The sequence below is a fragment of the Octopus bimaculoides genome, chromosome 7 (assembly GCF_046866305.1).
Source record: "Octopus bimaculoides isolate indiv1 chromosome 7, ASM4686630v1, whole genome shotgun sequence".
NCBI classification, from domain to species: Eukaryota; Metazoa; Mollusca; class Cephalopoda; order Octopoda; family Octopodidae; genus Octopus; species Octopus bimaculoides.
Window position 1 is genome coordinate 98,092,527 of NC_142934.1, and position 72,089 is coordinate 98,164,615.

The 72,089-nt window shown below is 36.9% G+C and overlaps 2 protein-coding genes across 21 annotated transcripts in view; both read right to left on the reverse strand.

Annotated features, from left to right (window-relative positions):
- Nucleotides 1-4,401: 4,401 nt before the first annotated feature.
- LOC106868840 (uncharacterized) lies at nucleotides 4,402-44,611 on the reverse strand. Of its 2 annotated transcripts, none has more exons than XM_014914273.3 (10): nucleotides 44,469-44,611; nucleotides 34,657-35,247; nucleotides 32,063-32,209; nucleotides 30,028-30,141; nucleotides 27,488-27,622; nucleotides 23,176-23,301; nucleotides 19,928-20,001; nucleotides 14,538-14,664; nucleotides 13,220-13,431; nucleotides 4,402-5,763 (listed from the first exon to the last, which is right to left on the reverse strand). In XM_014914273.3, exons 1-10 carry the CDS (start codon nucleotides 44,503-44,505, stop codon nucleotides 5,233-5,235), a joined length of 2,094 nt encoding a protein of 697 aa, XP_014769759.1. In that variant the 5' UTR covers nucleotides 44,506-44,611; the 3' UTR covers nucleotides 4,402-5,232. The 2 variants fall into 2 exon arrangements, with proteins under 2 accessions (XP_014769759.1, XP_052825777.1); XM_052969817.2 differs by lacking the exon at nucleotides 44,469-44,611 and adding an exon at nucleotides 38,678-38,737.
- A 14,084-nt stretch (nucleotides 44,612-58,695) lies between these two features.
- LOC106868839 (RUN and FYVE domain-containing protein 2) overlaps nucleotides 58,696-72,089 on the reverse strand; it is a 247,450-nt gene continuing 234,056 nt past the window's right edge. For 8 of the 19 annotated variants that reach the window (XM_089355727.1, XM_089355722.1, XM_089355725.1 and 5 more), the window contains 4 exons: nucleotides 68,397-68,462; nucleotides 64,601-64,727; nucleotides 61,551-61,672; nucleotides 58,696-58,973 (listed from right to left, as the gene is read on the reverse strand). In XM_089355727.1, the coding sequence (XP_089211853.1) occupies nucleotides 58,955-58,973; nucleotides 61,551-61,672; nucleotides 64,601-64,727; nucleotides 68,397-68,462 (334 nt within the window). In that variant the 3' untranslated portion in view covers nucleotides 58,696-58,954. Of the gene's footprint in view, nucleotides 58,974-60,700; nucleotides 61,673-64,600; nucleotides 64,728-68,396; nucleotides 68,463-72,089 lie in introns of those variants that run through there. The other 11 variants (XM_089355734.1, XM_089355739.1, XM_014914266.3 and 8 more) reach the window with 2 other exon arrangements.

The window sequence follows — 72,089 nt, forward strand, 5'->3', positions numbered from 1 at the left end:
TATAGTATTTTAGCACATTTTATATTGGCACCAGAACTTGAAAGGTTGTCATACTCTCTGCTAGACAAAAGAGTCCTTTCTATCTAAGAGTGTCTCTGCTTCATTCACCAACCACTTTATAGAGTGTACTAGGTGTATTTTATCATGAAAACAGCACTAACGATGTCTTGTAACATACAAAACTAAAGTACTGAACAAAAAAGAATTACATTGCTTGTATGATGGTGGCACTTGTTTACAACCATCATGAAATGTCATAAAAGAATGCAAACACACACACATATTACATGACAGTTTCTGTCTTTTGAATCCACTCATGAGGCCTGGGGCTAGAGTAGAAGCCACAAGCCTCAAGGTGCTGCACTTGTGCCTATCCATGCCTGAATCTCTCTAGAAATATGGCATCCATAGAATCTCTTCCAAGCACAAAACCAACTAATTCTTTTCCTCAACAATTTTGCTATAGTTCTTTTCATAACTTCCATAACCTGGTTCAACAACAACTTCATACCTCGCTTTAATGCACAACCTTTGCACTTGTACAATATCTACAATGATAATTGTATGCTAATCATTTGGTAGTGTACATCATGTGCCATTTGAATGACTCTGCATGTAAATACCTTGTATCTAACACTTCAAGCTAGTTTAAGCACCTCAGCAACTATTTCTAATGAACCAGCTACTTTTCCTACCTTCATCTCTTGAATTGTGTTACTATACAGCTGTTAACACCTCTGTTGGGTTTACCTTAGAGAAACTCTTTTTGTTATATACCATCTTCATTCAGAAACCTCTTGTAAGAGCATTTCCAGTAAGAACACGTGCTGTAATCCTTATCTACTCACCTACTGCCTTGCAATCTAGTACACACCATATATTTGATCCTTATAACTAGCGTCTATCTTAGTTATCTAGTATAGTCCTCTACTACTCACTCACTTCTAGTCTTTCCAGGCCCGACTGTTTCTGAGGTTCTATCTACAGTACTAAACCACTGTCATGTCTTTAGATCTTCGTTGAACATTGATTAAGTCACAAATCAAATTTGTAGCCCTTAGCAAGTTGACTTGTGGGAATTCCCAGTTGTCTTGTATTTTAGTGGACAACTAAAGATTGAACAGCAGGAGAAATCTGTAGAGAAAGAAATCCAATCAAACAAGTGTTTTGGCCCATTTGTTCCTAACACTCTAAGGGAGCCAGGCCCACCTAGATAGTGACCGTCTGCTGTTATTTAAAACCCCACTTTTGTAGGGGTTGAATGTGAAACCTCTGAGTGAGATTATTGCTCAACCATACAAACCACTGCATGAACTTGCAGTTTATGTATTTTATATGTCACCATCTCTTCATGTCTTTCATCAAATGCTTCAGTTTATTTCTCCGAACCTCTGAAAATTCAATGGTTTTTCTTAAATAATGATGATGATGGTGGTGCTAGTGATGAATATGATGCTTTTCTTCTCTGAATCTCTAATGTCTCTGAGTCAATCTAGCTCTTATTCAGAAATCAATAACCACTAATTTATGCTCATCAATAATCACTAGTTTATTCATCCTTCACCATAGAAAGAAAACATTTACAATCATCTGTCTATTCTGCTTTCTGTGGAGAATGAAGACTGTCTAGTTTGTAGTAAGTAATCAAGTTGCTTGTTGGTTTCCTGAAGTTAATGTTGCAAATGGGTGGATCATTTGTGTTACAGAACACAGCCTTGATCCTTCTTCTTACATCATACCATAGCCACTGCCTCCATGTACACATAAAACTACCAGAAAGCTAAAAAACAAATTAAATTGAAGTAGCTTCTATGTAGTTACTTGATATATTTCATTTTACTATTGTTATAATCATCTTATTTCTTATGGCGGTTGCTCATCATCAATTAATGTCCATGAGTTGGTTGGTTACACAGGATCCGGTGAATCACAGAGCTGCATCATGCTCCATGTCAGTTGGCATGGTCTCTGTGATTGGATGCCCTTCCTCATGTCAGCCACTTTACAATGTATACTGGATGTGTTCCCCCCCCCCCCCCCAGCACCAGTGGGGTTGCCAAGTAGCTTGCAAGACAAGAAGAAGAAGAAAAGAAATAAGCAGGGGGGACCCTTGACTAAAAGGAGGAGTATTTGAGAGTGTAGAGAAGAAATTTTATAAAATTTTTTTTATGAAATTAATAAAATAAACAAAATCTTTCTTGCTAATTATCACATTTTTTAAAGAGGGTTGCACAATCAGTACAGCACCAGACAAAATGCTTTCCAGTATTTATTTAAGTTTTTTAATGTTCCAAGTTCAAATCTTGCTTATGTTGATTTACCTTTCATCTTTCCATAGGACAGGCGAGGTGGAGTGATAAAGCACCAGTCAAATACTAGGGAGTGAATATTAGCTACTCTATCCACAGCATTCCATATTTGTGTGGCCTTGTATCTAAGTTAGACACCATTATTATCTTATTTTTAAGTAGATAAAATAAGTGGAGGAAAGACTGAATCTGTTGCCTGGTTAAATGCCACTACCAGGGTCATGGATGCCTCTAAATAGAGTTCATTCTGTGACAAGCATCGAATCCAGGTCTCTAGTTTGAGAAAAGCTTCCTCCCATCAGTCTTGGAGGCCCTGAAAATAGATTATGGAGGCTACTTTTCTGTCTTTGAATAATCAATAAAGAAATATCTCTATGGGTTGATGATGGGAAAAAAATCCTGCAGCAGACTGGCATCCCATTCTGGAGGAATATTCTTATGTCAGTCAATTATATGCTATGGAAACTGGATAACTGGTCCTAAACATCCTGGAATCTAAAAACAGTAATGTCCAGAGGGGGGGGGGGGGGGATGGTTATGATGAGTCAAGTTCCAGGGTCGATTAAATTGACAACACCTTTCTACTAAAAGTTGTGGGCTTCTCACTATGTTAAAAACCACTCTTGTTTCCAGGGTAATAGATTGACAGAATTGGTAGAATGTCAGAGAAAATGTCTTGTGGTATTTAGATAAGGACCTTTATTATCTGAATTCAATTCCTGCCAAGTTTGAGTCTTTGCATTCTTTCATGGATCAAAAAATGTATGATGGTTGGATAGAAATGAAACAAGCATGCTTCTTCACTGGATATTTAATGTTAATGTCTATGGGTGATGTGGTATGGCTGAACTGAGAAATAAGCTGGGTGTAAGAGTAATCAGATTCAGTAATGTGCAAGAGAGATAACTGCATTGATACAGACATGTATTAATGTGCATGAACTATAACAGGTAGGTAAAGAAATGCCAGAAGCTCCATATCTAAGGAATCTATGGAAGAAAAGAGACCAAAGAAGACACGAGCATAAGAGATGAAAGATGACCTCCAGATGTTGAATCTCATGAAAGAGACGGCAAAGGAAATCAACAAGTGGTGAAACACCATGCTGGAAAGGACACTTCTAACCCAGGCAAACGTGGAGAAGTAGATGTGAAAATTATGATGAGTGTTTATATCTTATATGTCTACAACATTCTCCAATATAGCCTCATTTTCAAATGGTATGGAGTAACATTAGGGGTATTTGGCATGGCTATTTCAAATAAGCCAAGTAACTTTCCCTCAGAATTTGTGGATCTGTTCTAATATGAAGAAGAAATAAAACCTGAAACCTAATAAAGTAAAGTTAATAGATTTGTGGACCTTGCATGAGAAGAGGCACAGATCAACCACTGAACTCAATGTTTCAGCAAAATCGCCTTTGAAATGTGCCATTTTCCCATGCTTACATAAGCTTAGGTGAGATAATTTGATTATAGAGCAACTGATTTTACAGTTTGAAATCATAGTCATGGCCAATGCCAGTGCTGGTGGCACGTAAAAAGCACCGTTTGAGAGTTGAACCTCACGGAAGTAATAACAGACCGTTGGTAATATAACATGCTTATGTAGACCTGTGAAGCTAAGTGAGTTCATAGTCATAGCCAATGCTGGTGTCACATCAATGGCATCTGTGCTGGTGGCACGTAAAAAGCATCCACTACACTCTTTGAGTGGTTGGCATTAGGAAGGGCTTCTAGCTGTAGAAACCTTGCCAAATCAGATTAGAACCTGGTGCAGCTCCACAGCTTACCAGTTTTCAGTCAAACTGTCCAGCCCATGCCAGCATGGAAAGCGGACATTAAATGATGATGATGATGAAAATGGCCCATCTACCGCTAACCACTTGACTATAAACTAAGTGAAGAAAAACTGGAATAAACATGGTAACAATGAGTATGGGTCACAGATTTAACAAAATGGCTGCACATATTGGAATAAATGATTGATGTGAATAAATGACCACAGCCATTGAATAGCTACAAATAAAAGAGAAAAAAAAATCAAAGAAGGAAGAAACAATAAAAATGAAACAGTAACAACCACAACTACAAAAAGGAAAATAAGAACAATCTGTAAGTTACTTTAATTATGGAAACAGGTGTGTATACACACACACACACACACACACACACACATGTAAGCATGTGTGTATACATATATGTGTGTGTGTGTATACATACTCACACACATATATATATACAGCATGTATGTATGTATACATGTCTTTTACTTGTTTCAGTCACTGGACTGTAAGTAGCCATGTATACACACTTATATGAATGAATGTATACATGCCTACATACATACTTATGTGCATGTATGTATACATACATATACACACACATATATATATATATGTAATATATATGTATATGTATACATATGTATGAATGCATATGTGTATATGTATTTGTTTCTGCATTCATGAATTAGATAGACATATATATTTACATATTTGCATACATGTGTGAGTATATATATATATATATATATATATATATAAATACACACACACACATATATATACACGTGTTTACATGTTTGCACCATGTGTGCATATACATATATCTATCTATAGGTATGTGTATCTATGAATGTGTGTGCATATATATATATATATATATATATATATATATATATATATATATACATACACACACACATACATGTGCATGCACACACAATGTGCATACACATATACAAATTTATATATATATATATATAATCTCATTTAAAAATTGGTGTGGTCTCTTAGTGGCATTGTAAAATCTGGTGGTAGGGATGAGGATGGGGTTTAAAATGGGTGGTGGGTAAAAGTGAGGGTAGAAGTCTCTGTGTGGCATTTTAAAATTAGAAAGCTGGTACATTGTACAATACTCTATCACCAGCCAGTTTTGTAAATATGCGGACTGTCTATTTTCAGCTCTTCAACCATGCAAATGTAATCTTTGTGGCTGGGTGCAAGCTTCTCAATTGTATCCAGCTTAGCACGAGGATTCACTCCCAGCTGGTGCCGTATAACAACCCGGCAGATCTCCATTAGTGAGCGAGGGTATTTGTGCGCTTTCTGCATCAGTTCTGCTATCTGGATTTTCATATCTTTAGTAAAGAGGGAAGAAATGACGGAAGATGTGTTAATCAGAGTTTCGATGGTTTTCACTGTTTTAGTCGGAATATTCTGGTAGCACTTAATAAGCAGTTTGATCATATCAATGTTTTTGTTGACTGTGACTGAGTAGAAGGGTTCCTGCACAAAAAAGGGGCTGTCATCATCGTCTGCTTCTAATTGCAGTAACAATGGGAAACTGGTATGAGCGTTGAGATCACATCCGTACATAAGAAGTAGCTTCACCATATTCATGGAGTCAAGTGAGCAGGCAAGCTGAACTGGTGTTTGTCCAACATTATTCATCTGGAAAATAAAACAAGATAATAATAATAACAACAATAATAATGATAATGGTTTAAAATTTTGGTACAAGGCCAACAATTTCAGGAGAGGTAATAAGTTAATTACATCAACCCCAATACTCAACTGGTATTTATTTTATCAACCCTGAAAGGATGAAAGGCAAAGTTAACCTAAGCAGAGTTTGAACTCAGAACATGAAGACAGAAGAAATGCCGCTAAGCATTATCGCCCGGCATGCCAACAATTCTGCCAGCTTGTTGCCTTGACAATAATAATAATAATGATCATGATGGTTTCAAATTTTGACACAAGGCCAGCAATTTTACAAGAGAAGAAAGTTGATTACATTCACTTCAGTGTTCAAATAGCATTTATTTTATGAACCCTGAAAGGATTAAAGGAAAAGTCAACCTCGATGGAATGCAATCCCAGGATATAAACATGGATGAAATGCCCCTAACCATTTTGTTTGGCACACAAAAGATTCTGCCAGCTCACCACCTTAATAACAATAATAATAATAATCCTTTCTACTAAAAGCACAAGGCCTGAAATTTGGGGGGAGGGGACTAGTTGATTACTGTGACCCCAGTGTTTCACTGGTACTTAATTTATTGACCCTGGAAGGATGAAAGGCAAAGTCAACCTCAGCAGAATAATGATAATAATAGTAATATTTTCTACTATTGGCACAAGGCCTGAAATTTGGGAGAGGGGGATAGTCGATTTCAGCGAAATCAGTACTCAACTGGTACTTATTCTATCAACCCTGAAAGGATGAAAGGCAAAGTCAACCTCAGTGGAATTTGAACTCAGAATGTAAAGATGGATGAAATACCACTAAGCATTTTGCCTGGCATGCTAACGACTCTGCCAGTTTGCCACCTTAATGATGATGATGATGATAACAATGATGGCAACAATGACGATGACATGGCCAATTCATGCAACAGACCAAGGTTGTTGGAAATATAAAGAAGGTTGGTTATGGCTGAAGCATGGAAACCTGAAATGCGACACCAAAGCACTAATTATACCCACTCGAGAACAAGCCATTAGGATGAATCTGATAAAGGCAATGATTGACAAACCTCAGTCACACAGCAAATGTAGAAGTTGCAGGAAAGGAGTTCAACATGGTAACAATTCTGCCTGTTCACCATGTTCAATAATAATAATAATAATAATAATAATAATAATAATAATAATAATAATAATAACAATAATAATAGTTTATTATTTAGGTACAAGGCCATCAAATTTGAGAGAAGGTAATCAGTCAATACCATCAACCCCAGTACTTGACTGATACTTTATTTTATTGACTCCAGAGGGATGAAAGCAATGTTGACCCCAGCAGGATTTGAACTCAGAATATAAAACATAAAAATCATTTTCATCATTTAACATCCATAATCCATGCAGGCATGGGTTGTGTGTGTGTGCATATGTACATGAGTTTGTGTGTGTTTGTATTTGTGACAAGTGGAATAAGATATCCCTTATAAAACAGGTAAAGCTTAGCAACAAGAAGGGCACCCAGTTATAAAACATTGCTTCATCTATATATGCTTCTAATCCATCCAAGCTTGGAAAAATCAGACATACAAACAAATGATTAAACACAATGTTATGACAAACTTTCTTTGCTCTAGATACACTTCTATGACAGCTCTATTTGACTCAGTCAAACTTATATCACCTCCATTTGCCCGGCACTATGTTATGACAACTCCATTTACCCAACACTACGTTATGACAGTTCCATTTGCTCTAGACACACTATGATACAGCAGCTCTTTTTGACTGAAACACTAGATCATGACAGCTCTATACATTTTATAACAATACAATTTGTGCTAGGCACTATGTTTTGATGGCTCTGTTTATTTGAGGCTCACTATACTAGAACAGCTCTATTTGATTTAGACATACGCTGTTATGAAAGCTCTATTTGATCTAGACATAATATGCAGTGACAACAACAGTTTCCTGCCTCACACAAGCTTAGTCACAGCCCTGGTTACTAAACAGTTGGATTTTTCTTGTTATTTATTAGAGTTGAGCTTGTGAGTGTGATGCTGAGGAAAGATAACGAAGAGTGAGCTAGCTTGAACTTCACCCAATACGATTTGCTTTGTGTTTGGTAGTGACACACATTCATATGGTGTATGCTTTTCTTTATCTCTTTCAACTTGTAAGTATATTTTGCAGATAACTATTAAAGGAACTTGAATAACAAGTTTAAACAGCTGTCTCATCAAACTATCCCTTCTGCAAGAGACACCAGACAACAGCAGCAGTAGTGAGAGATATATGAACTATATATAAGCTCAAAGTAATATATATTCATTTACATCAGTGACTCTCAATATTTTGTAGTTTAGCACTTCTTTTTATTGAATGGCATTTTACACACATCCCTCATCCCATCAGGTTTGCATTTTGCAGAAAAGAAACCCCAAAAACTTTTAATCAAAGAGTAGTTTATTTTCTATATTTTCTTATTATGTCCCATGTAATATGTGCCATTTTTTTTTTTTAGATATTTGCATAAACTAGTAGCTCCTATGTTTAATTTTTAAGAAAGTATGCACTTATATAAGAAAACTGTATTGGACCTTGATACATCATCAATCATATTTTTCCATTCACTGATAATACAATCTCTTATTCATATCATAATTCCAACAAAGATGTATATATTTTGAATATGTGTTTAAAATATAAGTATTTTATCTGGTTTAAATATTTTATTTCTCAGAAAAATCACAACCTCTCTAAATACCAGCTCCCCCACATAACACCCCACTGACATTTGCCATTTCCTTATAAGCTCATTATACCCTTGTGTACTACCATCCAAGTTAAGGACTACTGATCTACACACACACACACACACAAAAACACAGATAAACAGAAATAAACTAACAGATAGGTTGAAAGACGAAAAGATAGCTAGCCAGACATGTGTATAAAGAGTAGGATAGACAGATGGAAAACAGACAGACTTATTAGATAGACTAAGAAAAGACAATATATGTCAGTATTCCATGCAACACAATAAATAAGGATAAACAAAATGTGAAGTAATAGCATACGTTTAGAAGTTCACTTTATAAGTATGAAGTGTTTCACCACAGCCTCAGGTTAACCTAAGCTTTTTGAGTAGACAGAAATTGTGTGGAAGCCCACCCAGGGATTGTACTCTGCCAGAGAGTTACTATAAGAACTTGTGGAATAACTGGCCACTTACACATTGGTTCAATGAGCCGGTTATTCAGTTTTATCAAACATCTGAATCCTCATCATTGAAACCAATGGAAATTCACATACTTACTAAATATCAAAACTCTAGACTTGATGAAAAAGAACATATACAGAAAGATAGATAGATCAACAGTCAGCTGATTGCTGGAATGGGTAGAGGCACACAAAAAGAGAGAAAGTAGAGAGAGATCAATAGATAGCCAAACAGATCAATGGATATAAAAATAGAGTGATAGATTGAGAGATTGATGGCTAGCCAGGGTGAAGGTTATATAAGTGGGTCATATTTGAATGAGTTTGGCCATAAGTATATTACTGGTATTTAATCCAACAGCATCTCTTGTCCGAAAAGATAAAAAACAGAATTGATTGTAGCACAATTTGAACTCAGAGCAAAAGCACTTAGTTTAGTGCTCGACTACCTAAAACCAGCTTTCACAATTTCCTTGTTGTTTAACTCTGCATTACTCCTGATCAAACAGATTTTTAATTAAAGGTAAACAGGAAACATTGTCTTTATTTCAACTACACCAATTACTGTGACCTTTCTCTTTAAGATGGTAGAGTGTGGTCTAAGGGTGAATTGGATGCTATTTCTAATAGTTCCACTGAATGCATTGAGATTCCTTTGGTATTCACAACTATGCTAAGGTTCCTTCGTTGAGTAGTTGTAAACTTGTTCTATGAAACATGTCACCTTAAATTATTGAAGTGACTTTCATAAAAGACACCAACTTTAAATGTATGACAGCAGCATTGAGGTTCTTCTGATTCTCATGACTCTGTTGAAACTTCTTTCTTGGGTAATTGCAAATCTATTTCATGAAGCATGCCAAACTTAAAATTATTATAGTAGATCTAAGTGTAATATGAGTATTATAGTAGAGATGCAAAGTGTAAAGTACTTATATCATTGTTTTGATGTTCATTGTCCCATGCTGGCATGGGTTAGGCAGGGTTCATTGTACAACATATCACCACTTGAAATAATTGATGTTATCTTATCAGTGAGACCCAAGATCTGACTCTACCACTTCTTCCTCTGTCTTCTTTAGCCTTTCTCTTTCCTCTGCTGTTGATAATAACCTCTATTATCAACATATAATAGTTCTCAAATTAAGATTAGTAGATGCTTCAAGATGACAATGTCTTCCAGATATCCTGCCACTCCCATATCAACAATATTTCCATTTCCTTTCAGAGGACATAAATGGTTAAGTCACCAAGATACCAAACAATTGACAACAAACAAAACAGGTCAGAGATTCACATCTTGTCATTGGTGTTGAATTGTTACCATGACAAATATACTTCATGACTGAGAGTCCATTTTGCTTCTTCTTCATCATCATCATCATTGCCATCACTAACACCACTGCCGTCATCACCATTGCATCATCATCATCATCATTTAACATCAGTATTCCATGCTGGTATGGGTCAGACAGTTTAATGGAAGCTGGCTAGCCACAGGAATGCACCAAGCTCCACTGTCTGCTTTGGTATGATTTCTATGATGGGATACCCTTCCTAATGTCAATTCACTGTTGTAAATTGATGGCTGCCTCATCACTGGTTTGCAGTGTCAAGGTGAACTCCACTTATAATAGACTTGCAGCTTATCCAGGGGCAGATCTATCTTTCATCCATTTAATGATATGGAAAACTAAAGATAATTACCAGCCCTCTATCCTTTTGTAATTCAGAAAAAGTTTATAATTACTATTATTAAGGTGGCAAGCTAGCAGTATCAATAGCATGCTGGGCAAAATGCTTAGCTGTGTTTCTTCCATCATTATGCCTTGAGTTCAAATTCCGCCAAGGTCAACTTTGCCTTTGATCCTTTAGGGGTTGATAAATTAAGTACCAGTGAAACACTGGGGTCAATGCAATCAGCTAGTTCCCTCCCCATAAATCTCAGGCCTTGTGCCTTTACAGAAAGGATTATCATTATTATTATTATTATTGTTATTATTATTATTATTATCATTTTTAGTTTTCCTTCTTGTAAGACTTATAGTCCTTCTGTATGGCACTATGATCTTCATGGTATCAAATATTGGTTCGTAAATGTAAATTTAAGGTCGTTGTTGGTATTCTGCCTACAGGGCATAGAGAGACGTTTATGGAGCACCAATCATCATCATCATCATCATCATCATCGTTTAACGTCCGCTTTCCATGCTAGCATGGGTTGGACGATTTGACTGAGGACTGGTGAAACCGGATGGCAACACCAGGCTCCAATCTAATTTGGCAGAGTTTCTACAGCTGGATGCCCTTCCTAACGCCAACCACTCAAAGAGTGTAGTGGGTGCTTTTACGTGTCACCCGCACGAAAACGGCCACGCTCGAAATGGTGTCTTTTATGTGCCACCCGCACAAGCCAGTCCAGGGGCACTGGCAACGATCTCACTCGAAAATCCTACGGGAGCCAGTCAGGCGGTACTGGCAACGGCCACGCTCAAAATGGTGTATCTCATGTGCCACCCGCACAAGAGCCAGTCCAGGGGCACTGGCAACGATCTTACTTGGCTTGCCGGGTCTTCTCACGCACAGCACATTTCCAAAGGTCTCGGTCAGTAGTCATCGCCTCGGTGAGGCCCAATGTACGAAGGTCTTGCCTCACCACCTCAGCCCAGGTCTTCCTGGGCTTACCTCTTCCACGGGTTCCCTCAGCTGTTAGGGTGTGGCACTTTTTCACGCAGCTATCCTCATCCATTCTCACCACATGTCCATACCAGCGCAATCATCTCTCTTGCACACCACAACTGATGCTTCTAATGTTCAGCTTTTCTCTCAAGATACTTACACTCTGACGGGTATTCACATTGACATTACACATCCAACGGAGCATACTGGCTTCATTCCTTGCGAGCTTACGTATGTCCTCAGCAGTTACAGCCCATGTTTCACTGCCATATAGCATGGCTGTTCGTACGCATGCATCATACAGTCTGCCATTTACTCTGAGTGAGAGTCCCTTTGTCGCCAGCAGGGGTAAGAGCTCTAGACAGGATATATTACATATTACAATCTTGATCGATTAGAGATGACACAAGGAGAAAATCATAACAATGAATATTTTGCAGATGGGAGAAAACGACAGTGATTTTAAAGAGCTATTGCAATAATTTAATTTCCTGATTTTTCTGTGATCATTTTTGTAATTAACACTACAATTTGATTACTCCATTCCTGAATTGGGGTGGAATTGTGACATAATGTTAAAGAACATTGATACGTCAGTATAGAAAAAAGTCTTTAAACTGGAACTTATATAAGGAAACTCACAATGACAATTGAAAACTGGGCAGATTGAAATGTTTTTTTTTTTATTCACCAAGGCCCATTTTTTTTAGGAGGGGGTAGCCACAACAATACACACACCAGGCATTCCATTCATTACCCAGCTCAAAGATGCAAACCCTGTCCGATGCTCAAGTCAAGGCATAGAAAGCAACCCCTAATATCAGTAGCAGGGCCCAACAGCATACGCTGGTTTAATATTATTTCACCATGGCCAGACATGTTTTTCACAGAATATTGGAAATGAATGATGCTGCTTGTATGACAGTGGCAATCATTTACAACTATCACATGATGCCAAGACAAAGAGACACAAACACACATACAATCAAATCGTCCAACCCATGCTAGCATGGAAAGCGGACATTAAACGATGATGATGATGATGATGATGATGATGATATATATAGAGGGTGCAGTGAATATATTGTTGTCTAAATTACACAAAAATGAAAATAACGCTGACCTCTCATTTTAACATATATTTACCAGATGGCTACACCAGGCTCCAATCTGATTTGGCAGAGTTTCTACAGCTGGATGCCCTTCCTAATGCCAACCACTCAGAGAGTGTCCAACCACTCAGAGAGTGTATGTATGTATATATATATAAATACACACACACACACATGATGTGCTTCTTTCAGTTTCTGTCTACCAAATCCACTTACAAGACTTTGTTCAGCCCAGAGCTATAGAAGACACTTGCCAAAAGTGCCATGCAATGAGACTGAATGCAAACCATGTGCTTGGGAAACAAACTTAAGCACACAGCCATGCCTGCACCTATGAAATATATAAATTATGGCAGAGAAAAATGACACAAGAAAAGAAATATTAAAATATGAACTAAGAGAGATATAATATGGTACGATACCTGATTGATGTTCCAGCCACCCTCAACAAGCTTCTTCACAACGGCAAGATGACCGTATTCCACGGCAATGTGGAGGGGTGCAATAGATGATGAACAATTTCTTTTGCACCGAGGCTGAGCAAGGAGCATCTCAACAACTTCATCATCACCTTTCTCACATGCTAATAGCAATGGTGTCTGGCCATTGGTATTGCACTTGTTTAGTTCACAACCTGATAAAGAAAACATTAGTGAAAGATACTTTAATAGGGAGTCAAGAGGTCAAATAGCAACAAATAATGGGGAATTTTGAGACTTTAATAAAGAGTTTTATAAACTGATGAGTGTTCACTGGTTTTTGTTGTTTCTTACTATTCTAACACGTGACTGAGTGATTTTGTTAAATTTAGATATTTGCTCTGAGTCAAAACAAAGATTTTTACAACTTGGTATCATTCATAAATGCTCACTGACTATTGCCATCTTCTTTCAGCCGGGTTAACTGAAATGAACTAAGTAATAGGCTTAGCTTAGAGGCAATTATATATATATATATATATATATATATATATATATATATATATATATATATATAATATATATATGAGTGGGTGCTGAAAAGTTTCTGGCTTTGGGCAAAAGAAAATACTGGAGGATCAGTTAATTATCATTTTATTCAACATATTATCCTCTCCAATTCACACACTTATTGCAACAGTCCTTCAGTTTTTCTAATCCCTATAAAAGAACTCGTAAGGATATGCCTATTCTGACACCCTTAAAGCCAGGGACTTTTCAGCACTCCATATATATACACTGGACAGAACACCAGGTGACATTTCCAAATGATCTGGTACTTATTCCTCACAGCTAGGTAAACAAACACATTCAGGAGTGTTTTTCAAAAAACCACAATGAACTAGTTGCAGTGGATTTGAACTCACAATGAGAAGATAGTACAATACTTTAACCACTTAGCCATCTATTTTCTACACAAATAACTCCAAATCAGCTATGATTTGAGCAGTCTAACAACCAAAAGTACTCCAGCTCTGACCATTTCACAGATATTTTTTCTACGCTTAGAGTACTCTGGGCTACTCTTTTTAATGTAAGCTTCCGTCTTATAAAGATGATAGGATGTAATTTGAGCAATACTTCACTGCTATTTCTAGCAAGTTGAACAATCACAAAGAGGCTTCCGTGTTAGTTTATACACAAATGGTGCCACAGGTAATCTAGTACATGAAGAGTTTTATAAGTAGCAGACAAGAACAAAATAGAGAGGAAACAACTGGAAAAAAACAGATAAGAGAGAAAGAAAGAAAATATCTGGTACCTGATTCAATGAAGAAACGAACAGCTTTAATATTATGTGCAGCAATAGCAATATGAAGTGGTGTCATCTTTTCTGTCTTTTCTTGTAAGTTTATGTCAGCTCCGTGCTTCACAAGATATTCTGTTATCTGGAATACAATCAAACTCCAGTAAGTATGGTAGTCATCTCAAATGGAGAAATCACAACACAATGACATGCAGTAAACGCATTGTAGAGTGAGACTGCTTAGAAAACAATCTGTAGAGGTTGTTATTGTTTGAAAAATCTCCTGGTGGACTTTGCTAGAAAGATCCCTTTCCTTCACCCACCTCTGGTAACTGAGTGCTTTTACTCACCACCTCAACTCCTGCAAGTCTACTGTCTGAAAAACAAAAGATGCTTTTTGTGCATCACACAGCCTGCAAGCTCTCACATCTAAGTCCTCACTTGAGAAAACCCCTCAAAATTTTCTTTCTCCATTCCATTAGTCTCAATATCACACACACGTCCATGCTAAATTCAGAAACACCTCCAGTCATATCAAACTATTCGCCCTGACATTGTCCCTTCCATTATTCTTAACCCTTTCGTTACTATATTTCTGACCAAAATACACCCCCCCATGAGTTTCAATTAAATTCTAAAATAATCATGAATTTAGACTAGTCTCATTAAACACCTGTAACTTTTTTATTTATCAACATATTAATGTGATATTTGGAACATAATTAAAGAAAGGGTTCTTAATCAATTCTATTGCATAATTTTTGTCTCAAAGTTTTCCACGTACTGGGGGTGTGTGTACTGCTAGTGTCTCTCACATGTAAATATTGGTTCAGCTTCACGAATCGTACTCGTTCATAATACTGGAAATATATTCATCACCAAAAGGTTCCTGATCGCTCCAGTAATTTGTTATTCTGGGTAATTGTCTAATAATATTTATGGCAAAAAATGCCCGTATTTCATCTACAGTTGCAGGAAACCACAAGCTATCTTTTTTTTCGGCTTGTTTACATCTGCGTAACGGTTTGTTTCCGCAGTAATCATTTCAAACAAGCATGAAAAAGAAGTCTAAAGGTTTTGCTTCCTGAGAAAGACTATGGGTAGACCCTGTTTCCTCAGAAAAATTGTTAATAAAAATATTTTTAAAATCTTTTTCTGGTGTAAAATCATCCTCGCTGTCGCCGTCGCTGCTTTCAGTTTTGGATACAGAAATATCCGATTCATTATCGTTCACCACGTGCTTTTGTAGCTCATTCATTCTTTTCTTCGATATCTCCATATCTTCTGTTGAAAAACCTTCAAATTCGGAATCACTGCTTGATAGCATGAAACTCCTCTCCATCTTCAAAGTTGAAAAAAATTAACGCCGCAAAAAAGTGGAAAAAAATCTTCCAAAATTCACTGAGTTCAAATATCATGCCAAACAATGTCGGAGACAATAACTCAACTGTTTGCAAAGTGAAATCAGGTGTTTTAACGAATGTACTAACGAGATTTGGATTCAAATATACATTTAAATAACAATAGGTACGCTCGGCTGGCTACGGCTGGGTTAGTCTTATGAACCAAAAAATTTTTCGGCTGGCTACGGCCGGGTTAGTAACGAAAGGGTTAAACAGTGTGCTTCAATACTAGCTCCTGTCCTTGTTAAATTCTTCAATATTTCTTTCTTCACATGAATCTATCCCAATCTTTGAATTTATGCTATTGTGTTTCTAAACATCAAGGAGAGCAATCTCTTTTACCCTACCCACTATCAAGCTATGGCTCTCACTTCCAACATCTCAAATGTAATAGAATCAGTAGTCAGCAATCACCTTCGCCACACCTTCAGCTTTTCTCTCTCCAATGACTATTAGTTCAGATTCCATTGAGTCAGATCAGCCGGTAATCTGATCTCTTTATATCACTCATCTAGACTGGAAGACTGCACAGCTTGAATCATGGCTTCCATACTGTTTCTCTAGTTCATTAACAAACTACTTCTTACACAGAATACATGCTCATTCTTACAAAGAATACATGAAGGCACATGGCTCAGTGGTTAGAGTGTCAGGCTCACAATCTTGATGTAGTGAGTTCAATTCCCAGACCAGGCTGTGTACTGTGTTCATGGGCAAGACACTTTATTTCACAAGCTCCAGTTCACTCAGCTGTAGAGGTGAGCTGCGACATCACTGATGCGAAGCTGTGTCAGCCTTTGCCTTTCCCTTGGATAACATCAGGGTTGGTATGCATGGGCGACTGCTGGACTTCTATAAGCAACCTTGCCTGGACTTGTGCCTCGAAGGGGAAGTTTCTAGGTGCAATCCCATGGTCATTCATGACCAAAAGGAGTCTTTACCCTTTATACAGATGACATCACTCTTCACTTCTACTTACTCTTTCACACACATCATTCACATGAAACCCTACAAATCACATACCAAACTTGCCCAACCATCATAAACAGAGACCTCAATAACATCCTTGAAAGGGGTCATGACAAGTCAATACCTTTCTTCAGTACAAAGAGACAATCACAGCTCACACCTCATATCTCACCGCCTTCAGTCTTGGACAATACATAAACCAAAACTCTCACAGTTACTATAAACGCTAAGCCTCACAATCCCTGATGATCCAACATCTTTTATTTTTTACTTGTTTCAGTTATTAGACTGTGGCCATGCTGGAGCACCGCCTAGAAGAATTTTTAGTTGAATGAATTGACCCTAGTAATTTATTTTTTTAAAAAACCTGGCACTTATTGTATGAAGAAGTTTTAGCCAAACGAATTGACCCCAGTACTTATTCTATCAGTCTTGTTTGCTGAAACACTAAGTTATGGGGGATGTAAGTACACTAACATCGGTTGTGAAGTTGTTGTGGGGAAAACACAGACACAAAGACACACACACACACACAGATATATATATAATATATATGTGTGTGCGAAGGGCTTCTTTCAGTTTCCATCTATGAAATCCATTCACACGGCTTTGGTCGGCCTGAGGCTACACTAGAAGATACTTGCCAAAGTGTCACACAGTGGGACTGAACCTAAAATTATGTGGTTGGGAAGCACACTTCTTACCACACAGCTACACCAGAGAGAGAGAGAGAGAGAGAGAGAGAGAGAGAGAGAGAGAGAGAGAGAGAGAGAGAGAGAGTACATAATGTAGCTATAACTGCATTGTGAAGTCTTTTTTCTTACAAGACCAGAAAATATTTCAGTTCTAATCGACTGATGAATCTACAAAACTCAGTTGTGACCTACAATAGAGTACTGCTCCTTTATCTGTGCTGATATGCACACAATCATTCTAGGTTACATCAAAAAGGAGACCATTTAGCTTATCAAAGACTCACCAACAAACAATAATTTCTGGCTGACAGACATGTTGTTGCTCTTCTCTGCTAATTCTATTATTACCACAATGTATTTTTTAACTCTGAACTAGATAGGTCAATACCACCTAACCCAATCCTACATCTCTCTTATCATCACCTAAACTGAATCTTACCCTTCCAGTATCCACACTATGTCCAATTCATTTGCACCCAGACATCAACACTATGGAATTCCTTCTTGCAGACATCAAATTACAGATGTTGAAGCTGAATATGAACGAGATTAATTTCACTAATCTTTAAAGAATAGCAAAGATCACAGGCTCTTCTTCTTAACCATAAAACAATAATTTCATTCAATGTTATTTTGTCATTGTTTTCTGTTATTATCATGTACTACTATTACAAATCAAAATATTTTTCGTTGTATATCTGTGACCTGGCCACATACACTTCATTGTATCTCATTATTACAAAGTAATAAGTATAAGGGAATTTAACAGTCAAAGTCTTTAGCCCTAACCAAGTAGACCTATGATAAAAATGATTTCAGTTGTCACCTTCCTCTATTTTTCTAAGATTATATTGTCTAATGTGTTCTTTCTTCTTCATTTTTTTAAACAGTATGGTGTGGTTAAAATGAGAAGTGACTTTTATTTCTAGCAAGTCATGTAACTTTTTAGTATCTCTCATTGGCTCAAGCCTCCATGCAATTAATTTTTAAATGATTATAACGACTGCTACTTCCAGGCCATTGTTTAAATCTCTGCAAACATGACATCAGATAAAATCATATGCCAATTAATGTCAAATTAACCAGAAAATGAAATATAAACCCCAAAAAGAAAATAAGTCCAACCCATGCTAGCATGGAAAGCGGACGTTAAACAATGACGATGATGACAATTAAATTGTGATTATTTTAAAATGAAGATTAGGGTTATGAATGGCTTACACGATATGAAGCCTGATGACATCATCATTTGAACAGTCCTAACAATTAATAATCTATTTATTTCGCTCATGGTCCACAGTCTATCACAGATGATAAACTACAGATTTTATCAGAGACCAGTCAGGAAACCACATGTTTGTATGGTGGAATTTTCTTTACAGAAGTGATATTAGCATAAAAACAGTGATTGTGGTAGAGGTGGTGGTAATTGGTGTGATTCTGTTAAACCCCAGGCTAGTCTTAACTGAGCAGATTTATGATGAAAAACATTTTCTAAGAGAATAAGGAGTGATACGAGAGAATCTGACTTCTATTTCCACTGTTTTACTGCAATTTTTTTGTTTCAGTCTCTCAGCTGCATTCGAACCTTCGACTGAACCAACTATATTTCCACACAAAAGACTTATGGGTATATTCCATACTTTGAATAGTTCCATCCACTCTGGGCCAAACAAAGTGAACTTATTAACACATATATCTTTGCCTTTTACATTTGACCTCAAAATGTTACACAACATATGAATTCACCAAAAAAATATATCTTTTTTTCCTGTAACACCATGTGCTACCTTTCTAGAATTAATTAATTTCGGCTTATCGACATATTTCCAAGTTTTTTCGTTTGTAATGGTAATATCAATACCAGTGTCCAATTGCATTTTAACACCTGTATTTCTGATTTTCACCTTCATGAATTTTCTCATTGTTATATTATCAATTGCTTCCGATGACATACTATTTATTCTTTTTCCTTTGTTCTCATGTTTTGTCATCTTCGTTCTACAGTGCACCTTTATATGTCCTATATTTTCACAATATAGGACATATGTTGTCATTTCACTAGCTTGTAAAATAAAGTTCGCCAAGCCAATTAGAAAGCCCCTATGTGAATAGTAGATCCACTAGAAATAACAGACAAATTTCCCTTTGATCACATCCTCCCAACTTAAAAAAAGCAGCAGAATGGTGATGAATAGAATACTTTTAATCAGCTCAGTTAGAGTTGAGCTAGAGCCAAACAATGGCAGCAACATAGTTATTTCCAGTTGTTTAAATAAATAAACTGATATTGTGAAAGACAAAAAGAATCAAAGAGCTGTAAAAAAATAAAACTTACCTGAAAATTTGATGAAGAAATCGTTGGCCACAGAACTGTTTCTCCTTTATCATTCTGTTTGTTAATATCACAACCTTCAAAAAAATTAGATAAACATAACATATATTGCATGACCTACTAGAAATAACAGCTAAATTTCTCTCAAATCACACCCATCTTATATTATACAATTTATGGGTTAGTGCAGTCCAAGGTACACAATGCGAAAGAAAATAGGTGGTCATGGCTTAAAAAGCCTTTGAAGATAGGATTATTGGTTGAGGGCTCACTGGAGCAAAACAGAAGTAACAACTTAAGATATCTCAAGCTCCACTTACTTGACACCAGCAGAGCAGATAAATCAATGGTAGAGAATTGCTTTTCCAAGATCTTTGTGAATCACAGAGATGGACACTGTTAAGGGAGTTAAACAACAGCACTAATACTCCCCTTAAATCAACCATTACTACTACTACTACTACTACTAACAATGGAGTAAAAAATAAATCAATGGCAGAGCATTAGACAAACAAGATATCAGCACATGCTTTGGTCAAATAATCTTGCATGAAAGTAGGATATATGCCACCTTAATCCCTAAAGGAATCTTAAGGAATGCTCCTTAGCTGTGGTATTATGGTGTTAAATAAATGGAAAGCAAATCTACAGCTGAAATAATGTATCAATCTATAACAGCTAACGTTACCAGAAATCTGGTGCCTATTTCTGAGAGCTATATAAATTAGTGCTCAAACAAGACCAGATACCTTAAGTTCAATGTTGAATTTTAGATAATTGTCTATATCTATTATACACCTTTTTGACATAATCTTACGCATGTCCTATTCTTGGCTCAATCCCTCCCAAGCACTACTAATAGTGGACAAGCAGTTAACAACCACTTGTCCATCTTTTATTTTATTATACTTTCATTAGGTCAACTGGTACATTGCCTATAGACATTGGATTTTAGGCATCTGGTCTAGTCTCACCACTAATTGTCTGTATCTATTATATGCTATTTTGATGTATTCTTATCCATTATATATATATGTGTGTGTGTGTATATATATACGAAGGGAAATAACCCTGAAATCCGGATACGTTCGTGCTGCAGATCGAGGTGAGAGGGATAACTTCCCTTGGCAAACAGGACACAGTCGTGTGTCGATAAGCCAGCTGGAGGAGATGTCCTCCTGGGGCTAAAAGCAACAGTAACATCCACCCCTAGGGGTCAGCCACACTTAAGTGGCAATATACTACACTTTATCGTGCAGTTACTGTTAATACTTCATTTAGAGAATTAACATTGCTTGTTTTCACCTTTTCAATATCAGTGAAGAATTTCACTGGAAAAGAAGATATAAGTTTGCCAGGTTTTTGTCTCTCTCACCAAGGTCATCAGCTGTCGGACGCCGACGAAGGGAAATAACCCTGAAATCCGGATACGTTCGTGCTGCAGATCGAGGTGAGAGGGATAACTTCCCTTGGCAAACAGGACACAGTCGTGTGTCGATAAGCCAGCTGGAGGAGATGTCCTCCTGGGGCTAAAAGCAACAGTAACATCCACCCCTAGGGGTCAGCCACACTTAAGTGGCAATATACTACACTTTATCGTGCAGTTACTGTTAATACTTCATTTAGAGAATTAACATTGCTTATATATATATATATATATATATAAATATGTGACACTTATTCAGTAGCCATGATAAAACTCCGAGTTTCAGATGCCAAGGTGGGAGTCCACGCCAACATCTCTTCAGTTATTGGAGTTTTATCATGGCTGCTGAATAAGTGTCACATATTTTTACAAATAAATTCCTCTATTTGCATAATATTGAGGTCTCTTTCTTTCTGTTGTTGTCCTTTCTGTCAAAAAAATATATATACACACACACACGAGTAAGCACATAAATGCAAAACAAGGTGGAAAAAATAGTACTTGAATACCAAAGGTAGAGTAATATGCTTTTTTTTTTTACTAAAGTTGCAAAAACATCGCAAAAAACTGTTACTCAGAGTTTCACATTTCCGTTCATTGGACAGTTGTGATCAAGACTGGAATAAAATTGTGGTCACAACAGAAATGTGATAATCTGAGGAACAGTTTTTGTGATGTTTTCGCAGCTTTAATAAAAAAGTATATCTATATACGTACACACATTATATATATATATATGTAAATAAAAAGACATAAGAAGGACAAGGCAGTGTGGTATTTCTAGGACATTTATACATTGACTGTGGAGGCGCAATGGTCCAGTGGTTAGGGCAGCAGACTTGCGGTCATATGATCGCGGTTTCGATTCCCAGACTGGGCGTTGTGAGTGTTTATTGAGCAAAAACACCTAAAGCTCCACGAGGCTCCAGCAGAGGATGGTGGCGAACCCTGCTGTACCCTTTCACCACAACTTTCTCTCACTCTTTCTTCCTGTTTCTGTTGTGCCTGTAATTCAAAGGGTCAGCCTTATCACACTGTCACGCTGAATATCCTCAAGAACTACGTTAAGGGTGCACATGTCCGTGGAGCACTCAACCACTTGCACATTAATTTCACGGGCAGGCTGTTCCGTTGATCGGATCAACTGGAACCCTCGACGTCGTAAGCGACGGAGTGCCAACAACAAATACATTGACTGAATAGACTCTTTCATCAGTTTGACAAACGAGAGTTCAGCAGGACACAGCTGCATAGTGTTCTTAATTTGATGGTTTACTATGTTGTCTCATGTAGAAATTCAGAACTATATGGGATTTTCTGATCTGGCTGCAGACATTGCAATAGTAATCTCTCACATTTGTTGGGTAGATTAGACTCTGCTCTATGGTGGACTCTTTTCTCCTTCAGGGAATTTATCTTGGTTGCCTTAAAGTTAGAGGTGTGTGTGTGTGTGTGTGTGTGTGTGTGTGTGTGTGTGTTATTTCTTTACTACCCACAAGGGGCTACACACAGAGGGGACAAACAAAGACAGACAAAACGGATTAAGTCGATTATATCGACCCCAGTGCGTAACTGGTACTTATTTAATCGACCCCGAAAGGATGAAAGGCAAAGTCGACCTCGGCGGAATTTGAACTCAGAACATAGCGGCAGACGAAATACCGCTAAGCATTTCGCCCGGCGTGCTAACGTTTCTGCCAGCTCGCCGCCATGTGTGCGCGTGTGCGCGTGGGGGGGGGGGCAAGACAGAGAGAGAGAAAGAGAGACAATGAGTTGAAAGAACTAGTAATGATGTGTTAAGAGAGGGTAAAATAATAAGACTTACCTAATTCAATGAAAAGCTTCACCAAATCAAAACTGTTGCCATAAGCTGCAGCATGTAGCACCGTGTCACCATTACCATCAACTGCATTGATGTCAGCACCATTCTCCAGTAATAGCTTGGACAGTTCTGTAAAAACACAAAATATATATATATATATGTACACACAAACACATATGTATATACACGTACACATGGATGCAGACATGGCTGTGTGGTTAAGAAGTTTGCTTCGCTTCCCAACCTAATCTTTTCAGGTTCAATCCCACTGTGTGGCACCTTTGGTAAATGTGTTCTACTATAACACTATTGTATGTATGTGAGAGCATGAGTGTATGTATGTTTGTGTCTCCTTATCTTCCTATTATGTGATTGTCGTAAATGAATTCAATTTATTTCCAATATTCAACAAAAATATGCCTCAATAAATATCGTCCAACCCATGCTAGGATGGAAAATGCAGACATAACAATGATAATGGCAATGGTGATATATAATAAACTAAACGGCAAGATTTTTTTGATCAAATTTAAACAGATTAATTGTGACAATACAGAACTAAGTGTCCCATCCTAGTGTCTTATCAAGTGCCTACATGGTCATTTGAGATGTTAGAGACAGCAAGTGAATTTCCCTAAAAATCACACCTTGCCACCTTAAAAAAAAACAGGACATGCTGAAAAATATGACCAAGACACACTGTACATTATAGCTACAGGAAATGAAAAAAAAAATGAAAACCTAGGTCAGTCATGGGTAGAACACCTTTAATGATAGATCTGTTAGATCAGAGACAGCCTGGGCAAAAAACAATAACATCAATGCCTGCAATAGATTTGAACCCAAGATCACTGAGACCACTGAGTTAGTAGTGCAATGGCATATCCACTCAGCCATTTCACTTCACTGACAATATAGTTGCATGACAGGTAACAATGAAGGGAGATAATGAAACCAGATAATAGTGGGGACGATACACAGTGTGTTCAGGCTAAATTTGATGATTATTTTTTTTGTCTCCCTTTTTTGAGGAACAGCATGACGGATTGGTGAACAGTCAACAGTGTTGGAGAGAAAAAAGATTAAAGTTGAAGTTGTGCAAAGAATATAAGTAGCGATCATTTCTTCACACTACGAAGAAATGATCAAGCTCAGTAACAATCTATCAACTACCCCAAAAACATACTATCCACTCCAATTATGAAGAAAAGAGAGGATGAAACCAATAAACTGTCCATAGTCTGTCTACCCTATGTGAAAGGCCTCTCCGAAAAGATACAAAAGAGCAATACAACACTTCGCAAATCTTTCCTTCGAGTAAAACCACCAATAGAAGTGAATATGACCAAAGACTGCGTGTACTCCATCCCATGCAGCTGTGGTAGGTTATACAAAGGCGAAACATGCGGCCCCCTCTCAAAATAAGGGTAGAAGAACATCGCAAAGCTGTGACACAAGGAGATATTGATAAATCGGATATAGCTGATCTTGTATGGGAAAATGGAGACCACCTCCCTCTGTGGGATGAAGTTAAAATAATAGACAGAGAACACCACTGGAAAATACGAAAACTAAAAGAAGCACCACATATGCTAGGACTTAAGCAGACTGAGTGAAGCTATGAGTAGCATATGGGAACCGGTATTAATGAGGGATAAGAAAATATTAGATTTATAAATCCTAAAATTCACTCCATAATTGCCCATGGGCATAGTGGTTAAGAGCGTGGGCTACTAACACCAAGATTCCGAGTTCGATTCCAGGAAGTGACCTGAATAATAATAATAATAATAACATCGAAAAATACCTTATGAGAACACAGGTTCGAAATTTCCCCAAGACACCTGATGAAGGCTGGAGGGTATGTCAACCGAAACATGTTAACAACAAACAAGATGAGGACAAATATCTGTCAAATGTAAATAATGTGTGTGTGGTGCCCCAGCATGGCCACAGCTCATGAGCTGAAACTAAATAAAATGAAAAAAAATAAAATTATATATATATATATATATATATATATATATATAATTATTCAATATTAACAGTTTTGTATTAGAAAACCAAGAATTTATACAAGGCTGTAAAAGAAGTGCTCAAACTAGTTGAGACATAGGTACAAAGTTAATTGCAGAATAAAACCGTTAGGTCATCGACTCAAAAAGCCGTAGCCCACCAATGACCACATATAAGAAGTACAACATAGACCACAAAGCCAAATTAGTAAAGGGAAGTCAAATTTTTATACATAAGAATAAAAATCGATTAAAAATACAATAGAATAATATAAATAAATAAATAAACTGCGATTAAAAGTTGATTAAAAATATTAGAGACCGGTACAAATAGAGTAGAATAAAAATATATATATATAGAAAAAATATAGAGAAGAAAATAATACATAGGGAAACGTAGCACAACAGTTCATTCGCTGAGGCCAATAGCCAAAAAAAGTTCAAGATAAATAGAACGAAAGTTCAACTACCTCCCTCATGACAGCAAATTTAGTAGGTAAAATCCAATTTCATAAACAGGAATACCGAAGCGCACGGGACAAAACAACAACAGAACATCCAATGTGTGGCAAAGTAAAATCCATATTTCACCATTCCACAGGTAACATCAATAAAGTCAAACCATAAACATCATTTTTTTTTTTTTTTTACAGTGGATTACAAGTATAGGTCGGAATACAAACACAGAACACCTATGGCCATTTCGGGGGTATATCACCATATTTAGGGCACAATAGAGCACAAATTAGTGATAACCCCTTCTTCAGGGTAAAAAAGACACACAGACATCAATGAAGTCACCAGTCAAAAGAAATTATAATTATGAGAGCAGAGCAAGCTTAAATAAATAATAATATGGACTAGACCAAAAAAAAAAAAAAAAATCTAATTTTTAGTATACCCTTTAGAATAGTCAGGCAGGTTTGGTAACTAAAACTATTAGGTTTCAAATCCAACGTAAGCCATGATGAAAAATAAATAAAAAATAAATACTACCATTGTATCCATATTTTTATTATTATTTTAATATCAATATTTTTGTTTATTTATTTTAATTTTTATTTTTATCATTACCATTACTACCATTATTACCACTACTAATACTATTATTTTTGTTCTTATTTCTATTTTTATATAGTTTTAGGAAGGTGGAGGAAAATTTATGATTGCAAAAAGGGATTACCTCGATAAACTTATTCAAGGTTTTCGGCCCAAAAGACCTAAGAATGGAAAGGGATTCCTTAATGCATAATAAGCACTTGCTAATATTAGCCTTAAATTGGGGGGTTCTAGATAAGATTGACCATTCAAGATAGTATTTCTTATTCCTCCTCTTGAGGTCATGTAGGTAAGAGGCGAGTGTTGTGGAATTATAATATTTCTCATTAGAAAAGGAACTCATGTGCGCCCTATACCTGGCTTTAAAATTCACTGAACTTCCAATATAAAACTTATTTTGTTTGTCCTCGTCTCTAACTACGCATTTATACACTACATTTGTGGACAAACAAAGTCCACCAAGAGGACATAAAGAAGGGTCCCTACAATTACATAATTTTTTACGGCCACCCTTAGTCATTTCCAACATCATTAACCACCCTCAGAAATTTATTCTTATCAACCATTCCACTTATCTCATTCCCAGATTTAGGCATAATCCGAGGGAATGAAGGGCCCGTTCCACTATCGTCGTGTGGTTTACAGTTGGTTTTATTAGAAACAGGGTTTCCCTGAGACGGACATTCGCATAACTTTAACCTATTTATTTTATTCCTATTTAAAGAGGCAATAATGAATGCTAAATTTTTTTGAGTCGATGACCTAACGGTTTTATTCTGCAATTAACTTTATATATATATACACACATTTCTTTCAAACACTATAGTATGTACGTACAACAAGGGTGACTGAAATTCTGGCCTCCATGATAGTGGAGCGCTAAGAGCAGCTGACTGGCTTCCATGCCGGTGACACGTAAAAAGCATCATATGAGCGTGATCGTTACTGGCACATGGAAAAATATTCGAGTGCAGGTAGCACATAAAAACACTATTTGAGCATGGCCGCTGCCAGTACCGCCTGATTGGCTCTTGTGCCGGTGGCACGTAAAACACCCACTACACTCTCGGAGTGGTTGGCATTAGGAAGGGCATCCAGCTGTAGAAACACTGCCAGATCAGATTGGAGTCTGGTGCAGCTATCTGGTTCGCCAGTCCTCAGTCAAATCGTCCAACCGCGGACGTTAAACGATGATGATGATGATGATGATGATAGTAATACCGCTAAAGGAACATACTCACCAAAATCTCCGCCCATAGCACTCTGATAGAGTGGCCGAATTCCTGAGTTGTCAGCAAGATTAACATCACATTTCAGTTCAATGAACCTGTTCACTAATGACCGAGGGTTTTCTTGTTGGCCAAAATAAACTGTCACTGAAGTGTAATAGAGTGATTTTTATTAATAATATAAATAATGATAATAATGTTGCTTTTTAACACATGCATAAAACAATAAATTAGGGGAAGGGTATAACTGATTAATTGCCCCAGTACTTGGCTGGTATTTATTTTATTGATCTCAATAGAATAAAGGGCAAAGTTGATCTCAACAGCATTTGATTTTAAAATGTAAAAGTATATACCTAAAGGCATTTAGTCTGTCTCTCTATCATTTCAATTACTTTCAGGATAAACAGTAATAATTTCCAAAATAAACTTAAAGCCACAAATTATTGAGAAAGGAGTATAACTGATTGAATCAACTGCAGAAAATATCTATTTTTATTCACATCAAAGAGATGAAAAGCAAAAATAATTGTTTCTAACATAGACATAAGGCCAGGAATTTGGAGAAGGATGGTGGTGGGTAGTTGATGAAAAGCAATGTTGACCATAGTGGTATTTGGACACAGAACATAATAAAGGGCAGGAACAAATACCACAGGGTATTGAATTTTTTCAACACTAGCAATTCCACACATGATGAAAAGCAAAACTGATAGAATCAATACTGATGATTTCTTTAGACTAGGAAAAAGGTCAATTTGTATAAAGAAGGGACAGCATATTACTGGTACTTATTTAATTAACCCTATTTAAACTCAGAGGAAGCAATGCAAAAGGACATGACTTTATACAGCAAACCAGTCTGTTAAGCCCTCTTCTAGTTCTACACTTTTAATGACTTGATAATAATAGTTTCTTATATTGAGAGATGGTAAAATAAAGGTACTTATCTAAATATTGTAAGGCATTTAATTTATTTCTACAGTTTCAGTCACTAACTGAAGAAACAATAATATTTTCATTGGCTCTCAGTGCTGGTGGCACGTAAAAAGCACCATCCGAATGTGGTCGATGCCAGCCCCTCCGCCCCACTAGCTCCTGTGCCAGTGGCACATAAAAAGCACCATTCGAATGTAGCCGATGCCAGTGCTCCCTGACTGGCTCCAATACCGGTGGTACATAAAAAGCACCCACTACACTCTCAGAGTGGTTTGCGTTAGGAAGGGCATCCAGCTGTAGAAACATTGCCAGATCAGATTAGAGCCTGGTGCGGCCTCCTGGCTTGCCAATCCCCAGTCAAACCATCCAACCCATGCCAGCATGGAAAATGGACATTAAACGATGATGATGATGATGCTGATATTCACCTAAGGCCACAATATATTTCATGAGTGCTCTGTGAAGTACTCTTCATCCAACTCATAAGCAACCTTCATTTTCTGTTGGCCTGCCTATAGTCCCACTACACTTCTAATATGCCCATGGAATTTCTATGTATTCTTTTTTGGCATATCAACCAAGGCTACTTCACAGATGGTGGCAAAGTGCTGTCTTCTTTTCTGCTATGGCTATTATCTTGGTTGAGTTTACTTTGAAGCATATCAACTCAAAGCTTTGCTTCCATGTTCGAAATTTCTAAATCTATAAGAACTAGGTCATTGGCATACAGAAGTTACAACAAACAGCCAGCCTTAGACTTCTTTGTTATGGCATGGAGAGCTAAAATGAATAGATAGATGCTAAGAACTGAATCTTCATGGACACTGACCTACAAATCAAATTCTTTACTGAACTCACTGCTAACTTTCATATTGTTAGCAGTGTCTATACATAGCTTGCAGAGTTCTAACAAGCCATTCATCTATACCTAGTCTTCAAACTATATTACAAAATGTGGTATTAGGTCAAAGGCCTTCTCCTGATTAGTGAATGTTATGTATTTGGGGGGAGGGGGAGTACTGGCATGTGTAGGTACAGTCAGGGCTATGTGGTTAAAGAACAAGTCTGATTTTCTGGAGACAAGAAAATAGCTATGAACAAAACATTTCTTCCTCAATACACATCATCAGCACAGCAGTTGTCCTACCTTGACTCCAACACAAATGAAACTGAGAAACATACAATCATTTACAAAGAGTAGAAAAGATACACACACATATTAAGTGGTTTGTGATAGGAAGAAAGGGCATCCCATTGTTAAAACGATGCCAAAAGAAAAAACAGGACATATTAAACAACAGTTTAATGTATGCCAACATTAAACTGTTGTTAAACAGTTAATAACAAGAGCCAAGAAACTGTGAGACCCATCCAACTGATGCCAGCATAGTAAAATGGACATAAAACAATCATAATGATATGCTTCCATGCTGGCATGGGTGATATGGTTTGACAGGAGCCAGCCAGGCAGAAACCTACACAAAACAGTCACAGATGTCTGGTGCAGGCTTCTGCCTGGCCGGCTCCTGTCAAACCATCCCACCCATGCCAGCATGGAAGGTGGACATTAAATGATGTTATACATATATGAGGGTATTGAGATTTCTACTTACATTGGCTGATTGCTACAAGGATCGGACTGGCTCCCTGGCGGTCACACATGTTGACATTACATCCATAATCTAGCAGACACATTGCAACGTCTATATGATTCTTCCTAATGGCTTCTGCAAAGATAATTAAACATGTGACCTTAAATAACAGAAAATAAAACACACAATATGCAGTATCTATCATCATTGCTGCCACCACCATCATCATCATTTAACATCTGTTTTCCATGTTGGCATGGGTTGGACAGTTTGACAGGAGTTGGCCAGCTGAAGAGCTGCCCAAGCTTCATGTCAGTTTTGACATGGTTTCTACAGCTGGATACCCTTCCTAACGCCAACCATGTAATGAATACGCATCTACTACTGATTTCTAGCATTCACTCTGGACATAGAGGGATTGGAAGAGCATGGATAGTCGATTGACTCAATGGCTGATTTTGCTGCTGACCTTGGAGGGATGGAAAGTAATGGTAACTTCAACATGATCGGAATTCAAAACAATGAGAAACATAACTGAATGGCATCTGGCATTGAATTCAGCACTTTAATATCACTGCCATTCCACTGCCCTACACTGTGGTTAAGAAGTTCACTTTGGAACCATGCAGACTGGGGTCTCACAGAGAGGACACTGTTGGCTGGTGTCTTGTTCTATAACCAATGGTTGACCAATACCTTTAAAGTGAAACTGGTAAGCAGAAACTGAAGAAGCCCGCTGTACACACACATCTCTCTCTCTGGCCAGGTAACCATGTACCTCCTCTACAGCAAGACACCTATTTCTGCTACTCTGTCTCTGCCACACTCTAACCTTTCATCATCTGACACAAGATCACTTCCTCTAATTCTCCCTCCCCTTTCAAAAATTCCTTGTCTAGCAAGTTACTTGGTGACCCTGCCTGTGCTGGTGCCACATAAAAAGCATCCAGTCCAAACTGTGAAGTGGTAGGCATTTAGAAAGGCATCCAGCTGTAAAAACCATGCCAAAACTGACCTCACCAGTGCTGGTGCCACGTAAAAAGCACTCAGTCCACTCTATGGGGTGGTTGGTTTTAGGAAGAGCATCCAGCCATAGAAACCATGCCAAAGCAGACATAGAAGCCTGGTGTTTTTTCTGCCTGACTGACTCCTGTCAAACCATCAAACTCATGCATGCATAAAAGGCAGACATTAAACTATGATGATGTTGATATTGATGATATATACATATATATCATGAGCTTCTTTCAGGTACCATCTGCCAAATTTGTTACAAGGCTTTGGGTCAGCCCAGGGCGATAGTAGAAGACACTTGACCAAGGTATTATGCAATGAAAATGAACCCAGAACCATGAGGTTGGGAAGCAAAATTTCTTACCACACAGTGCTTATGTTTGCTGAGAGTGATGTAAATGTTGGATAAATTGACTGAAATTGTGTTTTATTTTTTCCATTTATTACTTTCAAAAAATGTTGAAAAATATGTAACTCAAAAAGACAGAAGTTGAGGTATGCCTGTAAATGTATGTCTGCACGTTTGTGTATGCATGAATGAGTTCATATTTCCCCTTGTTTTCATGTGCATTCGCTGGATGTAAACAAAAGGCTCACTCAAATGCTGTCATAGCCTTCCATTCTTCAGCATAACCATGTCTGGGTAATACACAGTTTGACAGACTGGAGGTTATTACTTTACTTGGAAATAGGTGAGGTTTGGCATCCAGCCACAGAAAACTCCACCTCAACATAGTCTTGTCTGATCTATGCAAACATGGAAAAGTAGATGTTAAAACGATGATGATGGTGATGATGATGACGATGATAACACAAATTACAGCAACATAGAGCAATGTATTCTGCCCTAAAATGATAATCTTACAGTAGATTTCAGCTCAATATTTATGAGCAGAAAGTCCAATAACATATGACATCTCACATCTGCAATAAATAAATAAATAAATGTATGTGTGTGTGTGTGTGTGTGTGTGTGTGTGTGTGTGTGTGTGTGAGTGAGAGAGAGAGAGAGAGAGATTCTAATAAAATGGTGTAAACTTACCAGTCAAACATGTGAGTTTCTTGACAGTCTTAATATCGGCGTCAGAACCTGATGACAATAACAGTTTTACAACATCTCGGTAACCCTCAGACACAGCATAAAACAGAGCTGTACAGCCATAGCGGTCCCTTCGGTTAATATCTGCTCCTGTAACAGTCAAATCATAACCAGCAATAATGATTTCTCCTAGACTAGCACAAAGTTTTAAAGGACAAGTAGTCAATACAATCAAATCTCAGTATATAATTGGAAATTATCATATTTTCTCATGTATAAGTTGCACTATTTTATACTTGATTTTTGACTGGCAAAAAAAAAAAAACAAGGTAGATACGAAACCTAAAAACAGAAAACATTTTGTGCCAAGATTTAATATTAAATTAGGGATACAACTTATACATAAATATGTTAATTCCCCAACAACTAGAAGGATGAAAAAGAAAGCCAATCCTAACAGATTTTAAAATTCAAAATGTAAAGTTGCATAGTTTAATACTACATTTCTGCTGATCTCCATTAAAAGGAATTTTGACTAAAATATTGTCTATGATCAATAAGTTTTCAATTCTCCATACAATACTCAACTATGTCTTTGGAATTCATTTTCCATTATTTGTTTTCTCCAACTAATTAACCTACAAAAATCTCAAATAGTTTATTAAGAACTGCCACAATCAAAAGTTTGTCTGATGTTGCTGAAAAGTGTTTAATGTAGATGTGAGTGAAGAGAAATGACCAATGGACCTAGTCATGGATTCCATTGGTTATTTACAGGAATATAAGGAAGACGAGAACTGGTTCCTTCGTCAGTCAGAGTGGCCTAGTGGGCTTATAACACAGACCTAGGAACACAAGTTCACAAAAAGAATAACCCAGGTTCAAGTCCTGCTGGAGACAGGATTTTGGAAAGCAGCAGGAGGACACCTAAGAGTCATGACCTGGGTGGGCTTGGCTCCCGTAGAGTGTCAGGTATAAGGACCAAAACACTTATCGGATGGGAGTTCTTTTTCTGAAGATCTCACCTGTTGTGTGCTTACCTTGTGGTGAGTTACTGTTATTTGTTTTAAGAAAAGACCATAGGCATCACTCTATTTTTGAACTCACAGAATACAAAAAGCTCCAGTTACTTCTGAATGAGTATAGATCTATAACAAAGAAATAGCTAATCCAATGTGAGTGAGACCAGGCATCCAGCTGTAGCATTCTCACTTCACGGTTAAATGGATGGATATCTAACTATAGTACTGTTATTTTGCTGATGAGTAGACAAGTGCTTATGACCAATAAGCACAAATAATGGCTACAGTATTTAGGTTTAAACCATATGGCTATTGGTTCAATACTTTTCATGTACACACATATCATCATCATCAACAGCAAGCTAATGAGGACACCTCTATGCAATTACTCAACCTACCAGAAATAGAAACCTAGCACTCCCAAAAAACACTAACATCTCACTCTCTCTTTGAAAAAAATAAAAGAAAAGACACGTTAGACAGTGCAGTCCTGCATACGATAGACAGTGCATACCCTGTACGTGAAAGTGAAGGACATGGCTGGAGTGTCTTTGATTATATGTTTGCTCAATAAAGAATGACTTGGGGTTAAACAAAAGGCAGCAACATCAACAACATAATCATCAGACAGACTGGGGTATGCAAAGGAATATCTTACCTAAGAGGTACCACAATGAGTACAGCAATAAAATTCATACACTTAACAACGTGGTCAATAGTAAATTACATTGACCTTTCAGTCAAATCAATGTAATATAAGGTCATCATCTAAATGCCACCCTCCCTAAACCCAAAGAAACTTTTAAGGGCAATTTACATGAGATGAGGTGGATAAATGATAATACTCTTACTATATATGTTACCAGCCTAAAACAGGTTACATTCCCAAATGACTAGCGACCTGTTTCTAATGATAGTTAAATGAAATGAGACACTGTAGAATAGAGAACTCTGCCATAAAATACATTCTGCTTGCAGTGGGTTTGAACTCATAACCTCTATGTAGGTTATCCACTTGGCTGTTACCTTATCCACTTGGCTATTACACCTCTATCCAAATCAAATTGCTTTAGTGACAACCAAAAAAACATAAGCAATGCAAGAAATACAAAAAGTAAACCACTATGAAACAGTATAATAGTTGTAATAGCAAGGTTTTGAACTCTAGACCAAGGGGCCAGCAGAGTAATATATACCTTCAGTGTTAGCCAAAAGCAAAAACAAAAAAACCCACAAAAAGTGAAACATTTGGAAGCAAAGTATAGTTGCTGCACTAGCAAAATTTAAACTCTTATTCAAGGGGCCAGTTGTATAAACACCTTAACTTTATAGTCAACATGTTTCAGTATTAATCAAAAACCCATGACAAAAAAGAAACAAAAAGTGAAATATAGAGTACTGTGGGGGTCAAACAGCTCATAACCTTAATTTCCTATTGAATATGTTTCATTTATTCATCAAAAATCAAACTGAGCTAACTCCTGTTAACCAGGAGTTGGTTCAATATATAACCTTGTCATATATAAAATATAAGCTTGTCAGATGTTCCTGCAGTCTTCTAACTGAAAAACATACCTCCAATGAGAAGGCGACCCACAATATCAAGATATCCGCAGCCAGTCGCTATCATCAATGCTGTAATCATCTGGAAATTATGAGCATCAACAAGGCAGTTGTGATTCAACAAAAGATCAACCATCTGGAGGTTGTTCGTTCGAACTGCTGTCATCAATGGTGTTTCCACCTGGTCATTTGGGATATCCACATCGCAACCATTGTTGAGCAGCATGCTAGCTACTTGCACAAAACCATTCAAGACAGCCGAGTGTAGAGGAGTAGCACCATGCTCATTGCGACTGTCTATGTCTGCAGAGTTCATGATGAGCACTTCAGCTACTTTGATATAACCTTTCTGACAGGCTATGTTCAGTAAGTTGTTAAGACCCTGGTTACAGCGGTTGACATCTGCTCCTTTCTGAAGAAGTGCACAACAGATCTGGACATGACCCAGTTCAACGGCCACCTCAAGTGGAGTTTTTCTACGATAAGGGAAGTTTATATCAAGGACGGAGTTACAGAGATTGAAGACACTGTTCAGGTCATTGCTTTCAATAGCATCAATCAACTGTCGGATCTGCTGTCTTTTCTGGCGCCTCAAGCGATAATCTGTAAATAAACAAAAAAAAAAAAAAGAATTAATGCAATGGACAAGGTGGTAAAATGTTGTTAATAATAGTTTCTCACTTTGATACAAGTTTATATGTTTAAAAGAGAATATTATAGATCACTCAGTCAAAACCCATATTATAAGTGGTATATATCTTATTAAACCTGGATGAATAAAAGGCAAAGGCACAAGGCCTGAAATTTGTGGGGAAGGGACTAGTCGATTACATCGACCCCAGTGTTTCACTGATACTTAATTCATCAACCCTGAAAGTACGAAAGGCAAAGTCGACCTTGGCAGAATCTGAACTCAGAATGTACTGACAGGCGAAATACTGCTAAGCTTTTCATCCAGCACACTAATGATTCTGCCAACTCACCGTCCTCCTAACTGAAATAATGACAATAGTAATGATATAATCAGGTCAAGTTTAATCTGTTACTGGTACCATGTAACCCAACAGAATCTGTTTCGTAGTCATGGACAACTCCCCCTTCAGTTTATTGTATGAGAAGAGTGTGTAAGCAGCTAGCAATCAAAAATAAAACATGTCACAATGAATGAAAGACTCTCACAGAGAAGCCAAAGACCAACCATACCACACACGTATGGTTGGATGATAACTAGGAAACATGCAGGTGGGGAAGGTTACATTTTTTTGATTGTTGTATACCTATGTCCACCTTAAGTCATGAATTTCGAATGGAACCTAAGCACAAGGCAACAAATTTTAGAGTAAGGAAACAGTTGATTATATCAGCCTCACTACTTGATTGATGCCTTATTCTATTGACCCCCACCATCCCCACCCTTCCAATAAGATGAAAGACAAACTGAACACCATAGAAACATGAATTCAGAATATAGACTAAATTATATTAAACATTATCTTAAATTATATTAAGCATTATCAGTTGCTCTAATAATAATATAGTAGTACCTCAGTTTTCGAACAAGTCTGATCACGAATAAATCATGCTTTATCTCCTGTCTTTCTCATATTCATTTAATACAGTAGTAATTCAGTTTACGAATGCCTCTGATCACAAATAAATTGTGCTTCATATATATCTATATCAATATATATATATATAAAGCATGATTTATTCATGAGTTGTTCGAAAACCAAGGTACTACTGTACTTTCTACTATAGGTGCAAGGCTTGAAATTTTGGTGGGAAGGGGTTAGACAATTACAGTGACCCCAATGTTCAAATGGTACAAAATTTATCAACACCAAAAGGATGAAAAGCAATGTCAACCTCGGTGGAATTTGAACTCAGCACATAAAGACAAATGATATGCTGCTAAGCATTGTATCCAGCATTTTAATGATTTTGTCAGCTTGCTGCTTATAATTATTCTGCTAATAATAATAATGATTTCTTTTATTAGCCACAGTGGCATAGGTGAGGAGAGGATCATATGGACAGCCTACAATCTGCATTAGGGTTTACATAAAAGATGAAGGGAAAGAAATGGAAAAGATAGTGAAATGTGAACGTAGTATACAAAGTATGTGATAACAAGAATAAGGCAGTTCTCATGAAACAAGAGAAACTCCAACTAGGGCCAATCAAGGAACTCCACAAATCCAATATTACTCTGACCACCAAAGGCATGAGCCCTTGCCCAACTGCTGTTCTCCAATCTACAGGCACATGCTTAGAGTAGGTCCATCCACCCTAACAATTTTTGCCATGGTCAACCATTTTTTCACAAATCCAATGGGAGGTAGCACTTCCCTCTCTACCCTCATTTTCCTTTCCAAGTTGAAAATTTAAAAAGTTAACAAGGGCTTGACCAAAGAGGTAAGTGTCTTTCCTCAATCTTTTCAGCTTTGCTACAACACAACCACCTTCACCATAGTCACAAAACACTATCTGTTCTGTCTTGTTAAAGATAGGTGGTGGGGCAATCTTTATGATGAATTTGGCCAATAGCAACTGTTTAAAATAACTCTACAAGTCAGCAATGTTTGGATACTGTACAAGTGTGTGCAATATAGTCTCATTGCTCTCAGACAGTCCTGCCTGGTGGTGCTTCTATGCCTGTAAGGTTTATCTTGAACTGACGGTGCTCTTCAGTAGCACTGTCAGGTCAGGGATTTCTTGAAGTTATCCACGGTAGGTCAGCTAGTTCATCCTTGTTGACACCTAGAGTTTCCTGAAGAGCATCATCTCTCTTACCCACCACTAGATTTCTATATACTGCAAATGTAGAGGGTGGTGAGCACCTGATGATATTCCAAGTAGGAACCAGGTCTTTTCTTGACCCAGGACTGCAGCTCTAGCAAAGAGATGAGCTGCAGAAAGACATTTCTTACAAGTGGAGACCACACCAGCTCGTTGTCCAGGAACAACTGCGAGTGGTTTAACTGCTGCATTGTGTTTGCATACCAGCAGCCAAAGCATGCCAAGTCCTCCTTTTTAATTCTATCAACTATAGTAACAAGGCCTGAAATTTTCTGAGATGGAATTAGTCCTGTGCATCCACCCCAGTGCTCTGCTGGTACTCATTTTATTGACCTCAAAAGAATGAAAAGCAAAGCTGACCTCAGTGACATATGAACTCAGAATGTAAAACTGGAAGAAACACTGCTAAACATTTTGTCCAGCATGGTAACAATTCTGCCAGCTCACCACCTCAATAACTATAATAATAATCCTTTCTACTATAGGCACAAGGCCTGAAATTTTGGGGAAGGGGACCAGTCAATTAGATCGACCTCAGTATGCAATTGGTACTTAATTTATTGACCCCCAAAAGGATGACAGGCAAAGTTGACCTTGGTGGAATTTGAACTCAGAACAAAGATAGATGAAATACCACTAAGCATTTCGTCCGGCATGCTAATGATTCTGCCAGCTCACCACCTTAATAACTATAATAATAATACTGAAATTTATCTGCGTGTATACCTTGCACACAGATAAATATTTTCGCAAATTATAGTGTGGCTTCCAATGCGTTGCTTACCCATGCTTTTTAAATGAACTGAATTAAGCTTTGCAAGTGTTTGACTAAACTTGCTTCTCAGGGAATCTGTAAGTTCGATTTTTAAAAAATTGGTTTTTTTTTCAAGTATCACCATTATAGGTATTTATACTCTGGTGAAATTAAAAAATCAACTCATAAATAAATGAAGCTCTTGAATCCACCACTGTACATACACACACGTGTGCACACACAACGCACGCACGCAGAGTCACATATCTATGTATGTATTTATACTAATTTATAATTATATATTATATTGAAGGATGTGAATAAACCAACACACTAGAAACAGACGCCATGTATGTTTGAAGGTAATCAAACGAAATTTTCATCATTTTGAGCCACCCACCCAATGAGTGAAAATCCATTTAGCTGTTTTCCAGGAATTTTGCAAACACACAGAAAAACAAAGACAAGTGGTTACGATACCTTGCTTTCGCTTACGCATGCAGGGTAATAATAATAATAGCTGCTACAATTATGTCTGTTAAAGAAAAAAAAAAACTCCTTTCTAATGAAAGAAAATGCTTTAAGTAGACATACGGAGGATATAAATAAATAATAATTATTAATGTGAAAAAAAAACACATTCCATGAATTTCCTTCAGACCGTAATTATTTCCACCTTTAATGAAATGTCTCACTTCATAAAATATTCAATTAATAAATTATAGATTATATCATGCTGATAATTTCTAAAAAGAATAAAATAATGCTATACATGATTACCAACAAACATTTTAAAAACTTCTTAAATAAATGACAAAAAAAAAAAAAAATTGTGTAAATTCTATGCATCTTTTTCTGTAAAACTTTTAAATTTCAGTTTCTGCTCTCATATAATTGTAGCAGCTGAGGAAATAGTGCCACACTAAGGATGAAAGAAGGACAGCTAAAAAAAGCTTTAAAAGATGAGTTGTGGGAAAGGCTTTTTAAGTATACATTGGATGTAGGGGCATAGACATTGACAATATGTTTTCAGGATCTCATTTTTGCTGAGATGGTCAGGTTTTCTCAAACAAGGTCAACTGCCAATCATCTCAGTTCTTTGTCATTTTCTCAATGAGGTTCAACATCTTGATATCGGCCTTCACTACTTCATCCATGTTCTTTAGGTTTGCCTTTTCTATAAGTTCCATCCACATTTAGTAATTGGTACTTCTTTATACAGCTGTCCTCATCCATATGCATCATTTGACCATACCAGCAGTCTTTGCTCTTACACACATCTACATCTGATACCTCTTATGCACAATTTTTTCTCAACACATTTGCACTTCGTTATACATGCACACTGACATTGCACATCTAGCAGAATCTTCTAGTTTCATATTTTCTAGTTTTCACATGTCCTCTGCATTCACAGCCCACATTTCACCATCATGTAACATTGCTGTTCATGCACTCACTTTAAACAATCTAACTTTCACTGAGACAAGCCCCATGTTACCAATAGAGGTAATAGCTCTCCAAACTTTTACAGCTGGTTCATGTTTAAGCAATTATAATTTCAGAATATTCGTCTTCCACAGCTAATTAGATCAACTAGGTAACAGAAATTATCAACTATCTCTAAGGATCCTCCTGAACATTCATAAAAGATTTATATCCCATGTGTGTGCAGAGTTCACTTTCTGTGTTAATCTTCTTGCGGTTTCTCTGCAAATTTTATGTGTCCATAGCTTGCACTGAGTACACAACACGGAATTACTACTTAGATCTTTCCTACACACTTTGGTCTTTGTTAAGTTAACTCTAAGACCCTCTGATTCTATGCCTTGCTTCCACTATTATAGATTCAAATATAAGAACAAGGTCATCAGAATAAAGGAGCTCTCATGGGCAACCAGTCTTAAATTTCTGTTATGGCCTGGAGGACTATCAGAGAGGGCTGAGAACCGAGCCCTAGTAATCTCCTACCTGCACACTAAATTCATTGCTATACTTATAGGTGATTCTCACCGTACTGACAGCATCTCTGTACATGGCTCTTGGATGGCTCTCACCAGACATTCATCTCTCCCTGGCTTCCACAACAACCACCAGATGAGAAGTGAGGGACCCTGACAAAGACTTACTGCATGTCAACAAATGCCAAGTACAGGATTTATTTTTGGTTAAATTCTTCTCCTGCAGTTGCCTTAGTGGGAAAATAGCACAAGTAATGTTTATGACCTGCTCCAGCAATTTCATACCTCTATAGTTAATTCTGAGGCATCACCTTTACCTATTCATATATATATATATATATACATACAAGGTGCAGTGAATATATTGTCGTCTAAATTATGCAAAAATGAAAATAACACTGACATCTCATTTTAACAGATATATTTACCAAAATTACATAAAAATATTTTAAAATACTAAAGAGTAAATTTATTCAATAAAATTGCCATTGGCTTCAACCACAGCCTCCAGACGACTTTGGAATCTCCTGCAACTCTTCTGGATGGTCTCCTTCTTTAAGTTGGTGAATGCTACCATAATCCTTGCCTTCAGTTCATTTTTGGTGTTACAAGGAGATTTGTTGGTCTCTCACTCAACTGCACCCCACACATAATAATCAAGGAGGTTGCAGTCTGGGGAGTTAGGTGACCAGATGCTAAGGGTGGCGTTGTCGCAGAAATTGTCTGACAGCCATGACTGGGTTCTCTTGCTTGTATGGCATGGTGCAGAGTCCTGTTGCCAGACATAGGGTCTTCCAGCAGCCACCCTCTTGACCCAGGGCATCACAGGCACTTGATGTAGGCTTCCGTGTTAAGTCTGAGACTGTGTGGGAATATGAATGGAGGCATAATGTCACCATCAATAGTGATCACTCCAAACACCATGATGTTGACTGGATGTTTGATTTTTTATCACTCTCGGTACATGTTTTGGGGACATGGCAAGCCAACAGGTGTGTGTTCACTATTTATTTGTATTTGGAACTTTCAGCATGAATGCCAAACAATACAGCATGTTGTTTCCAAATTTCTGGCAGATTGAATTGCATCATGGTGCTATTTTTCTCACAGACAGTACTCAACTGACCCTACTATGCTGTATTCGACAAAATAAAAAATATAAAATGGCAACAATTTACCCATTACATCCTGTATATATATGCATATATATATATATATATATATATATATATGAGTACTTGTATATACACATGTATACATAGATGTCCACACACATATGTGTATATATATATACATATATATATATACACACACATACATACATGTATATGCATTCATATCATATGGAATAATAGCAATTTATTCTTAGTGACTCTAGTTGCCAACTGTGAGCTATACAGAAACTTTCAGTTTATCGAATTTCCTTGTATATATGCACACATAAGTTCATATCTATATGTAAGTATATGCGCATATATATATATATATATATACACAAGTATGGACATATATACACATACCTATGCACGCATATCTATTTTTCAGTCATTTGACAGCAGGTGCTGGGACGCCCCCAGTTGCTCATGTTATTTTTAAGCCTGGTACTTATCAGTCTTTTTTGCTCGACTGCTAAGTTACTGAGACATACACAAACCAACACCAGTTGTCAAGTAATGGGAAATGACAAACAGAAAGGCGCACGTGCACACATGGACACACGTGATGGGCTTCCTCACAGTTTCCATCTACTCACAAGGCAATGGCTGACCTCAAGGATTATTAAGTTGAAGGCACTTGCCCAAGGTGACATACATTCTGTCTTCGTGTGTGCTCTTGCTCTGCTTATTCCATTCTCAGAGAATGGAATATGCAGAGCATGTGTTTGTTTGGCAACAAAAAAAAATATGACCATACCAAAATACAATATATATATATAATTTCCATTTCCCCCTCAAGACACCCACCATCTCTCAAACTGAAGTTCTTCCTTAATACCACTAATATTTCCCACTTCCTAGAACCATTTCAATTGATATCCACCCCTCATCATTTATACTGTCCTCTCCATCAACATTTTGCACTGATTAGCTCATCTAATCCTCCAGATTATCTCTTCTCCACCACTGTATGTCTCTCACTGTACCCTTGCACTACATTTTCCTCTCCAGCCCACTACATTCTTGCAACACATCCAACCACATCTCTATCTCTCTCTCATATCCTTTCTATGTTTACTTATCATCATGACTATTCTATAGCTCTTCACTCCTATGCAATATTTGTCACTTCCTACCTTTATCCACAATTCATATCTACCCCTCAACCCTATCCAATCTTTATAATTGTTACCTACTCTTCCCTACCTCCCCTAAATTTGCTCTTCATAAATTATATTCACTCTTTACCCATTCCCCATCTCTCAATCTCCCATCAAACTTGCAACCTCAGCCCACAGTTCTAGTTCTATCCAACTCACATCTGCTTACTTCATACCTTGAAGGTCCACCCAGATAATTCACCCCAACTATTTTTTATCTCCGCCCAGCTTCATGCAGATCACCATCACCTGCTCTTCAAAAATATGAGTAGCCACATAGTTACTCTACAACTGGAAAGCTTTCTGCTGTTTTTTTTTTTTTACTTTCTCTCTTATAGGCGCAGGAGTGGCTTTGTGGTAAGTAGCTTGCTTACCAACCACATTGTTCCGGGTTCAGTCCTACTGCGTGGCACCTTGGGCAAGTGTCTTCTATAGCCTCGGGCCGACCAAAGCCTTGTGAGTGAATTTGGTAGACGGAAACTGAAAGAATTCCGTCGTATGCAGCTCTGAGCTGAAACTTTGAAATGAAAAAAAAAAAAAAAAAATATGTGTGCTAGTGTGTCTATGTTTGTCCCCCCACCATCGCTTGACATCCGATGCTAGTGCGTTTAGGTCCCCGTAACTTACCGGTTCGGCAAAAAGAGACCAATAGAATAAGTACTAGGCTTACAGAGAATAAGTCCTGGGGTCGATTTTCTCGACTAAAGGCGGTGCTCCAGCATGGCCGCAGTCAAATGACTGAAACAAATAAAAAGAGTATACCTTAACCCCCATATCAAGCATACAAGTGCCTCACTTGGAGTTCATAGTCATGCAGGCTGCATGGCCACTCCTCTAAAGTTATGGTGGCATGAAAAATCACCCAGTATACACTTTAAGAGGTTGGCATTAAAAAGGGCATCATGCTGTAAAAGCCATGCCATAAGAGAGGGGAACACAATACTGTTGCTGGAACCATTGGATCCTGGACAGTTCAACGCATACCAGCATGGAACAGGAACAATAAACGATGATATATGTATACATATGCACAAATGTACATACGTAATATATATGCATATATGTATGCATACACACATTCATAACGACACACATATACATGCATATATACATATACTTAAACATGCATGTATACATACAAATATGCATGCATATGCACATACGTATGCATATATGTATACATATTTACGCATAATTGTAAATATAATGTGCATGTGTTCGTGCATAAATATGAATACATGCACACATATATAAATACATACACATTTATATGTATATACATATGCATATATATATATACATGCATATATGTGCACACTCAGGTGCACATACGTACATAAATACATGTGCATATATATATACACATATGCACACATCTGTATAGATATATGTGCATAAATACATATCTATGTGCATATATATATATAAATGTGCATATAGGTTTGTTTGTATGTATATATACCACACATAATTATATATACATTAATATAAACACATACTATTGCGATTTGTTTGATTCGTTTTTGTTATTTTTGTTTTTATAAGTACGTGTGCAAACAAGCGATCCAAATTATATATATATATTTATATATATATATATATATGTGTGTGTGTGTTGTACTTGTAAATCTTTGGTCTTGTACAGAATATTTTCTCAAGACAAAATACATATTACATTCATGTATATATTCTATTTTTATATATACACACATATGCAATAATATATGAAATAAATGTGAGCTCAGTTTTTATATACTAAAAATATCCCTGTATTCGTCTGGTTTTATATGCTAACCTCGTTAACATAAAATGGTATATATACATACATATATATCAAAATATATTTTTGCGTGTCTTTTGAGCCTATTTACACATATAATCACCATTTGTATATGATCATAATGAAATACAAAAGTGTTCCATTAAATCAATAAAAATATGAGATAAATTATTATTTATAGTAACAGGCAATTAACAAAAGATGCAAACTAGCCTTTTTTCTTGTTCGAAGCTCCGTTTGCTGTCGCCATCTTGCCGTCTGTAGACAAGTATTATTATGATGCTTGTGTGCAGCAGCAAGGAACTGCTTGGATGTGTGAGGACGCTGTATATTTTTTTGTTTGTCAAATAGATGTAGTTTTAAAAATAAATTTTTAAAAATTGATTTGTATTTAATATGTGATAATTACCTAATAATACCCGTAATAAATTTATTGGTTATTAATTTTTATCTAAAGTCAAAATCTTCATTATTATTATTATTATTTGTTATATTATGTTTATTTATATTTCTACTTTATATTGTTCTTCATAGTGGGATGGATGCGTTTTCTTGTAAACGAATAGTGTAGTCGGTTAGACCGTTCAACTGGTAACCAACGTGTAGGTAGTTCGAGCCCTACCCCAAGAAATTGTAATGACTCTTTTAATAAGATGGTCTCTTAATAATATCTGAAACATGTAAATTACAATTATGAACTAACAAATAAGAATACAATATATACGCATTTATTCTTCGGGATGTGGTATATCTGGGTAAACAGCGCATATCAACACAAAGCTATTAATTTTAATTATTAAATATAAAAAGTATATCATTTTCAATTCAATGGAAATATACAAATCTAATAAGTGAAATTTCCAGTAACTATTTTATTTGTTAGAAAGGCACAATTTCTCAACGTTTTCTAGATCAATACACATACTAGACGTAACGCAATTAAAAACCGACATGCTGAATTTAGTTCAATTCGTTTGTTCCTTCGCTTAGCGTCCGTTTTATTTTGTTGGCATGGGTTGGATGGGAATTTATTTGAAACCGCAGAGCAACTGGTTGTAATGTCAACAAGGAATGGAAACTTCGTATCATCTCGGCTAGAAAGTGACAAGCAACTCTGTGTAATGTCATCATTTACACACACGCGCGCGAACACAGACACACACACACACACACACACACATGAGAATATGAAATTCTTGGTAGGGTACAGAACAGTATATTAATGATGATGATGGTGATTCTTTCTAATTTTTGCACAAGGCCAGCAATTCGGCAGAATGTGAGGAAGCTGCAAAGGAATGCCACAAAGCATTTGGTCCAATATGTTCTGCCAGCTCACTGCCTTCCAATAATTATAATTCTTTCTGCTATGTGCAGAAATGAGCAATGAGTAGTGAGTTTCTATTTATATACAAGTTTAAAAGGTTTTCCCCAAGGAAAGAAATGAAACACTGCTTAACTTTCTACATCTTTGTGTCTGTATCAATTCTCGATGAAGCAACTGTTAAAAGTAAACTGATGTACTTAGCAATCACTGACCTGCAGAAAATCTTCAACAGAAAACCTTCATTAGTGGCCATTAAGATCAGTAGTCTCATTGGCAGGTTACCAGAAAAGGTAGACTTTGTATGTGGCAAATATACAGGAGCAATAATAGGACATAGATTTTATCAAAATCACAGGTGGGTATTTGCATAAAAGTATACAATCTGCCTTTCATTCTGAGAGAGAAACTTTTTGTTACCAACAGAGGTAATAACTTTTTGAACTTTCCATCTTGTTCTTATTCTGATAACTGCCATCATCATCATCATTTTATGTCCACATTTGCATGGATCAGAATTTGTTGAGGTAAATTTTCTAGCCGAATGCCCTTCCTGTTGCCAACACTCACCTGTTTGTTAGAAAGTAATATAAATATTTATGTATGTGTGTGTGTGTGTAAATGCACACACACACACATAATGGGCTATTTTCAGTTTCTGTCAACCAAATCTACTCACAAGGCTTTGGTTGGTCTAGGGCTATAGCAGAAGACACTTGCCTAAGGTGGCATGCAGTGGAACTAAACTCAAGCCCACATGGTTGGGAAGCCTATACTTTCAGGCAAAACTCCCTCCACTGCTAATTAGATCTCCTGAATAGCTTTATTACTTTATAGAAGAGATGACAAAGAACTAGAACATTCATTGGTATGTGGTGCTCAAGATGACCTGACCATCTTGGTGAAATTGAGATTCTGAAAGCAAAATATCTACATTCAGCCCCTCACTTAGTTCCGTTATCTAATCTTCCTTCCACCAGTTTGTTCTTTATCACTGATCTCACCATCACTTACCAGTTGCTGTAATTAAATGAGGGCAGAAATGCAAATTTTATCATCTTTTCTGTAATACCAGTTATCTTTCTTACTATCCAGAATATTCTCAGTTGACTTTCATCCTTCATTCTTATATTGTCTCTCTTCCTTCAGATTTTGCATTGATCACTCCACTCTTCTAAATTATTTCTCTCTCTCCCTTTCCACTGAACCACCTCCTATTGATTGGCCCATGTCACCATACATCTCTCTCTTTCTTTACTCTCCCATGCATTGTCTTTCTCTCCACTCATACTCTTACAGCCCACCCATCCACACATCACCTCTCTATCTTGCTACTCTTCACCTCCTTTTTACAGTCAGTCAGCACCTACTCCCAAACTCATATGTATCACTGATTACCCATTCACTGCAGTCACCCCTATATCTTTCCCAATCTTGTTATCTTCTCTCTCCTACTTACCATCCAACTTATATTTTATCATGGACAACCCCCTCCACTTTAACTCTTGTGCATCATTCAGTATATCTGTACCTCTACCCCATTTCTTACCATCCCTTGCTCTCAATACTGCCTTGTTATGGGTGTAAACATTGATAAGAAGTGGGTTCAGCATCCTGCCATGGTGGACATCAGTGAAGGAAACGTGTTGCAGTAAACAATTTAATCTTTCATCTTTTACTTATTTCAGTCAATTGTATGCAGCCATGCTGAGGCACTGCCTTGAATAGTTTTAGTCCCATAAATCAACTCCAATACTTATTTTAAAGTCTGGTACTTATTCTATCAGTGACTTTTGCTAAACTGCTAAGTTACAGAGACATAAACAAACCAACACTAGTTGTCAAGCAGTGGGAAGTGACAAACTCAAATCTCAAACACACATGCATATACGAGGAGGTGCTGAAAAGTTTCTGGTTTTAAGGGTGTCACAAAAGACCTAGTTGGAGGTCTAACCTTCTGAGTTCTTTTACAGGGCTTAGAAAAATTGAAGGACTGCTGCAATAATTTTGTGGATCTGAGAGGGGAAATATGCTGAATAAAATCATAATTATCTGATACTCTTGCATTTTCTTTTACCCAAAGCCAGGAACTTTACAGCATATGATATTTATATGTCATGTTTCCAGCGGTTTTTGTTGACCAAATTCACTCACAAGGCATTAGTCAACCTAGGGCTATAGTAAAAGACACTTGCCTAAGGTGCCACACAGTGGGATTGGACCTGAAAGCAAGTGGCTGCAAAGCAAGCTTCTTAACCACACAGCCATGCTTCCACTCCATGCAATAATTTTCTACAGATTTCAGTGTCAGATACTGGGCCCACTTCCAAAACATTTAAGACATCAAAGTGGGTTAAAAGCTTTGTTTGGCTGCTTCTGCCCATTTGAAAGCCACACTGATTGGGATTTAGGTGTTTGTTGCTCTTAGGGATCAGTTATTTTTGATCTCACTAATCTTTCAAATACATAAAGGTATGAAAAGTGAGACAGGTTTGTGGATAACCACAAATATTTTTCAAAAAATAGGCTGACAGATTAGAATAGAAAATGTCTGAGTATACTCTCTGTATCTGGAGTTTTTCTCGAGATTAGATTGAACAGACACCCATTAGTGTTGTACTTCTTCAGGACACTAACATAATCCTGACTGGCTGATTAGTGTTTATTTATTTATTTTTTTGTTGCTATGACATCTGGTGTTATGACCTGGTCCAGTAATTTGATACCTCTGTAGATATTAAACACACACACACACACACACGAGGGGGTGCTGAAAAGTTCTTGGATTTAAGTGTATCATGAAAGATCTGGTTGGCGGCCCAACATTCCAAGTTCTTTTACAAGGCTTACAAAAACTGAAGGACCACTGCAATAAGTGTGTGAACCTGAGAGAGGAATATGTTGAATAAAATCATAATTAACTGATCCTCCTGTATTTTCTTATACCCAAAGCCAGGAACTTTTCACACACCCACTTTGCATACATACATACATACATACATACATACACACACACACACACACACACATACACACATGAGTGTGTGTGTATCTGTGTTTGTTTACGTTTACACTTTGAAATTTCTGAGCTACAGTGACATTGTTGTCATTTCTACTGTCAACAGATCATCCACTGGCTTTGCACCTTTGAAGATGTATTAAGAGATTCCTTACTTGAAAACAGATAAACATTAGTGACAAGTGCATATGGGTGTAAAACAATGCCTCAATAATAATATATGTCACACTCATGCTAGCATGGAAAAACAGATATAAAAAAAAATGAATAATATATATCCACTTCTTTAGCAATGCTTCACCAAAACTACCTCATTTTAATATATATAGGGATTACGGAAATGTACTTGCATAGTAAGTGACCTGATCTGAGATCGTGTGCTGGAACGAAAACAATTGCAGCGTGGAAGGTGTTTATAAGCCATTTAAAATAACAAACAAAATCCGTTAGATTCACTTCAACATTTAAATTTAATTTGTCAAAATATTTTCGTCGCTTTGAGACCGCGACCTGTTCACTGACAAAATTATGTGCTGCATCTGAGAAAGTAATAGTTAGTTCATGATATATATATGTACATGTGTATGTATGTATGCATGTATGTATGTATGCATGTATGTATGTATGTGCGTGTACATGTGTGCGCGTATGTATCTGTGTACATGCGTATGTATGTGTGCATGCCTATACACATGTATGTATATATGTATATATGTATGTATGTGAGTATGCACGTATGTACTTGTGGATGCACGTGAGTAATAGGGTAAGTGTGTAGACGTGTTTGTGTGTGTGTGCGTGCATATGTATGTACATGTGAATGTATGTTTATGTACTGATATGTGCGTCAGTTCAAGTTGTATACATGACAGTTACTTTGTTGAAGGTTGTATATACGCACATATATACATATGCATATACACATATGTAAACACACACACATATGTGTGTGTGCGTTTGCCCCTCTCACCATCGTCTAACGGTGAATTGATACAACGTCTTAGATACATATATGTACATATATAACCTTTATATATATATATATATATATATAAGATCAGTTAAAATTTAAGAAATCTATATTTTTAGTTACTATTATTGTTTGGAAGGTGGCTGATTGTCAGAGTCATTAGAGTGTCAGACAAACGCCTTGTAGTTACTGTTCTAGCTTTTTGCATTCTGAATTCAAATCACACCAACATCAACTTAGGTTTTCATTCCCCTGGGGTTGATAAATAAAGTAACAGTCAAGTAGGCATCAGAAGAAAAATGAGAAAAAGACTAGCCTGAAAACAATTGGCCCTGGACATTCCGGGAAGATTTCAAATAAACAGCTGTGTAGCTTACTCTGCCATAGAAAAGCTAACAATGCAAAATCTACTGTTATCTATAATATCACTCCAAGTGAAACTCAAGGAGAATGAATTTCACTAGTCTCTTTCCATTTCACTGGGTCTTTTGTTCTATCTTGCTGGTAATCATTCTATCTCATTATTTCTCACTCTGTTTTATTAGTTCTTGTTTTATCCTACTAATATACCCAGCTATATTCTATTATCACCCTTTTCCTCATCATTATTTAACATCTTCTTTTCCATACTTGTATGGGTCAGACAAAATTTGTTGAGGGCAGATGCTGTTCATATCACCAACCATTACCAGTTTCCAAGCAATGTAATATTTTTCCAAAGCTAGACATATTTTTCATTGGATTAGTTGAAACAAACAATCTCATTTGCAGGAAAATAATGCTCATTTACAACCATTGCATAATGTCTAGACAAGGATACACACACACTCATACATGTATATGACAGGTTCTTTCAGTTTCCATCTACCAAATCCACTCATAAGGCTGTGGTCAGTCTGGAGCTATAGCAGAAGACACTTACCCAAGATGCCATGCAGTGGGACTGAACCCATGGTCGGGATGCAAGCTTATTAATCATACAGCCACACCTGTGCCTTTAAAACTATTTCACTATTTCCTCTCTTGCATTTCTAGTGCTAAGATTTCAACATACTGTGCTCTGATTTGGTTTTGATATATAGATAGGGGGTTCAACATCACCAATGGCTTTAATGTCTTTCACAAAGATAGTTAAGATAACCTCTTGTTTCCTCTCCTGATACAGATTTGCAGTGTCATTCATATGTAAGAAAATCATTGTTTACTTATAACTGTGTCAGTAGCAGTTGAGTGGTGAAGGTGTTCAATTAGTGATTATAGAGTAAATGGTTAAGTTCTGATGCTGTGTTACACTTTTAAGTCTTAGACATGACTCAACTTTCCTGACCTTTATTACCTCCGCTTTAGCAAAGGCAGATGTATTGTTTTCAGTCATGTTTGTTTGTTCGTGGACAAAATATCTCAAGAACTGCTGGATGGATTCGAATGAAACTTTCAGGGACATTTGGCCTCATAACTGGCACAGTCTCATTAGATTTTGGGATTGATCCAGTACCAACAAGGATTCTGGATTATTTTCACTTTACATGTATATATATAAAGTTTCACAGTTCTCTTGTACATGCACACACATTTTCAGTGTTGAACATTACCATTCCATTTCCATTGTACACACACACATACATACAAACATACCTCTCTTTTACACATACTTCAAATGCTGTTTATTGGCTTTTTCATTCCTTCCTTTGTTATTCATCTATCACCCCTTCCTTTCTCATTCATATGATGCTCTCTTTGCCATTTATCTCCTCTACCTTCACCTCTCACTCTGGCTCTATTTTATATATATATATATATATATACACAAACAAATATAGGAGATTATACATACATTTTAACGCTTTACAGTATACTTACATATATACATCAATCTAAAACAACTGGATTACTAAAGGAAGACTGGAATTAAAGAGAAGAGAAAACCACAATGTCTTATGATATTATTCATTGAAGGATTTTATTTCAGATATTCTTACTTTAAAAATCATCTCCAGTTAATTGTTGAGAGGACGTTGGTGTTGCATTGGCGGAGGTTTGCACTCTCAGACTGCTTTTGTTTTTACAATTTTCTTTCCCCCTTTTTCTTTATTTAATTACTTTCATTAGAAAACATTTCAAATGAAGGCTACTGTCTGAAATGCTGAATGTCTCTTCTTCGTTATCATTTGATGTTTGTTTTCCATGCTAGCATGGGTTGGACAATTTGACAGGAGCTGGTAAGGCCAGGAGCCACACTAGGCCCCATAGTTTAGTTTGGTTTCTACACCTGGATGCCCTTCCTATTATTTTTTTTTACTTTTAAACTGATTATACTCACTAATTGGTGGTGAGTTGACAAAGTCATTAAAGTGGTGTGTGTTAGTTTTAGCTGCACTCTGAGTCCAAATGCCATGGCAGTCACCTTTGCCTTTCACCTAGGGATTGATAAATTAATTACCAGTCCATTACTGGGACTGATTCTTCTTCTTCTATGACTTTTTCTCTCTCTCTTGAATAAATTGACTACATCTACACCTGGAGAAGGATAGGATAGGATTCACTAGGTTTAAAAAGCAAAGACATACTAATTGTCACAATGGTGCCCCTACAACTCCATCAGTAGTTGAAGGCCTAACAATTCACGAGTTAGTAATGCAGACCATTACTTGTTTACTTGGATCTTCATTTACCCTACAACTGTTGAACTTTAACCTCAGATCTTCCTCCACTTTTATCACACCTTACCTTCTGTCTTGGCCACGTGTTGGATGTCACTCCCACTTTGACCACTTCCATCAGATATCCTATCTACTTGATATAACCTGATATCTTAATCACAATTATCTTTTACCATCAGATCAGATTTTTACTTATTGTCTGCCATATTAATCATTTGCACTGCTAAAAATAGCAGCCAAATCTCCCTCAGTGTCCTACTGCTTTGAAAAAGGAAAGAAAGCATTAGATAATGTAGTCATAGATATTCCTAAAAAGATTAGTTGTTCATTTTCGGAATGGGATACCTCCGATCATGTCTGACCTGTGGTTAAACAATAACACAAATTTCTCCATGGTACTTTATGAAAGTAAAAGTAAGCTGTACAGTCATAGGTCAAAATAGCATGGCTATGAGGAATGTGTACTTTTGTTGATAAGATGTGAATTGTTAAGTCTATCAATTGACCAAATTCTTTCAGCATCATATATTAAACCGAATTCCTTCCTGGCCATATATTATACAATATGGAGACCAGCCTTGATTTTGAATGAGGCATTAACAATTAATAGGTTTTTTTAATATATCAAAGAGTAAGTGATACATCTAATTTGCAGGCAAGATATTGATCTAAAGAAGGACAGATTAAAGGTGAAACTTACAGAGATCACAGAACTCAGTCAGATGTAAAGACAAGTCATAAAGACATAGACCTCAGTTAGTTTGATGTAAGGGCAGGTCATAAGCCACCTTAACATACATAATCAAACAAACATGGATCAAGGAAAAGGACACACAATAAATGTATTCCTAGATATAATAGCAAAAAATAAAAATATGGAATAATCATTGCTGAAATGCTTTAGCTCATATGCCTTCTTCATCATCATTTGGTGTACTGTAGCCATCAAGAGTTGTTGACATTTTACATTTGCAAGATTTAGGCTAATAATCATGGGGCATTTAACATGAAATTAAATGTCTTGACCAAGGACACAATATGCAGTACAGTTCAGGAACCATGAATGTGAGTGAGTCCAGGATTGTCCAGCCTTTTGACCACATTCTTTTCTCAAAGCAGCCAACAAGAGAAAGAGATTAAACAATAAAATAATAAAATAGCAAGGCAGTTCAAAGACAATTAAAAAGACAAGTCATAAATAATGAGTTTGGATTACTTTTTTTTTTTAAATATTCATCCTTATTGTTATTTATTTATTCATTTCATCAACATAATTTCATGTTTATTTTCTTTAAACCAGAGCAGGAATATATATATATATATATATATATATATATATATATATATATATATATATATATATATATGCTTGTGTATGTATGTGTGTGTGTGTGTGTGTGTAATTTATTTTCCATGTACATCATACTTTCAGTTTTATCATCATTAACAACATGATTGTTTTAATTTCATTTTGTTCATTCCTTTATTTATTTATTGGGAAATGGAGACAGGAAGAGGTAACAGGGCAGGGAAGGGTAAACTGAAAGAGGGGGGGGAGGACAGGAGTGGGTTAAGAATAAAAATCCTATCTCATGTTTATACAATATGGTTCCTTTCTTTCTTGCTTTGCTTGCTTGCTTGCTTTTTATTGTTATCATTAAAGGGTCTTCTCTCATTTTACATCCCATTACACACGTTGATGGTCATGTTACGATATATCATAAAACAAACAAGTATACAATGTGTATACAAACTGAGTAAAAAAAAAGAAAAAAAAAACGAAACAGGAACACCCAGCTAAAAAACAAACTGGTTTCTGGAGAAGACTAAACATGCAAACTGTAAGATGGTGGTGGTGGTGGTGGTAGTTATGGTACTGATAGGTCGGTGATATTTTTGTAGTGGCGGTTGTTGTTGTTGAGCTCCCTGCTATCCTTGATCAAAGGTGTTCCAGTCTTAACCATTCCATCTATATTTGTCCAGTGTATTTAAGATGGAAGTGGTTTATAGTAGAGTTAAGGGACAGTTGCAATTTTTTTCCTCCACTCTTATCTAGACACCCTAATCATATCAAGGAATGTATGAGTAAGCCCATGGGTCCAATTTCATTGCAACCCTTCCTCTAGCCATTCCCCATCAAGACACACAAATCCACTCAAGTGAAGACAGGCATGACAAGGCTATGGACACTGCTCTTTCCTTTTCAAACCAACTTATTGCTCTAACCTTAGCCATGCCACTGCTTCTTTGACTGGGTAGAGAGTCTGAGAGAAAGCCAAGATGGGCTCTACATATTCATTCTAGTGTAAATGACCTCATCAAGCCATTTAGTAGAATGTAATGAAATTTGTGGGTACTGTCCCTCCTTTCTCATACTGCATTGATCTCAACCAACTCCTCAGATTAAATAATAGCAGTCTGAAGGAAGGGTTCAATAAGACAATGGGTTCTGCCTTTTCCTTCTCGCCCAGTTATTACAAGCCATGTTGTCCATCACCATCAGCAACACCACTGTCCTTTGACCATCAAATAAATATTAAAAAGGATTTAGGGTTGTAAATGAGACAGATATAGTATCATTGTTGCTGTGGCTTTGATGTGGTTAATTCTTAAGAACTCAAACATATAGAAAAAATATACAAAACTCAAAACAAACTGGAAAAAAAAAAAAAAACACAGAAGCATAGAAAAATAGAGCTAAAGCATAGACAGGACTAAGCTGAAAGTCTACACACATTGTTTTATAGTTGAAAGTTGACCTCTTTCAAAAAAAAATCACAAGAGTCTTTAGAGCTGAGCTGGGGAAGGGTTGGGTCCGGTTTCCGGAGCATTAAACAAATGAGACACAAATCTTCTTATGGATAGAATGTTAGTCTATTGCAGGTAATTTCTCCCAAGAGTCTGATAATACATTCTTTCATAGCTAAGCAGACTAAAGCATCCAACACATAGATACATTGGAATAAATGCCTGCAGTGGTTATGAACTTGCAGTCCAGGAGGTGGTAACCTGATAGTTTACCTCCTCAGCCATTTTTGCCTCTTTACATACATTAAAGTGGGTAAAATTGTCAATTGAAATAATAGAAGGTCAAACTTTAGCTGACCGAAGGCCAAACTTATGCCTGTAGAAAGTCAAAGCTCAGCTTGGAGAAAGTCAGTCTGCAGAAGCTCAAACATCAGCCTGCAGAAGTTCAAGCCATAGCCTTCAAGAGATCACACCTCAGTCTGTGGAAGGCCAAGGCTTAGCCTACAGAAGAGCAACCAAAAATTGCAGCAGAAGTTAAAACCTAATCTGGAAAAAATTCAACCAAAGCTGCAGAAGTTAAGAGAGGATAAAAGTCAGGTCAAACCATAATAACAAAAGGATTTTCCCCCACCAATTTAGTGGTCATACAGATTTCCATAAGTTTTGTTCTCTCTCTCTCTCTTTGCATATGTATGTGTGTGTGTGTGTGTGTGTGTGTGTATCAGGCTTTCTCTTCCACAATCAATCACCAACATATACTTAATTATGCTTAGACTCTTTTAAACACTGAGTCATTCAGATATGTACATACAATATCACCTTCAATTAAACATACATACACACACTATTACTCTCTGTCTCTTCTGCAATCATACCTACTCTCTCTCTCTCTCTCTCTCTCTCCCACACACACACAACTCTACCGTTTCAAAATCCCATATGTTTTATCATATATCTATCCATTTTCCTCCCTTCCTCTCACACATACAGTATAGCTACTAATGCACATTGATGCAGTTGCCAACTGTGGTGGTAGCAAGTGTGTTTATGTGAATGTGTGAGACAGGCTGAAGAAGTGGAAGATGTTAAGTTGGGTAAAACAATTATGTGAATGTGCTTTGATGTATGTAAACATTTGAGTGTTTGTGTGTGAATGGGTAAATGAATGTGTGTATATGTATAACTGGATCATTGATAGGGGAGGAGAGATGGAGAAAGTGTCAATGATGTCACTGTAAGAATCAACCAGAGTACATTACTGGTACTTCTTGGACTGGTACTGGTGAATTTGAACTTAAAACTCAATAAAACTATTAAAACATTTTCACCTAACATTTGACTATTTCAGCCAATTCACTGCTAGCATATAAATGATGATGATGATGATGATAATAATAATAATAACTGTTTCTAACATGGGAGGAGGAGGAGGGAAACAATTGATTATACTGGCTCCATTACTTGACTCTGGAAAGGCAAAAGTTGATCTGACAAGGTTTGAATTCAAGAATGAAAATGGCTCTCACTAAATACTACAAGACTATAATGATTCCATCAATCCACTATTCTGAGTAGAAGTAGTAGTAATAGTAGTAGTTGCCCTTTGTTGTATAGGTAAATGACTAGAAATTTTAGTGGAGGGGCTAGTCAATTACATCGACCCCCAGAACTTAACTGGTACTTATTTCATCAGCCCTGAAAGGATGAAAGGCAAAGTTGACCTTGGTGGAATAATAATAATAATGATAATAATAATAATAATGCTTTCTATTATAGTCACAAGGCCTGAAATTTAGGGGTAGGGGCTTGTTGATTACATCGACCCCAGTGCTTGAATGGGAATTATTTTATTGACCTCGAAAGAATGAAAGGCAAAGTTGACCTCAGTGACACTTGAACTCAGAATGTAAAGAGCAAGAAGAAATGCTGATAAATACTTTGTCTGATACACTAACTGTTCTTCCAGCTTGGATTTTTAATTTAGATGTAAGGCCATCAATTTTGCAGGGAGGGAAGTTAGTTGATATTGCTGATTTTAGTAAATGACTAATAATTGACTTTATCAACTCCAAAAGGATGAAAGGTAAAGGTGACCTCAGCAGGATTTGAACTCAACATAAAGAGCCAGAATATTTTTTTTATGACACTCTAACAATTCTACCAATCTAAATCCATATTTGTGATGGTTGTTGTATGGCATGGGCAGCGACATGCTGTGATAGTGATAGCAATGGTCTTCTAAAGTGGCTGTTATTCAGTCAGTGCGGAGGTGACTTATACTGACCTTACCTCTCACTGCCTACCATTTCTTCAAGGTTCTTCACATTTTAACATTATATTACATATCAGCTTTGGTGGTAAGCATAATAATGACTGCCTGTCTAATATCAACACACATACACACAAATTTCTAAGTTCAGCATGTAAGGATAGCCTCATACATTGAGGCTTACATAAATAGTAACATAAGACCCTCACAGAAATGGGCTTACATGCATACACAAACACTATGTGTGTGTGTGTGTGTACTTATATATATATATATCCAAATTTAGGAAATGGAGTAGGTAAAATCCAGGCTATATATGTTTCCTAGCTAGCAGAACCAAAAATCTTTGACTTGATGAGTAGCTAGCTAAGTACCCTTTGTTGAATAATTACTACTTTCAAGGTTCTGCTATCCAGGAAACCTGGATTTTACCTACTTTATTCCCTAAATTTGTATTTTTATTTGCATACACAGCAACTCCAGTTGCTAACTGTGAACTACAAAATAACTTTTTTCAGCTTATCAAACATTGATATGGGAAAAATTTACAACTTTCTATGTCAATAAACCACTATTGTTCCTGAAAGTTATTTTTTATACATGCTACAGACTGCTCAAAGCTTACTAATTTCCTATACCTGGATCTTTGGATCTCCCCTTTACATATAATTATATATATATATATATATATATATATATATATATATATATATATGCGATTCCATACCCAGAGGTATACACAGAAAAATATTCAAACTTAAAAAAGATCCAAATACACAATCATATACACACCTAAAAAAATCTACATACACAACACAGCTAACCACACATATACAGACAACAGAGACATGCATATACAACCAGATATCTGTATGTATATGCAGGTATCTATAAACTCACAATATATATACATTCAAAAGTCATGCTAAACCCAAACTACCACTGTCACCACTACTGCCACAACCAACACCCACTTCAATACTGAGCCTTTCTGCCAATACAAGAAACTGAGTATAATGACCAGAATACTCAGGTAGCTGAGACACAATATTCTGGGTACCCATGAAACTGTGGCACCAAGCTCACAAGACTTAGAAAATGGAGGTAAAGCATTCAGTGAAGAGAAAGTTGAAGTTCAAGGTTCAGAAAAATCACAAAGCTGAAGTACAGTCTTCACGAAACTGAAATACAATGCACAGAAAATTCTGGAACCTAATGTGTAATGTATGCCAAAGCAATGCATTGGTAATCTAAACTGGAGGTACAATGTTCTTGAAGCTCAGGTAGCTAAGGCAGAAAGAACACTAGAAAGCAGAGGCATTGTACTGCGAAAGGCAAGCAGAATGGAAAAGATCTCGAGACACTCTTAAGTAACTTAGGTAGTGGCTATCAACTGCTTGGTATCACTAAACCGAGGGTTCAAGAATAGAATTGAATAAAATGATTGTTATTATTTCTAAATTTTTTATTATTAAATTATATAGAGTTGAGAGAGAGAGAGAGAGAGAGAGAGAGAGAGAAAGCGAGAGAGAGAGAGAAAGAGAGAGAGAAAGAGAGAGAGAGAGAGAGAGAGAGAGAGAGAGAGAGAGAGAGAGAGAGAGAGAGAGAGAGAGAGAGAGAGAGAGAGAGAGAGAGCACTGGACTTGAATTGTCTTGAACAATCTTCAGTTTCATTCCTGCTACCTCCTCAGTGCAAATCACTTCTAGCATCAACTTTGCCTTTCACCGCTGTGGAAGAAAAGGTTCGAGATAAAATGTGACTCACACAAATATGAGAAGAGAAAGCTTTTGGAATCAAAGATAGCGCAACTCACTTTTACACAGTTACACTCTGCGTGCTAAACAAAAGAAATTCTTATGTAATATAATACAATATATAACATAATATATATTCTTTTACTTGTTTCAGTCATTCGATTGCATCAATTTCTCCACCAATTAATATTTACAACAGACACAGACCATTATTGGTTTCCTTAGATTCGAGATTTCGCCAAATTATATATATATATATATATATATGTATATATATATATATAAATATAATTAAGGGATCAGCAAATATTTGCTTCACCATATACCGAAGTTCAGAAATAGCAGCTAAAAAAGCTGAGAATCCCACAGATAGCATCACTGTGGGATTCTCAGCTTTTTTAGCTGCTATTTCTGAACTTCGGTATATGGTGAAGCAAATATTTGCTGATCCCTTAATTATATTTATAAATATATATGAGCTTTTAAATAAGTTCTCCACCAATAATGGTGCTTTCATACCGATGGGCTTGGTAAAAATTGTTAATTGTTAATTGATTTATTAATTAATAAATTGATAATCCTTTACCCTTTTAATTTGTAAATATATATATATATATATATATATATATATATATATATATATATATATATATAATCATAAATATACAGGGATTAGCAGAAGCCTGCTTCTCCAACATACTGAGAATTCAGAAATAGCAGTCAAAGAACTACTGATTCCAAACTACAAATTTTTTCTCTAATGGATGGCGATATCTATGGCACACACGGAACAAAAAACAGAAGAGAAGAGTAAAAGCAAACCTGCCTTTAGTTAATTGGGTACAACGTTTCACGGTTAAGAGTATGAATTCCCCTATTCCGATCTTCAGCCTCAATATTCGAATATTTCCCCTATTCCGATCTTCAGCCTCAATATTCGAATATTTCCCCTATTCCGATCTTCAGCCTCAATATTCGAGTATTGAGGCTGAAGATCGGAATAGGGGAATTCATACCCTTAACCGTGAAACGTTGTACCCAATTAACTAAAGGCAGGTTTGCTTTTACTCTTCTCTTCTGTTTTTTGTTCCGTGTGTGCCATAGATATCGCCATCCATTAGAGAAAAAATTTGTAGTTTGGAATCAGTAGTTCTTTGACTGCTATTTCTGAATTCTCAGTATGTTGGAGAAGCAGGCTTCTGCTAATCCCTGTATATTTATGATTATAAATGGTTTTACCGATAAAGGTTTTTTCATACTGAACTACTTGGCAAAATCGTTAATTATTAATTTTATTACTAATCGACGATTCCCTGCCCTCTATATCTATCTATCTATCTATCTATCTATCTATATATATATATATATATATATATATATATATATATATATATATATATATATATATGTCTTCATTAGTGTATTTAAATGATTTGCATTTGTGTTGTGCCTGTGACAAATAAACAAATCACCATCATCATCATTAGTATTATTTAGAAAATACCATATTTATCATTCCTATTTATTACATTAATGTTTAAAGGATTTTTGCATGCCAGTTATTTGTTCACTTTATTTTGCTCCTCCTCCTCATCATCATCACGATTTCTACCTCCTCCTCCCCTCTTCAACTTATATATATTCCTCTGTGTGTCTGTGTGTTGAGAGAGAGATGTGAATGGTTGTATAGGTGTTGGTAGTTTCTTTTTTTTCTTCAAGGATACTCATTTTTGCTTTGTTCTTTCGTTTATGGTGGGTAGTTGTGATGGGGGAATTAGCTGAAACAGAGACTATTATGCCTGTGTGTGTGTGTGTGTGCGTGTGTAGGAAATGCAAAGCAGAGCAGGGTAGTAGTAGAAGTAGAAAGACTATATTGGACAGAAGTGGTGTTTGCATGCATGCACGTGTGTGTGTGTGTTTGTGTGCGCGCGCGCGCGAGCATCAGTTTGAAGTCGATGTGGAAATGGGTTTCTGAATGCGTGTGTGTGTATGTGTGAGAGAGGGAGGGCAAGGGGGGGGGAGTGGCAGCTCGTGTGGGTGGAGAAGAAAGCAGTAGGCCATTTCAGTGTTGTTAGTTGCCCCACCCCCAATCACCCCCACCACTACTTGGGTTGTGTAGGAGGAAGTGTGGGTAAGAAATTGTAGCCGAGAACGGTACATTTTAACCTGTAGGTGGTAACTTCTAACAACTGCAGGAGAAATTGTGGGTAGGAAAACTATGGTAGCAACATAGGGAATCTTTAAAACCTCTAGGCAGGAACTGCTACTTCAATGGAGAGGGCTGTTGCAGAGTGAAGCATATTTTAATCTTACTTTTTTTTGCCTCTAGATAGCCCAACTATCTCTGTAAGAGGCATATCTGAGACAAAAAAAAAAAAAGGTATATGTGGAGCAGAAGATGTGGGTGTAGTGATAAAGGGTGTTTATGTGTATGAATGTGTTATACAGTGTGTGTGTATGTGTGTGTGTGTGTATGGGTATGTATATATGCATGGTGTTTGGTAGAAAGACAGAGAGATAAAGAAGGAGCGTCGTTAGGTAGCTGAGTACCTCTGTAGAAGGAATGTGTGGCAACTGTCACAGACTCTGCCCGGCCTTGCAGACGAAGGCAGTGGCATCTTGTTGTCTGAGCACTCGTTACAGAAGATGAAGCCACAGTTTCGACAGTGATGCTGTAATGAGAACAAGAAATAGGTATGAGAACAAATAAACAAAACAAATACAAAAAGATAAAAAATATATGCAAATCAACAGTTATAATGCTCACATTATTATTCTTGTTTCAGTCATTTGACTGCGGCCATGCTGGAGCACTGCCTTTAGTCGAGCAAATCAACCTCGGGACTTATTCTTTGTAAGCCAAATACTTATTTTATCGGTTCTTTTGCCGAACCGCTAAGTGACGGAGACATAAACACACCAGCATCGGTTGTCAAGCAATGCTAGGGGGACAATCACAGACACACACACACATATATATATATACATATATACAACGGGCTTCTTTCAGTTTCCGTCTACCAAATCCACTCACAAGGCATTGGTTGGCCCGAGGTTATAGAAGAAGACACTTGCCCAAGATGCCACGCAGTGGGACTGAACCCGGAACCATGTGGTTGGTAAGCAAGCTACTTACCACACAGCCACTCCTGCGCCAACAACATTCACATTTTTATTGTAGCAATTATCATTAACATTATTGTTATTATCATCAATGTAGGATAAAATTCAGAATCCTAGCAACCAGTAATGATCTGCATTAGCAACAATTAGTCCAGAGGTGAATTTCATAAATTCAGTTGCTCTACAGACTATGGAAAGTAACATCTGGGTTCTTTCCTTTCATCTGAGAGCAAAAAAGAGAAAGTGTTGTTGTCATATTGGGCTCATCTCATGGCTACTGAACTCATAGAATTTTCCTATCATCTATAGGATTGCTGTCATCACTTTTCTCTTTGTTGCTGTTCTTATCACTGTTGTCATTTTACATCTAGATTTCATACTGGCATAGGTTAGATGAGTTGCTATGATATTGCTTACATGGTTCAGAAGATCACATCTTGCTCTTGTTTTTCATTTTTTCTTGGCTTCTATGGTTTAACAACCCTTCCTAACACCGATCACTTTACACAGTGTACTGGACGTTTTTTGGTGGCACCATCAAGATAAAAGCTCCTCTCAACCTTATAGTGTACAGAATATCCTGGGTTCATTTTCTTGTGGCACTGGAGCTAGAGGGGGTAACCATGACCTCCATACACTTAAATCATCTGTGCAAGTTCACCAACCTCTTTACAGAATGAGAGGCACGAGTGAAAAAGGCATGAATGACAGTGATAAGAAGGATGTGTGATAGGCATACTAAATATTCCAAGACAGATACATATATTCAAAGCAATGGGACTAAGTGGATAGAGTGATGACACAGAGCAACATGACTCAGCAGAGAGAGTGATAATATTAACTTAGAGTATGTGGTTGAAAGGACACAAAAGTTCAATGGCAGACAGAATGAAGTGAGGGGATCCTTGGTAGTCCAGGAGGGGAGGGTGAATATAGGGTGTACTGGGTGCAACAGGCTTGATATAATCTCCTATACACAGACTTTGAGACTGCGGAGAGCTTGTGCAATGAGGGTGGTAGCAATGGTGGAAGGGGGATAGAAGTAGGTTGGTCCTGTATTGATTAATGATATTTTGGATCATCAATCTCATTCCTATTTATATATCGTCATCACCATTGTTATGGTTATTCATTTAACATATCAATGTTTATATGAATACATATGCATGCACTGGTGGAAGGAAGTTATCCTCAGATCAAAGACCTGGCCTAAATGCTTGCAACAGAGAGGACTCTACTAAAGGCGCTGAATGACCAGGCAGTCAAGTTAAACTGAGCAATTCAGTACCTGAGTAGGTAATGTTGGGTGAGTTTAGTCATATCACTATCATTGTATTAAATTGAAGGTACTGAACACTTTTACGTGGTACCAGCAGAAGAGGTTGGGGAAACTGGAAAGGGAAAGTGGGGAAGCATTTTGATAAACAATGTAAGAAGAAGTTGTATTAGAAGGATGCAAAAACATAGCTAGGTTCTAAAGTTAGAGGGAGTGAGTACATAAAATAAAAAGGTGTTCAGACACATACCAAACAATTTCAAACTCCTTTCTCTTATATGATGTAAAATATTTCATTAGTTCTAATAAGACTCATCAAGCCAAGTGAAATGATAGTTGTGGCTGATGCTGATGTCACGTAACTGGCATGAAAAAAGTACCCATTACACTCTTGAAGTGGTTGGCATTAGGAAGGCCATCCAGCTGCAGAAACCATGCCAAACCAGACTGGAACTTAGTGCAGCTTTCCAGCTTACCAGTTTCAGTCAAACCATCTAACCCATGCCAGCATGGAAAGTAGACATTAAATGATGATGATGATGTATTCTACATTCATTCATTTCATGTTTCAGTAACAATGTCATTATATACGAAACTTACAATATCTGATATAGGTATCTGAAGAGTTAAAAAGAAATGTTAAAAAGACACCAATTTTGAAAAATGTGTTCTGAGAGAGGAGTCATTTTCTTTGTTCCCCTATTAGCTGTGCCACTGGAAGGATGGTCTACAGAGGTTAATGGTAAGTTACTAGAACATCAAGTGTTTAATAAAGGTTATATTTTGAGTTAATACATTTCACTCATTAATTCCTAGTAACTATGGTGTTGGCAAGCTGGTAGAATTGGTAGCATGGTAGACAAAATGCTTAGCAGCATTTCATTTGTCCTTATGTTCTGAGTTCTGATTCTGCCAAGGTCAACTTTACGTTTTATCCTTTCAAGGTTGATAAAATAAGTACCAGTGAAAAACTGGGGGTCGATGTAACAGACCCTAACCCTCCCCCAAATTTCAGGCTTTGTGCCTATAGTAGGAAAGAATTATGGCGCTCAGTTGAAAAAACAAACAGGTCAATGACCTCTGCTTCTGTTATGACATGTTTTCAGCACATTATAAGGATCCAGTGCTTTCAATGGTGACCAAATGTCATTTAAGGGAATAACAGGGATTTCATTAATTAGTAACAACAACAACAACATACCTTTCTCCGTGAGACTGAGAACTGCTTAGAACACTGTTTACACTGCTTGCTGTCCCGATCACTAGCCCACTGGGCCTCCCGAAGAGCTGACTGAGCTTCTTTCATGTCTTCCATTTTTAGTTTCGACCTATCATGTACACAAAGCAGATATTGTAGCATGGTTCAAAAAACAACAACATTTAAAGATAAATGGTGACCTAACAATGTTGAAATCAGTGGGAATCAGATTAGAAAGAAAAAATCTAAATTGTGTGTTAAACTGTTGGGAAGTGACGTATTAACTGTTATTTCTGACAAAAATGTTTCATCCACAAAAACTACCAGTTTCTACCGCATTGCTAGGCCCACTAACATTATTTTTGCTTTAGTCTCAAATATTTAGTTGTAAATTTGGGCAAAGTGCCAAGCAGCTAAGTCGTTTTCCTGAGTATTCTGAGATTTTTTTTTATATCAACATTCTGAAATAGTTTGACTTAGAACTTTGAGCTGAGACTATTTTACGTTTTTATACAAAGGAAGGAAGGCATTTTGACAAAATTTACATTTTGTGTTTCAACCTGATAAAAAGTAAGCAAGTAGTTGGCATTTTTATTCTTAGAAAATTATTTTCCCAATCTTTCCTTAAGACTATAAATAAAAGACGATTCCATATATATATATATATAAATTGAAATTAATCAAAGGACAAACTAAGTATGTTTACCTGCTGGAAATAACAGTCAAAACTCTTATTTAAATCGCCCAAAATACACTGATGACAACTACAGAAATCAACCAAAAGCAGATCACCAGGTTATTATCGTTTTTTAAAATAGTCACACCAGATAGTAACAAAATTAATATCTTAGCAAATTAATTTTTTGAGAATTATTTTTTCTCGTGAATTATTTGCTCTTGTATCAAGAGCATATATATATATATATATATATATATACAGTAAAGGAAAGTAGGGGAAATTCTCCAATTTTGGTTTTACTTAGAATATGTGTGTGTGTATGTATGCATGTATGTTTGTATGTATATATATATATATATATATATATATATATGTATAGATACATACATAGAGAGAGAGATTGATGGGTGGACAGACATATAAATATAAAATAAAAGAAAATCAACTAAATTCCTCTAAAATTTTCAATTTAAAAAATAGCATTAAAACTAGGAATTTGAGGTGATGGTGTATGTAATGAATGGTCATGGAAGTGGTGGAGATGGATGTGTCTATAATAATGCATGATGTGAGCATGTAAGTGTGTGATGGTAGCAAGGTGTGTCAGACAATGTATGATGGTGGTGGTGGTGGTGATGGTCGTTTAGCTCCAGTTCAACCTTGATTGAGGAGACCTATGATCAAATGGGTTCTATGCATGATCCTCCCGTCTTTATAGAGATCAGGTTTTCTTTATTTAATAGTTTGAAATAAAGAGATGAAAGTATATGTAACAATCTATGGAAGTGTTTCTCAACCATTTTACCATTGCGTAACCCTTAAAATAAATTACATGTCTCAAGGAACCCCTGCACAAAAGAAATTATACACCATATCTTTCTCAAATATTTTTCATTGTAGTTCACATGGTAAATATCATATATATATATATATATATCTATATAGGGTGTCCATAAATTACAGATATCATTAAATATATGCTCAATGGTTGTTATATTTTTTTGATAACATAACGGGTTAGATAGGATGATGCCGATATTACAATAACCAATATGTTGTGCATGAATAGTAATATTACAATCAAGAAATTAGCATTAGCTTATTTCACTTTCTCTTGCTGAACCCCAAGGAACCTTTTGTGGAACTCTAGAGTTCTGGGGAACCCCAGTTGAGAAATGCTGATCTATGGTGTTGCTAGTGTGGTGACAGTAGTAATAATAGAATTTCCAAAAGGGGTCTTTCCTAGCAAGTTGCTTAGTGACCTCACAAGTGATGGTGCCACAAAAAAGTACCTAGTACACTCTGTTAAGTGGTTGCTTTTAGGAAAGGCATCCAGCCACAAAAACCTTGCCAAAGCAGACATTGATACCCAATACATCCTGCTGGTTTATTGGATCCTGATAAACTACTTAATCCATACCAGCATGGAATATGAAAACTAAGTGATGATGATGATGATGATGGTCTTATTAACATATGTGCTTGTTGAGTCACAGCTTTGTCTGACAGAAGCAGGCTCAACAGCAGAGAAGCTAAAATGTTACATCACAAGACGCAGTGGGTTTGAAAGAGAGAAAAATGTTGGATCATCAACAGCTGAAAATTTATGAACAGAGAATTATTTAACCAACACACTTGCGAGGACCTTAGAGATGATAATACAAAGATCATCCAAGGCGAACATTCACCTTGCTCTGATTACTTGCTCTGGAAGAGAAAAGTTCCATATTTGTTCCAGGATGGTAGCCACAACATCAAGATAATCAATAGAAACTGGTGAGCGAGTGATGGCTTTTGTTAGTAGGAAACAGAATCATCATCATTATTATTTATTCAAAGTCCATCTTCCATGCATGCATAGGTAGGATAGTCGTCAGGAGCCAGCCAGGTAGGAAATTACTCCAGGCTATTGTGTCTGTTTTTGCAGGATATTTATGGCTGGATGCCCTTCCTAACACAAACCACTCCAGAGTGGACTGAGAGCTTTTTACATGGTACCAGCACAGGTAGGGTCAATTTTGGCATGATTTTTACATGATTTTTACAGCTGGATTTCCTTCCAAATGCTAACTATTTCACAGTGTGAACTGGATGCTTTTTATGTGGCACCAGCGCTGGCAGGGTCACCAAGTAACTTACAAGACAAGGAATTTGAGAGGAAGGAGGGGGCATTGGAAGAGGGGATCTTGTGTCAGATGATGAAAGGTTAGAGTGTGACAGAGAGACAGAGAGGGAGAAACAGGTAGGCGTCTTGCTATAATGGAAAGTGAAAGTACACTGTGTGTGATAGTGTGCTGTGAAATGATGTATAGACTTAGACCTGTGCTGAGTCCTTGGATTCATAAAGATGGAGTTTAACCTGGTTTTCATGGTGTATATGTGATTGAGATGACAACACAGGATACTGGTCTATCACTGAGATGATGTATGAGATAATTCTGACAAAAGACCTTCATTTGTCATTGAAAAGACACAAAAGCACCCCAACTGCTTTCTATTTCATCTCAACTTCACTTTTGTTTTCATCTCAAATATTCACTTGCAAATTCAGAACTTCTTTCAAACTAATAAAAGGTCAGATTTGAAGGAGATTTAGTTCCTATTTTTAGCAGATCTAACAACCATATTAAAGCACATTAATTGGCTCATTGCAAAGTGGTGTTGTGTAATGATGTGGCATAACAGTAGTTGAGATGGTAGTGGTGGCGATGGTGGTAGAAGTGGTTTAGTGGTACAATGATGTAATAATCGACAGCAAGTGATTTGGGCATGGTGGTGATAATATGCAATAAAAACATGGAGAGTTGGTGGTGAGGTGGTATCCTTATGTGGGACAAGCAGTGACAACAATGGCGGTAGCATTGACAGTCCTGGTGATGCGGGGTGAAATGTTTATTGCAGAAGGCAGACAAAGAAATTTCAGTCATCCAGAATGTAATTTGTTAATATGTGACGCAAGAGCGAATTTGAATTTAGGCAGTTCCATGGTCATATGACCACAGTCAATCTGAAGAAAACATACTTGAAGCTTTCTCATTTGAATGATTTAAAATTAGAACAATATTAAGATTTTGCCAATCTTTATTTTAATTACAGGAGTGGTAAATTTATTTTAATTACAATATTGTTGGTGAAGAAGGCACAGCATCTGTGGTGTTGTGAAGAAGACACAGCATCTGTGGTGTTCTAACAAAACAACAGAAGATATTTTATTGTGTGTAAAAGTTAGTGAGCATATAAATGTTATATTATTTTGTGTGTGTGCATAATGTACATAATCATTTAACATCCATCTTCTATGCTGATACACACACACACACCTAACAATGTATATTAACATAAATGCAAATAAAAATATGTATATATGAGTATGAATGTATGTGTGTATGAATGTGTAAGGGATAATATATATATATATATATATATATATATATATATATATGTGTGTGTGTGTGTGTGTGTGTGTGTGTGTATACACACTTATACATCCATACAGACACACCAGGCATAAAAAGAGAAAGTAATTAGTTACAGACAATATATTTTTGCAATGTATTCAGAAATTATATGGACAAGCAGATATGTCCTGATGGGCGAAAACCTCTCTGCTAGTTGGTGTTGTTTAGTACCAAGTCATGCCTGATTATGCAAACCAATACTAAAGGGTATTCCAGCTATCATGATCCCATCTTTTTTTTTTTAAACATCATATATCCTCTTTTATGAAAAATTTGGCTGTTATTTCTAACAGATAAAGTTACCACGTTAAACGATAGACAAAAGATGAGGAACTCATCCAATTTACGGATGGAATTTATCTGAATTCAAGTTAGATACAGTTCACTGATGAAGCCTCTAAAATCCTATATGAAAAGACATTTGTTATTTTTCTCAACACATATGCCATCCCCACAGATTCTTCTACATTTGCAAGTAGCCTGGGGATATTAAATAGCTTTCCATATGAGATGCAGAGTTTCCTTCATTGGCTTAAGTTAGCTTCTAGAAAAACTGTTGCTACAGCAATTGTCATTGCCACTGTGTATAATGTTGATGTACTTTGGAAGAGATGGAACATTTAAAAAAAATCTGAGGCCATCTTTTCTTATACAACTCTTGATGAATTGGACTAAACAGGATAAAAGGACAAACAACAAAAGAATGAGCTATCTCCTAGTTGCTGCTATTCTTGTTTAATCCCAGATCATCCTTGCTCAAAGATATTTCAACCATGCCAGTACCGCCTGACTGGCCTTCGTAGGATTTTCGAGCGAGATCGTTGCCAGTGCCCCTGGACTGGCTCTTGTGCGGGTGGCACATAAAATACACCAGTTTGAGCGTGACCGTTGCCAGTACCGCCTGACTGGCCTTCGTAGGATTTTTTGAGCGAGATCGTTGCCAGTGCCCCTGGACTGGCTCTTGTGCAGGTGGCACATAAAATACACAATTTCGAGCGTGGCAGTTGCCAGTATCGCCTGACTGGCCTTCGTGCAGGTGACACGTAAAAGCACCTACTACACTCTCTGAGTGGTTGGCGCTAGGAAGGGCATCCAGCTGTAGAAACTCTGCCAAATCAGATTGGAGCCTGGTGTTGCCATCCGGTTTCACCAGTCCTCAGTCAAATCGTCCAACCCATGCTAGCATGGAAAGCGGACGTTAAACGATGATGATGATGATGACTATCCCATCTTTTATTTAAATGTAATGGATTTATGATATTATCCTGGGTATGTTTCTTTCTTTTAAGGGTATGAGCACTAGTGTAAATGGGGAGGGCAGTAGGGACAGCCCTTGTGGGTCTGCTGTAGGTAATGTGTGTTTTTTTTTTTTGTGGTGTCAGGGGGCAGCAAATGGAAGGGCTCCCTGGGCGGCACACACTCTGGCTATGCTAGTGGGTATGAGTTAAGAGAGATATGGTTGCCACTTTTAGCAAGTTGAGTAACTATAAAGGAAGTCTCTGTGCCACCTTTTTTTAAAATTTAACTGTTTGTCATTCCATTTTATTTAGTTCATTTTCTCAAACTTAAAATTTTGTTGGTTTTTCAGAGATGTAATTATCTATGGTAAAGCTTTTCATGATATTTCAATGTATTGCTAAAGCCAATTCCTTGAGTTTGTTAAATGCTGATTTTTTTTTTTTTTTTATGACTGAAAGAAAACCAATAATAATAAGCTCAAGGAATTGTTAAACTTCTATGTTTTCTTCTTAAATGACAACAAAGATTCAGTGATATTTATGTCCTTCTTGGTCTGGATGTCAATAGCAGAAACATATGCAGGCTCTACCTTCCCTAAGAGATTCTTTGGTAATCTTTGATCTGTAAACTTGCTTTAGAACTTTCTTTAGTAGTGATCAAAGAGGTTTGCTAAGTAAAATATTTTGCCATTGAGATAATATATCTAACACACCACTGCTGGAGAGAGAAAAGTTCAGTCCAAAATGTTAGATTTTTTTTCTTCTTCATAGCAAAATAATTTATTCTTTTTAAAGAGCTTTTTATACTTACTAGTTGGCAATTCAGCCTATCATTAGTTTCTTCAAACTCTACCGTTTCACTTAGCTGAAGGAAGTTTAATTTGCAGGAAATCATTAGATATTGTAGGAACAACCAATGTTGTCAGTCACATAGTTACAAAATTTTTACTTGTTTCAAATGTCACCATTGTCTTATCTATAATGATCTGTCTGACCTCACCAGCAATTTGGAACTATTTTAGTTTCACAGCGAATTTGGAAAGCAGAAGACAATAAGAGATGTTCAGTTTGACACTAAAGGTTATATTGATCCACTTTGTTAAAGGAAGCGGTATAAGTTATTTGTTTGTTAGTATAATTTATGAATAAACACTGAACTTAAGAAGCTTCAATGTGTATAACTCAAACATTAGCAATGAAGAGTTATGTTCCTTCGTCTTTGCTACCTACACTTAGCATCAGTGGAGAAATTTACTTCATAAACACATGGCTTTATGTTCAGTCCTACAGCTTAGCACATTGGGCAGCTATCTTCTACTATATCTGCAGGATGCTGATTGATGCCTGAAAGTGAATCTGGTCAATGGAAACAGTTGTTAGACCAGTGTGTGTGTGTGTACGTGTGCATGCACACACAAATTTTGACATACCATGCCTTTGCTTGAGAGAAATGGTTTGTGATGATTGCATTGCTTCTTGATATTGCAACTAATCACTTTGCACTTTCAAAGATCTATAGATTAAAGTATCCTTTACTTCAAAAACAGTTAAAAGCATTTGGCTGTGAAAATCTGGCCTGAAATATTATACCCATTGAACCTATGCCAGCATGAAAAAAATGGGCATTAAATGAATGCATATATATATCATCATCATCATCGTTGTTGTTTAACATCCGCTTTCCATGCTAGCATGGGTTGGACGATTTGACTGAGGACTGGTGAACCAGATGGCTGCACCAGGGTCCAATCTGATTTGGCAGAGTTTCTACAGCTGGATGCCCTTCCTAACGCCAACCACTCAGAGAGTGTAGAGGGTGCTTTTATGTGCCACCGGCACGAAGGCCAGTCAGGAGGTACTGGCAACGGCCACGCTCGAAATTGTGTATTTTATGTGCCACCCGCACAAGAGCCAGTCCAGGGGCACTGGCAACGATCTCGCTCGAAAGTCCTTACACATGCCGCGGGCACAAGTGCCAGAAAGGTGACGCTGGGCACAGGTGCCATCACAATTTCGCTTTCGCTTGCCCCAAATAAGTCTTCACAAGCTGAGTTTCGTGTCCAATGAAGGAGACGACGTTGGCATGGGTGCCAGTCGTCAAATTTAACTCGATTTCG

Bases quoted from the DNA above. Each gene is read 5' to 3' on its own strand.
- LOC106868840 (XM_014914273.3), bottom strand. From the start codon at position 44,505: ATGGCGACAGCAAACGGAGCTTCGAACAAGAAAAAAG. The intron at 23,302-27,487 runs GTGAGTATGTTC...GTGTTTTTACAG, and splicing joins TGCTATGGGCGGAGATTTTG to AACTGTCCAAGCTATTACTG. The intron at 14,665-19,927 runs GTAAGTTTTATT...ATTGTATTCCAG, and splicing joins TTTCTTCATCAAATTTTCAG to ATAACAGAATATCTTGTGAA.